At 43.1% G+C, this 62,591-nt stretch overlaps 1 protein-coding gene across 1 annotated transcript; it reads right to left on the bottom strand.

The window, feature by feature from the left end:
* Nucleotides 1-18,017: 18,017 nt before the first annotated feature.
* SKOR2 (SKI family transcriptional corepressor 2) lies at nucleotides 18,018-52,230 on the bottom strand. Its single transcript, XM_054031237.1, has 8 exons — nucleotides 50,137-52,230; nucleotides 49,199-49,262; nucleotides 48,812-48,883; nucleotides 35,504-35,569; nucleotides 35,011-35,109; nucleotides 29,128-29,195; nucleotides 22,113-22,178; nucleotides 18,018-18,735 (listed from the first exon to the last, which is right to left on the bottom strand). The coding sequence occupies exons 1-7, from the start codon at nucleotides 52,228-52,230 to the stop codon at nucleotides 22,116-22,118; spliced, it is 2,526 nt and encodes an 841-aa protein (XP_053887212.1). The 3' UTR covers nucleotides 18,018-18,735; nucleotides 22,113-22,115.
* Nucleotides 52,231-62,591: the final 10,361 nt, after the last annotated feature.

Below are 62,591 nucleotides of genomic sequence, written 5' to 3'. Positions count from 1 at the left end.
TTGCATGCCAGACGAGAGTGGACCAAGCCAGGAGGAGGAAATCTTAGACAAGGATGTGGAGGGGGAGGGGGACCCAGAGGCAGAGGATGACTTGGAGGTCAGAGATGCATGAAGCCAGGAACTTTTCTCTATCCCAGAGGAGACTAGCCAGTCACTGGGGTCAGAGCTTGGCAAAGTGCAAACAGGAGAGGAGGCCCCTGGTAAGTGGCTTTGATTTTGGGAATCACTGAAGCGAGTTGTTGGGGGCAGAGGGGTTGTAGAAAGCAGGCTTGTGTCTGTATGATGCACGTACCCCACATGCCTAGTCTCAGTGGCGAAACAGGGTTTTGATTGACTCCCTCACTTCACAGGAATCTGCCTCAGAGACCTCCAGGAAACTCTCCTGGGTAACTTTCCCATGCCACTCTGCTGTCACTGTGGGGGGACCATTGTTGCACACAGGCGAGCCGCATAAGGGCCAGGGTGGAAGCTGCAGTCTTGGAGAAGACCCTCCCTTGATTCCCTGCTCACCCTCAGCAGCGAGATACCTTCCATAATGAACACAGCCTGTGGAAAATGTGGGGACAGGAATGATTAAGGCCCCCCCTACCGTGCTGGCTTTCCCCAAGAGCCATGTGTCCAGTGTACAGTACAGTCCTGGAACACTGATTTCCCCAGCCCCTGCGGTTACTCACCATTTTGGGGGTCTTGTGGCTCACGTGTGCTTACCTGGGGTGAGTCAGTTAGTGACAGGTATGTGAATAGTGGCTGTTTTAAATCACTGAATCAGTGGTCTGTGTGTTGCAAACAATATTGCTTCTGTAAAATGTTGCATTTTGGCTTCACAGAGATGACCTTGGGAGCCCAGCCTCCCTCTTTGTTATCGTCGTCTGAACAGTTGTGCAGAATTAGAAAAGCGGCCGCGAAGAACTAAAGAGGACCTTCTGTGTGATGTCATGATGCCCTCCGCGGCCGAAAAATAGGAACTGAAGGAGTGGCGGTACAGGGAGAAGAGGTACTGAAAGGAGAACGCGGCGTGCCAGAATGAAGCCACGCAGCAGCTCTTAAACATTATGGAGCGCCAAGCGGACACACTGCAGGTGCTACTAATACTGCAAACCAAGCATCTCCGCACCCGCCTGCCCCTGTAGCTGCTGTCACAAAACTCTTTCCCATGTGCCCTCCAGACGCTGCCAACACACTCTTATCATAGAATCATAGAATCATAGAATATCAGGGTTGGAAGGGACCTCATGAGGTCATCTAATCCAACCCCCTGCTCAAAGCAGGACCAATTCCCAACTAAATCATTCCAGCCAGGGCTTTGTCAAGCCGGGCCTTAAAAATTTCTAAGGATGGAGATTCCACCACCTCCCTAGGTAACCCATTCCAGTGCTTCACCACCCTCCTAGTGAAATAGCGTTTCCTAATATCCAACCTAGACCTCCCTCACTGCAACTTGAGACCATTGCTCCTTGTTCTGTCATCTGCCACCACTGAGAACAGCCGAGCTCCATCAACTCTATCAACCTCCTGGCTCCAGTCTGTACTTGCTACATTCTACTTCTCCCCCATCACAGTCCAGCCCTGTGGACTCCCAGTACCATTGAGTTTATGTTTATGAATGTGGCTTTCCTCATCCAAAAGTTCTGCAGCCACTGCTTGTCATCCCAGACGTGCATGTCAATGTGATCCCACCGCTCAGTTTCCTGAGCCCAAAAGTGGCGTTCCACTGTGGTCAGCAACTCCGTGAATGCCACAAGCAGTCTTGTGTCGTAGCTACTATGCGAAGTGAGATCAATATTGAACTCCTCTTGCTTTTGTAATTTTAGGAATAACTCCACTGCCACTCGTGACATGTTAGTGGGAGCGAGCAACATATTGGTCAACAGTGCGGGATCCATTCCTGCAGACCGAAGAAGCAGAGCAGAGCGCACAGTACATAAACCATTGAAAGATGGCGCCAAATGCAGATGGAAGCATAGGGATTGCTGGGTTGTGAATAAATGCATCACGGGGCATTGGGACAGGACGCAGGATGCCCTGCGATCCCCTCTGCCTTCCCACAACTCTCAGCGGCAGAAGAGGAAGAGATATGCTGTGGGATAGCTGCCCAGAGTGCACCGCTCTGAATACCGATGCAAGTGCCTCAAGTGTGAATATGCTATTGCGTGGGCAGCTGACAGTGTGAACACACAACAGTGGTTTCCTTTCAGCGTTCTCTGAGCGATGCTGTAAGTGCTGACGCTGTAACTCTGCCAGTGGAGACATACCCTCTGACAGAACTGCATATTCAGTTGGAATATGCGGTTCTGTCAAAATCGAAATGCTTTGGGAAATCAAGTCAGTTTTGCAGGGATTTCAATTTGAAAAGAAAAAAAGAAAAAATCCCGACAGTGTCAAAAAGCCATGTTCTAACATTTTTTGGAACAAAACAGGCAGATTTTTTGGTTTTGAAGTGACTTTTCATTTAGATTTTTTAAAACTTTTGTATTATACTTAAATATAAGCATACACTTAAGTGCTTTGCTGAACAGGGATGAACTGCTGAATTGGGGCCATAATATTGCTTAAATCCAGGAGACAGCTTTCATTACACAGTTAAGTCAACGACACTTAAGCACATGCTTAAATTTAAGCACACGTTTAAGTACTCTTCCTGAATTAGGCTCTAAATGTTTTGATGAATTGGGGCCCATAACCCAGGCTGGGGATTTTAGAGGAATAGTGACTGACCAAAATTCATTTTTTAGGTAATACTTCCTCAGTGAAGCTCAGCAGGAAAATGCCACTTAATTATCCTATAACTGCAATTAGTTACCATGCTGTTTATGCCGTGTAATCATAGAATCATAGACTTTAAGGTCAGAAGGGACCATTATGATCATCTAGTCTGACCTCCTGCAAAACGCAGCTACAGAATCTCACCCACCCACTCCAGTATCAAACCCGTGTCTGAGCCAGTGCTTTTTCATTCAATTAACACATCTGAACAGTTCAAAAGTGGCATACTATCAGACATTAGTTAAAAATTAATTATTGCTAATGACAGTTTTCCTTTGAGATCTTAAATCTTCAATACATTTGGCACCCATACTACCATATAATTTGAGGACATTATAAAAATGGATGCATACAAATACACTGAGTATATGGGTGAACTAGAAAGACTTAAGCGAGAGAGAGAGCTCTTTTTTCACTTACTAACAATACTCTTTACTTCTAGAGCATATTCCATCTGAATCTCAAAACACTTTAGGAATATTAATGAGTTTTACACCCGGGTATGGCATAGAAGTTGTCATAACTATAAAGGGAAGGGTAACAGCTCTCCTGTGTACAGTACTATAAAATCCCTCCTGGCCAGAGACTCCAAAATCCTTTTACCTGTAAAGGGTTAAGAAGCTCAGGTAACCTGGCTGGCATCTGACCTAAAGGACCAATAAGGGGACAAGATACTTTCAAATCTTGGGGGGGGGGGGGGAAGGCTTTTGTTTGTGTTCTTTGTTTGTGAGTGTGTTCGCTCTCGGGACTGAGAGGGACCAGACATCAATCCAGGTTCTCCACATCTTTCTAAACAAGTCTCTCCTATTTCAAACTTGTAAGTAAATAGCCAGGCAAGGCGTCTTAGTTTTCCTTTGTTTTCTCAACTTGTAAATGTACCTTTTACTAGAGTGTTTATCTTTGTTTGCTGTACTTTGAACCTAAGACTAGAGGGGAGTCCTCTGAGCTCTTTAAGTTTGATTACCCTGTAAGGTTAATTTCCATACTGATTTTACAGAGATGATTTTTACCTTTTTCTTTAATTAAAAGCCTTCTTTTTAAGAACCTGATTGATTTTTCCTTGTTTTAAGATCCAAGGGGTTTGGATCTTGATTCACCAGGAGTTGGTGGGAGGAAGGAGGGGAGTGGTTAATTTTTCCTTGTTTTAAGATCCAAGGGGTTTGGATCTTGATTCACCAGGAGTTGGTGGGAGGAAGGAGGGGGGATGGTTAATTTCTCCTTGTTTTAGATCCAAGGGGGTTGGATCTGTATTCACCAGGGAATTGGTGAAGGTTTTTCAAGGCTTCCCAGGGAGGGAATCCATTGAAAATGGTGGCAGCGGAACCAGAGATAAGCTGGTAGTTAAGCTTAGAAGTTTTCATGCAGGCCCCTACATTTGTACCCTAAAGTTCAAAGTGGGGATACAGCCTTGACAGAAGTATTACCACAGATGGAAAAACCAAGTCGTAAAGCTGCTAAGTCATTTTCCTGAGGCCACACAGCAACTCTGGGACAGAACCCTGGGTCCCAGTCCTGTGGTTAAATACAGAACAATACTCCCTCTGGCTTCTAAGTCGGAGGAAGCATTTAAAGATGCCAGGCAGGGCAGCACTAGGGGGGGCCTGTGGGGCTACAGATACTCCAAAAATTGTCTTAGTCCCTCCATAGCCACCCCGTAGCAGCTGCAGCTTTCCGGCGGCCCAGCTCTGAAGGCAGAGTGGAGAGAGCAGCAGCTGCTGGCTGTGCACCCAGCTCTGGAGGCAGCCCCACTGCCAGCAGCAGTGCAGGAGTAAGCCCAGGCAGGGGCCAGGGGGCCTGAGAGCAGCCCCTGACCCGTGTCCTCACCCACTGGGGTGCGCCACACAGGGAAGGTGGAGGGTCTGGGGCTCCCCACCGTGGCCCAGACTGACCCGCTCCTGTCCGGGATCCTGCACCCTGCCCCTGCAGTCATTGCTTCCTGAGGGTTCTGCTGGCCCTGGAGCTGGTCCACCCATCTGGGCAGCTCTTACCAGCTGTGAACAGTTGAAGGGTGGCAGGGAGCTGAGAAGCAGCTGCAGCCCTAGGGCCCCGGGCATCAGCAGGAGGAGGAGACAGGGGAGCGCCATGGCTACCTCCCGCACTGCATCAGCTCCGGCTTCTGACCTACAACCTGGCCAGAGGGTTGCGTCTCAGAGGAGGGGAGAGGAGGAGGTGGGGCTGGCACTTACCGGAGGAGAAGCAGGGGGTGGGGCCACAGAAAGGGAACGGGGCCTCATGGCGAGGTGGGGCACAGCCCCCCAAATTTTCTGTCTAGCCCATGTCAGCACCCCACACCAGGAACAGACTAGCACTGCCCTGAAACATGCTATGAAGTCTGGTAGATTGAACAAAGAGGTGAAACAAGGAGGATCCAAAAATAATGACCCAGTGAATATTTTGTTGTCACTCTTAGTGCAAATTTGTATTATGAGAAATGAATACATTTGGGCACAAATTTCAAATGTACCTAAGCGAGTTAGGCACCTAAGCTCCAGTTTCAAATATGATGAGCCTATATCCAATTTTCAGAAGTGACTAAGAGCCAGTTTTCTAACGGTATTTAGGTGCCTAAAGATGCAGGTAGGTGCCTAGTGAGATTTTCAAAAGCGCCTTAGCAGAATAGGTACCTAATTCCTATAGACCTGCATAGGTGATTTTAAAAATCCCAATAGGTGCCTATCTGCATCTTTGGGCACCTGAATACCATTGGAAATCTGTCTCTAAGTCACTTTTGAAAATTGGACATAGGCTCCTAAATCACTCAGGCACATTTGAAAATTTTACTTATTGTCTTAGAAACAAATGTTCAGGTCTGGGAAAGGTACTGGGAGTGAAGATGGGAAGAAGAGCTGTGTTGCTTGAAAGCTTGTCTCTCTCACCAACAGAAGTTGGTCCAATAAAAGATATTACCTCACCCACCTTCTCTTGCTGAATGGAAACATTTTGTGATTTTATTTATGGGTCCAAACTCAATGAGAGGCTCTCCACTGCCTTCAGTGGGCTTTGAATCAGGCCCTGTGTGAAAGATATTTTATCTCCTTTCCACTCAACCTACACAAAAAAGGAGCCCAGTCTTATCAGATGTTTAACAACTCCTGCAAGGTGCTGAGTGTCTGCAGCTCCTGTCAACACTTCCCGTGAAAATACTCATGTGTGCATTTGGAAACATGGTTTCGTCTACAAATATCCTTGTGAACAAAAATTCAATCGTATGAACATTTGGAGGAAATGAGATAAAAAATGGCTCTCGAATTCCATTGAAGTGAATTCATGGTTTTAATTCATTCAAAACAGTGTTTGCAATTTTGTTTTTGCGGTATCTGCCCAGCCCTAAATTAAGATTTCATTGCGAAGTTTGAAATTAAAAACAAAACAGAATTTGGAGCAATAGTGAGGAGGGCGATGCTTTCCCCTGGATAGCACAGGGGATTTGTGTTGGTTACAGCCATCAGTGCAAATCCCTAGTGCGGGGTAGGCAACCCTATGGGATGTGTGCCGAAGGCGGCACGCGAGCTGATTTTCAGTGGCACTCACACTGCCCAGGTCCTGGCCACCAGTCCGGGGGGCTCTACATTTTAATTTAATTTTAAATGAAGCTTCTTAAACATTTTAAAAACCTTATTTACTTTACATACAACAATAGTTTAGTTATATATTATAGACTTCTAGAAAGAGACCTTCTAAAAATGTTAAAATGTATTATTGTCACGCGAAACCTTAAATTAGAGTGAATAAATGAAGACTCGGCACACCACTTCTGAAAGGTTGCTGACCCCTGCCCTAGTGTATCCAAGCAAAAGTCAACGTAAGACTTGATTTGCATCAGTGCAGCTTACCTAGTGTAGACAGGGCCTAGTAAACCATTTTACACGTGTCTTAAGAGGTTAAAATTGAGACATTGTGTGGGCTAGAGGTTTGTGCTGAGGGCAAGGAGCCTAGTTTCCATAGTCTAATCCTGGCTATGCTAAGAATTTACTCTGTGGTCTTGGCTTAAGTCACTAAACTCTTCACTCCTCTGTAGACTTATTTACCTATCTCATGTGGCTGTGGTAAGATTCATTACTGTTTAGAGATGAAAAACACAGGGTGCAGTAAGTGCTAAGTATAATATTATTATTGAAACCTTTCCTTACCCTTAGACTAGGAGTGTTGGAACAGAACACTCTCATAATGTATCACTGGACAAACCAAACAATCAACCAACATTATAGGAAAATACATTTGATGGCATAAATAAAGCAAAACTACATGGATGAACACAGTAAACTAAAAGTTACAGAAGATTATAGTAATATAGTGGTATTAAGTCAAGGAGTAGCTCCAGCTGTTTATCTTAGAGCTTGAGTCTACTTTGGAAAGCAATGCTGTTATAACAGGGTTCTCAGACGTATTTGAGATGAGGGGAAGGGATAGCTCAGTGGTTTGAGCATTGGTGTGCAAAACCCCAAGTTGTGAGCTCAATCCTTGAGGGGGCCACTTAGGGATCTGGGGCAAAAATCAGTATTTGGTCCTGCTAGTGAAGGCAGGGGGCTGGACTTGATTCAAGGTCCCTTCCAGTTCTGGAGATAGAATATCTCCATTAATTTTATCAAGTCTCACTCATTGGGTGTGAGAGTCACTCATTAGCATGCTATCTCACGCTCACACACCTTCCAAAGCTTAGCTCACTCATTTTGAGTAAATATATAAAGATTTAAAATATTTTTACCTCAGGCACTGAAAGAGACAGCAAACAGTATTTGTAGGTTTGGTCACTGAACAGGTTGTATAGAAAATGGAAGGTCTTTTGTGCAGCCAGAGCATTCTATACCACTGTAGCCAAGTCTGCATGTGAGAAGCTACCTTTGAATGATGAAATGTTAAAGAGGGCAGGATTTGTGATCTTTGATATTAGGGAAAACTGCACTTTTGAACAGATTGAGTACTTTGTTGGCAGATACCAGCTCATGTTCAATCTCTCTCTCCACCTGAAATAGAGAATCTGCAAGAGGAGTTGTTGATTACCAGTTGATGCAGAAATCAGCTATCCCTTAGTCAGGGCCGGCTCCAGGGTTTTGGCCGCCCCAAGCAGCCAAAAAAAAAAAAAAAAAAAAGCCGCGATCACGATCGCGATCTGCGGCGGCAATTCAGCGGGAGGTCCTTTGCTCCCAGCGGGAGTGAGGGACCGTGCGCCGAATTGCCGCCGAATACCTGGACGTGCCGCCCCTCTCTGGAGCGGCCGCCCCAAGAACCTGCTTGCCAGCACTACTGAGGCAGCACTACAAACAGACACAGATAAAACTACTGTGCAATACAGGATGGACACTGTGTGGGCATCTCTTAGCAAGCAGTAAGCCCAGGCAGGGGGCCGGGGGCCTGAGAGCAAAAGCCCTAGTGGTCTTCTCAAAGTTCCCATTACTGTCCAGGGTTGTCAGGCTTGTCTTAGTTTTACGCCACTCACAGGCAAGAGAAGAGAGAGTTTCAGTCTTGTTCGAAAGAATAAGACACCATTCAGACAAACCTTGGACCAGACAGGACACTGTCCTCTGTTATCCAAGTGAAGCTGGCAAATCCTGAGCCATGTTTCAAGTATGAGGCACCAAAAGAAGTTATAAAAACAGCAAAGGGCGCCACTTGGCAGTATAACAAAGCACATGAATAAAATGTGGAAACAAACTAGATATTAAAAGAAATGTGGAATCTGAATCCTTTATATATGGTTTGTTAGCTTCAAATTAGTTAAATTCAATTTAGTATTTTTATTTATTTTTACCTTCATTTAATATATTGTTTGATTGTGTTTTATTTTATTTAATTTTGATTAATTTATTTTGCACATATTTTTTTTAAATCTGACTATTTTAGTTTGCGGTAAATGTAACATGAACAAAATATACAAACCAAATACTATTTGTACTGTAAAATGTTTTTCAAAGGGATGATCACTATGACAAGGTGATATGCAAAATAAACCTAGTGTTGAAATGATAAAACAGTTTTCTTTTTTGTTAGGTTTATATAAAAACAAGAAAAATATTGAAAAATAAATTGTTCTGTCCACTGACTGTGTGCCTAAACCAGAGGTTATTAACTCTGGTCCTCAGGGATATCCAACCATCCAGGTTTTTGTTCCAATCAGCGAATAATTGTTTTTATTAAAACCTACTGGTTTGAATTGCCTATAGAATTCTCACGTGCCCTAGACTTTAGTATGAATTAGGACATATAAGTGTTTTATATGCAATATTAAGCAGGGTCATTTTAAAACAAACTATTAAGTGCTGGTTGGATTAAAAACCTGGACTATTAGAGGTCACCAAGGACCAAAGATAAGAGTCCTTGTCTTAATCAATGACCTACCATGGCATCTGGAAAGTCTCACTCTTTGGCCTTGAACCTCACTCTGTGGGGCTGTAAATCTCACTCTTAAGGACAGCCAGCCCTTGGCATCTCTGGGCTCTAAGAATCAGGTGAAATTGGGTTGGAAGTGTGGGAATTGTCACCTTCCGGGTTTTAGTTAATTCTCTGCATTGCTCCTGGTATGGAGTAGCTACACACCGCTCCCTACTCAATGCAGCTTGCAGAGTTACAATACAGGAAACAGGTTTGTTGTCTTGGAAGTTGCAATTGTAACACAGCCATAATTTTGCTACAACTGGCTTTAAAGTGTTACAGAAAGTATGTGGAACAAGAAGAATGAAGTTTAGGATAATCTGAGGTAAAGCCCTTCATGAAAGACAAGGTAAAAGACACAAGAATGGTAACTGAGTTAATCAATGGTAAATGTAAAATTGCAGAGACTAATTGTACTAATTTAGTAAAATGGAGGTAATGCAATCTCAACAGCAGCTCCCACTCTTCTCTGGGCTTTCCCAGCATCTTGCTATCCAGACTCCTAGGACACCTGCTCTTATTTTGAATTGAGAAATTGACGATCATGAGGAAACTGGAAAATTGGAAAGACCCAGCAGTAATTTCTTGAAAAGTGATAAGCTCCAGTGGATTTTGATCACTGACTTGTACAAAAATCCCAGCAGCCTTTTAACTTCCTGCCTGTGAAGAAAGGACCATTAATTGGGTCATATCCTTACCCAGTCCTTGTTCATGCAAAACTCCCACAGACGTCTTATAAATCCTTTGCTGATTGAACCCTGTTAGTACTGAGATAAGATAATGCGCTTTTTATAATGAAAGTATTATTCACAGCTGCATGTGAGCAGGTACATAGTTACTTCGAAAGTGTCTGTGCATGACTCACTGGATTCCACATAAGCATTTCTGAACAAGGACAACAAAACTTGAATGAAAAGCTTTAGCAATCAAAGAACTGTAAGATACCTTGTCAAAATGCACCCAACATCCTCTGGTTTAGGACATTCCAATTGTCATGCTTTCACATACATACAAAGAGCAAAACATGTATTTTTCAGTCCAGCTGATTTATTTCAGATGAAGGAAAGCCAGAAGCAAGCGAAAACAAATATAGTTTCCGTGAGAGAAAGAACATGCACAGTGACTCACTCTGCAATAATCTGCACCTGTAAACCCCCTTTTCCAGATCATTTACAAACATGTTGAACAGCACAGGTCCCCCATACAGATCCTTGAGGGACCCTGCTATTTACTTTACTACTGTGAAAACTGGCCATTTATTCCTATCCTTTGTTTCCTATCTTTTAACCAATTACTGATCCATGAGAGGATTTTCCCTCTTATCCCATGACAGCTTACTTTGCTTACGAGCCTTTGGTGAGGGACCTTGTCAAAGGCTTTCAGAAAGTCCAAGTATACTATATCAACTGGCCCACCCTTGACCACATGTTTGTTGACTCCCTCAGAGAATTCTAATGGATTGATGGGGCATGATTTCCCCTTACAAAAGCCATGTTGACTCTTCCTCTACATATTGTGTTCATCTTTGTGTCTGATCATTCTGTTCTTCACTATCATTTCAACCAGTTTGCCTGATACTGAGGTTACGTTACTGGCCTGTATTTTCCAGGGCTGCCTCTGGAGATATTTAAAAAAAAAACAGCCTTACATTAGCTATCCTCCAGTCAGAGAGTAATTTAAGTGATAGGTTACATACCACAGTTAGTAGTTCTGCAATATCATATCTGAGTTTCTTCAGAGCTCTTTACTGAATACCATTTGGTTCTGGGGACTTATTACTGTTTAATGTACCAATTTGTTCCAAAACCACCTCCACTGACACCTCAAGCTTGGACAGTTCCTCAGATTTGTCACCTAAAAAGAGTAGCTCAGGTTTGGGAATCTCCCTCAGACTCTCTTCAGTGAAGACCGATGCAAAGAATTCATTTAGCTTCTCCACAACGACCTTGTCTTCCTTTAGTGCACCCCTTAATTGTCTAGTGGCCCCACTGATTGTTTGGCAGGCTTCCTGCTTCTGATGTACTAAAAAACATTTGCAATTAGTTTTTGTCTTTTGTTAGTTACTCTTCATATTCTTTTTTGGCCTGCCTAATTATACTTTTACACTTGACTTGCCAGAGCGTATGCTCCTTTCTATTTATACACCCAAAGATGGCGTTAGCCCTTTTAGCCACAACATTGCACTGAAAGCTCATGTTCAACTGATTATCTACTAGGACTCCTGTCACAGTTTATAGAGTAACTGCACTTGTATTCCTCCTCCATGGTCCCTCAAGAGCACCCAGTTAATGTTTTAGGCTCCCAGCCATCACCTCTCTTGGGTAGAGACCCACGTCTCCCTTCCTTCTGATCCGGGGTGTTACTTCTGTACAACTCCTTGCCTTACACTGTGATATCCCTGGCAATCCAGACTACCTAAAGAGCAACACCTGTGCTTTGCTTTCCGTCCAAGTTACAAGTCACCATGCAGCTCTGTCTAATAGAGTACATTTATTCTTAGGGCAAAAGCATTATAGAGAAAACATATAAAAACAATAACTGGTCCTATACACTTACTAATAAACATACCAGAAATTGCCCATCAGTCTTATGGGGCCTAGTAGGCTAAAGTCATTCCAACCCTTCAACTGGACTGGAGCTTCCCCTTGGACAGAATGGCCTGTCCATTTACTCACTCAGAATGAAGGCCCAGAGAGTCTATTTACCCTCCCAAATTCTTTATGTCTTGGTCTCTGAAAAACCCAGCTTGAACTGGTACATGCAAACACTCCAGGGGGTGGTGCTTCTCTGCAGTTGTTTACAATCCCAGGGGTAATCACCACCTACTGTTTTTAGTTTCTGTAGGAGCTGTGGTAACCCTCCCCCATAGAACAGAACACAATCATACATAAACCATTTATAAATGTAATACAATGGTCTCCAAATACACTGCATGGGCTTGCAACATCTGTTACAACCCCCAAGTCCTTTTCAAAGCCACTGCCTCCCAGGTTAAAGTCCCCCATCCTGGGAGCATGGCATACATTTTTTGCTTCTAGTTGTAGAACTTTGCATTAGCTATATTAAAACGCATATTGTTTGCTATCAATGACCTGCCATCTTCATTGTTTATCACTCCCACAATCTTTGTGTCATCTGCAAACTTTATCAGTGATGGTTTTATGTTTTCTTCCAAGTCATTGATAAAATTGTTATATTGTATATGGCCAAGAATTGATGCTGGTGGGACCCCACTAGAAACACACCTGCTGTATGATGGTTCCTTGTTTACAAATACATTTTGAGTGAAACCGTTAAACTAGTTTTTTAACCAATGTAACGTTTCATGTTAATTTTGTATTGTTCTAGTCTCTTAGTCAAAATGTCATGCATTATCAAGTCAATATCTATACTATTACCTTTCTCAACCAAACTTCTTGTCTCCTCAAAGAAAGATATCAAGTTAGTTTGGCAAACTGTAGTTTCCATAAACTCACGTTGATTGGCATATTACCCTCCTTTAATTGTTTATTAATTGAGTCCTGTATCATCCATTCCATTATTTTGCCCTAATCTATATCAAGTGAACAGGCCTATAATTACCTGGGTTGTCCTGTTTACTCTTTTTAAATAGTAGCATGACATTGGTTTCCTTCCATTCCTCTGAAATTTCATGAGTGTTCCAAGACATTTAAAATCAACATTAACAGCTAGAAAGTGCCTCTTAATTACTGTTGCAATTGAAAGTATTTCATCATCATATGATATGACTACATCATCTGGCTTTTTCCCAAATACAGAACAGAAATATTTATTCAACACATTTGCTGTTTCTGCATTATTATTGATCATTTTACCATTTCCATCTAGTAATGGACCAATACCATTGTTAGGATTCCTTTTGTTCCTAATATACTTAAAAAACTCCTTCTTGGGCAACAGAATCAAGGACAATAAGTGTTTCCTTGTGCCCTTTTGCTTCCTTTATCAATTTTCTACAATTCCTCACTTCTGATTTATATTCATTAGTATCAACTTTCCCCTTCTTCCACTTATTATATGTGGGGTTATTTTAGTTTTAGAGCAGCTTTCACTTTCCCTCTTTCACCAGTGCAGCCTTCTTTCTTGATTGTGAGTCTGTGGTGTTCTAGGCCTCTAGTAAAATATTACCAAACAATTCCCAATAATCATTCAGATTTTTCTGTTTAAATTCTTTCTCCCAACTGATTTGGTTCAGAATTGTTTTCAGTTTTCTGAAATTGGGCCTTTTAAAAGCACCAAGTATCTATACTACTGATTTGGACTTCATTCTGTCTGCACGTAACAAATGTAATCCAGTCATGATCACATGTACTTATGCAACCACCAGTTTTTAGTTCTGTGATCAATTCCTCTTTATCTGGCAAGATGCAGTCTAATACAGAGTTCCCCAATGATAGATGCAACAGTTTTTGACTTAGGAAATTGTCATCTATAATTTTTAGACATTCGGAGGCTATTTTAATATGGCAGCATAAGACCTCCAGCATATGTCACTCAGACTGATGTCCCCCATAATAAGGCAGCATTGTTTCCCCTACACATTACAGATAGGTGCTTAAGGAGCTGTTCATCCTGGTAATCCTGATTTGGTGTTCTGTAGCAGACATCTTGTGTTTTATCTTTTAGAACATTCATCCATAACCATTCAGGATCATTTGCCACCAAGTTGTCAGTGACTTGGAAACAAGTAATGGCATCTTTGACATAGATTGCTACTCCCCTCCTCTTTTGCCCACTCGATCCTTCCTAAGTAGGTTATAACCATTTATTTAACATTTCAATCTTGCAAATAATCCCACCAGAGTTCAGTAATACCAACTAGATCAAATTTACGCTCATAAATGAGCAATTCAAATTCTTCTCACTTGTTACTCAGGCTCTTACCATGGGTTTATAGGCAATTAAAGAATTTCTTCTATTCGTCTAACTAGATAACTTCAGGGGGTCCCAGTGGTATCTCTGTGATGCTGGTAAACCAGGTGCTAGCTCTTGACAAGTCTGTAGGAGTCAGTTTAGCAAGGACAAATTAATAGCTAGAAACCAGACCAGCTCACCTTTATGTTAATATTGTTCAAGAGAGGTGTTAGACTTGTAAGGATATGTTTAGTGTTTTGACTTTATAAAATGCTTGTAAGTTGCTTCATGCATTAATCTTACTTGTAATGCCTGTATTCCGTGCTACAAGATAAAATATGTTTGTTTTATAATCGTAAAAAAGCCTGTTCTGAACTTGTGAACTCAGACGAGGAGAGTGACCCCCCCCCACCCAATCCAGGAGGACTATCAAAATTAAGTGAGCCATTGTAAGACAAAAACTTTGTTGATTGCCCCATCCACCCATGGAGAAGTATGAGCAGAAAGCCTTGTCTCCTCAGTTTGAATGCTGGAAGAAGGAAATGAAGATAGTTACCATGAAAGTTTTTCATCTCTTTGCTGTTTGGATTCTTCCAAGGGCTGGAGCAAGAAACGGAGATCCCCAGGGTCACCCTGGCTTAGCTCTGAAAAGACATTCAGTGCTGACTGATTGCTACAATCCTGTCACCTTTTGGAACTATAGACTGAACTAATTTGTGAATATATGTTGCCTGCTTTCATCTCTAAATAACTCTCTCATTTCTTCTTTCTAGTTAATAAATCCTTAATTAGTTTACTATAGGATTGGCTACCAGCATTGTCTTTGGTGTGAGATCTAAGGCACAAATTGATCTGGGGTAAGTGATTGGTCTCTTGGGACTGGAAGCAACCTGAATATTTTGTAATTTTTGGCATAAGTGACCATTTATCATTAAATCTATTTTGTCTGGGTCGCAAGATAGACTGGAATGCCCAAAGGGATGGTCTGTAACTCCATGTTAGGACCATTACAGAGATTCAGGAGTTCACATTTGTTTCTGGATTGGTGAAATCTAATTATAGAACATACCACCAGCTTGGGGTGTCTGCCCTGCTTTTGATACTCTGTCCTGAGGTTGGCACGCAAAGTCATGAACCACTCCAGACACTGTGGTAGTCTGCTGCTTGGGTTTACCTTGAGCGGGTCCTGCAGGAGGGTGCTCCCTGCACCCCAAGCCCTCTGGACCTTTTCATAGGGCCTGTGAGCCCCCCTGGCCACCCCACCCACACACTCCGAGCCGGCTGCATGACCTGAAGCCGGTTCACTTTCGAACTGTGCCAAGGGCACATCTGTACACATTCGTGCTCTGTGGCGACGAAAAAGGAAGGAGACAAAGCGCCAGGTCGTGGTAGCCGAAAAAAACCTCCCAGGGACTTTCCGCTGGGGTTTATTTTCATTTTCTTACTTCCATGTTTACAACACTTATGAGTGGTTGAATTTTTGCGCATAGGAGGGGCATACAGTGCACACCAACATGGTCTTACAAACCCATATCCTGTGCACGTGAAAGCGAGCAGCGAGGGTGATGATCAGGTCAGCCAATAAGTTTCCCAATCACAGGCGCTGGGGTGTAGGCCGCTCCGGCCTCGTAGTCACGGGCGCAGTGTGCCGCACCCGTGAGCTGGCGATTCGGGAGCTGTGCGTCCCATCAGTGCTCCATACTCTCCATTTCCTCACGCTCGTGTCCCGCCCCGATGCTAAGTGGCGGGACCTATTGCCACCTATTGAGGGTGAGAAACCCCAGTGGGCCAGCCTATATTCCACCTTGGTTCCACAGCCCACCGGGGATATTGGTTGGTGGCTCCTTCACAGAGCTGTGAGCACAGGCATGTACTTGATGCGGTTCACCCCCGTCCCTGACGCCTGCCCCTTTTGTGGCATGAGAGAGACCCTGGCGCACGTCTACCTAGAGTGCGCCAGGTTGCAGTCCCTTTTCCAGCTCCTCCTTGACCTACTCCTGCGTTTTTGGCAGCACTTCTCCCCTCACCTCCTTATATACACACACCCTATCTGTGGCGCCATAAAGTCACAGGACCTCCTCGTCAATCTCCTCCTAGCGACGGCCAAAGTGGCCATCTATAATGTCAGGGAGAGGATGTTGGCTGAGGGGGTTCTCTGTGACTGTGGGGCCTATTTCCGATCCTCCCTCTGTTCACGCATCCAGGCAGAGTTCCTCTGGGTGGCATCCGCTGGCTCCCTTGACACTTTCGAAGAGCAGTGGGCCCTGTCTGGGGCTATCTGCTCGGTGTCCCCTTCAGGCTCCCTTTGTTTTGACCCTTCACACCTGCCCTTGTTATATTTTCTGTTGTCCCCTGTAATCATTTGAGTTCCTGGGCTCAATGGATCCTCCCCACAGGCTGAGGGAGGGTCCTTTAGCCGTGGGCGGGCTTGCGCCAGCCCACCTTCCCAGAACCCAATAGGACCCTGTCACAATGACTATGAAGAATCCTAAAGCCACAACACATGGCCTGTAACTAGAATAACAGTGCCAAGGTATTACATCAAAATCTTCGATCAAGTCTATCCAGACCCCTTTAGCTGGTGCCATGCCACCCTAAGTAGTCAATTCCAGTAGAGTATGATTCTTGGCAAGTAGCAAATCAAAGAAATATGATTTTAATGTCTAAAATGATCAGGAGTTGGACTCAGGAAAAAGTATTCCCTCATCTGCAACTGGCCAGGTGTTTTATAAAAGTTTTTTGCATTCCTTTGAAGAATCTGTTGGTCTGTTGTGGTATGGCAAATCTTATAGGCTTGTTTTAGATAGTATTGCCAGTAATAAGACGTGTTCTACTTCAGATTGAAGATGTCATTTAGTTTCATTTATACCACGATTCTCACTCAACCAGGCATGCCCAGATTCTATGATCCAGCAAAGAGGATGCACAGAACCTAACTAATTTGCATGCCATTGGCAAGTCCGTTTTTGACGTACAGTGCATTTGGAGTAAACAGGAGCAGCTTGCAAAGCAGAGGGCATACCTGTTTTCTTGGATTACAGGATAAATGCTTTTTCTTTTACAAAGAAGAATACAACTTTAGTATCTGCTTGTTGGGAGTCAATAGGAGCTGTGAGCACCCAGCAGCTCTGAAAATTAACTCCCCATTTAGAAACTGCAAGGGTTCCTCTTCTAACTGGATAAGTTTCACTATTGATATAATGATGCTCATCCAACTCTAAAACAAGGGTGGTCAAAAGCACAACCTGAAGGTTAAAGGGAGTTCTACTACATAACGAATGGATACCTTCAATTTTATTAGAAGAGAGACATCCTGCAGAAACTACAGGTCCCAGCATGCAATGGGACCTGCAGCCTTTGCAGTTTGCACCTCCATTGGAGTGCCTTCTTTCCACTACATTTAATACCACTTTGGTCTGGCCCTGAACTTCTTTACAACTTACCAACACAGCTTCGGTTGGGTGAGGCCTGGACCAAAGGTAAAACTCACAATGGTGCTGAGGGAGCATATGAGGTCCTTCACACCCCGGAACCTCTACAACCTCATGTGGTGTCTAGGACCTAAAATGGGTCACCTGAAGGGGGGTGAATTTTACTCAACGTTAAAGAAATCATATTGCATATAATTCAGAAACACGTTAGCAGACTATGGGTGTGATTTCAAAAGCCCTCAGAACTGGCCTAAATCTACTCCAGTGATGTCAATGGTAAAACTCCCGTTGATTCTAATGGGAGCAGAGGTCAGCTAAAACTGCAGAGCACATTTAAAAAGCCTACATCTCCAGTAACTTCATTCATCCGCTGCCAAACTTTACTTTCTAATAACCATTTAAATGGATTTCCACTTTAAGAGTAAATGCATTTAAATGATTGCAAGCTAAAATATTTCCTTGAAGAAAAGTCCCCATGTACAGAATTCCTGTTCATTCATTAGCAAATCAATGTACCATGAAACGACAGGGAAGCACAACTATTATGTCAGTTTTCTTTTTTTTATTATAGACTTTTTATCCACATGAATGATAAAGAAACTACAACAGAGTTAAATACCTTTTTTTCGATAAGTGATTATATTCTTAATTACACTCAATATTAAATTGTAAAATATTTCCAGAAGAGTACAATCTTAATTCATACAGCAGGCAAAGTACCGGAGGAGGAGGAGGAGTGGGGGCCGGGAGGAAGGGGACGTTAGAATTTTCAGTCTGCTTTTCAAAAGCACTGTGTATGGCTAATGCTTTTCCTTCCATTCAGTCAAAGGTGATTCTGGCCCATCTGATAAGACACACATTTCTTTCCATAAAACAATCACTATTCAACAGCAAAAGATGAACTTGCAGATGCTTCCAGTGTTTGTAGCATTGAAAGGTTTAGCGGTTCCTTTCGCAGCTTCTCCCCATGTGCTTCAAAAGCATTTTCTCAGACTCTGTCAAGTTCAATTGTCCTTCTAAAAACACAGAGACTTAAACTTTGGTACCACCAAAAGATCCAGGACAGGCATTTTTTGATTTTTTGTTTTGTTTTTACTAATAAATGGCTGCTACATTCTATTTTACATGGTTGTCCATGATGCTTTGAGGTCACTTGTCCTTGGGCTCACAGGAACCTGAATTTTTTGTTTGCATTTTAAATTCCCAAGCCCTTCCATTTCTCAGTCTTTATGCAAATCAGATTTCTGAGTGGTGGGTTGTATCTTACAAGATAACAGCTGCGGAGGATCCCGTGCATCTGTTATTAAAAGAGAGAGAGAGCGTGAACATGAGGGTTTATCAGTGGTAGCACTTTTTGTATTTCTTTACTCAATTTTACAAAATGGATGTCTCCCTTTTATTTCCTAACAGTAAATTCAAATGGAACAGGTAAAAGAGTACTTCTTCATCAAGGGTGCCACCTAGCGGTTAAAAGAGGGGAATGGAGTCAGGACTTCTATTCTTGGCTCCCTACGTGACCTTGGGCAAACCACTGCCTTTCTTGTGCCTCAATTAATGCCATCCATTAACGGGGATAGAAATAACAAGTTACCCACCTCACTGGCATTTTGGTGAGAATTAGCTAGTTAATGTTTGTAAAGCACTTTGAGAGCCTCTCATTCAAGGTGAAATGCAAAGAGTTAACAAAGCTCGGTCAATACACCACAAGACAGAGTGCAAACATTATCCCACTTCAGGGCCGCTGAAGGAAGCGGCAGCGCCAAGCACCCAAAGGTTTGCTGAGAGGCACAGAGCATCTTCTAAAAACCATGATATGGTTTATCGGAAGGAGGCTGTACATTGTTATAAGAAGCTTCTTCCCCTGGACGTTCACAATACACCTGCTGGCAATGGAAGGAGAGACGATACGTCAAGGGCGACTCTCATCAGACACATCAGGCATTAATTGAATAGCCTGTGGTTGCTCAGCAATGCAAAGTTTCTTTACCTCCCTCGGTGTATTTTGTGTGTGCACATTTCCTCTTGAGGCAACTCCTTTTGGCTTGGCCCATTGAGAATCAGAAATTACTTCTAACAATATGGCTGTGATTCTCCGCTTGGCTGATTTAGCTTAGCATTTAAGTAACCACTAATCTTTCAAAAGCACTAGGGTCTACTTAGAGAAATCCCTGTTGTCTGCAGGGATGTCACTGAAAACAAAAACAGCATGAGAAAGGCATCAATCCTTCGCTCTTTCTGCTCATAAAAGTGAGGCATTGCTAGTTGTGATGCCACTGTCATCTCACTGGTGCCAACAGCTTCTGCGCGGTGCATAACTGGGTGTGAAAACCTGACCTCTAGCACAAGAGCATTAGAGAGCTAATGCCATGCTCAGACAAACTGTTTTCTTTTAGATCAACACTTTATTGAATTACTCCAGTGGAGGTCCCTCTCTCCCTTAGGGATTTTTTTCTTTTAGTATTAATTTTATTAATATGTTTTAATTGTATTTTAAATTGGTATTTAATACAGCATCTATTGGAAGGCAGTCAGATAGTATGGTAATGAGAGTGGTAGAAGAACCTATACAGAGTAGACTAGAATGATCTGAATGTCATGTTGACCTGTGTAACTAACTATGCGATTGTTTGGGGGCAGGGAGCGTTAGTTATCAGTCTAGCTACTCTCTGTTTATGTCTAAGTTTTTTATTTTTAAATTAGTTTTTTCCCCCGACAAAACGCAGGCAAGCTTTAATAATCTATGTTATCAAAACCTTGTTCAAATGCCCCAGACTTTCTCCATAATTCCTTCCCATTGAGGATTACCGTGATCGCTGTGTGTAAATAGAAGCTCTCTCTTTTCTAATCTCCCTATTCCTTTAGAGGGATTTATTCAGCGATGCCACAATACAGAGTTTGTGACATGACAACTCACCACCAAGTCCATATGCTTTGTCTCTCTCCCCCTCCCAGCCTTCTTTGCTTTGCCAGACAAACAACAGAAACAAAAATGCCAGAGGCTTCTACCACCTGGTAATGGAACCTCCAAAGCTCCCTCATCCTCCCAGGACTTTGGGAATGTTATTCTTCCTGCAGTGCCTTTGGCCCATGTCTGCAAAGGGACTTAGGTGCCTAGAAAAATCACTGGAATCCCCAAAGCCTGAGTTAGGTGCCCAAGTTCCTTATACAACGCAGGGGAAGAGAGAGGTCCAAAGAATTGGATTCTCAAAAGTCAGCATGCGAGGTGGGGTGCTGCCTCAGCTAGCCAATGGGAACTGCTGGTGAGAGGGATGTGTCCTAAGCCCCACCCCTCTCATGGAGCCTGGTGCCTAAGTCCGGGCTGCAAGGAGGCACCTCTCTTTGCTTGCCATCCACAGCCGGGAACGCCTCTTCTGCAGTCAGGTGACTCTGGCACCTAGGCCTTTTCCCACCAAATGGCGTGGGGGGAGGAGGAGGAGGCCTCCCATCCCATTCCATAACCATTAGCCCAGTGGCTAGTATATTCACCTGGGGGGGGGGGGGAGAGGGAGGGCTGACTCGATTCTCCCATCTGCCTGAGGAGGACAAGGAATGTGACCAGTGGTTTCTCCCCTCCCAGTGGGCTACAGAGTGATTCTCATTCTGTCTGTGGCCCAATTAATATTTAACTATCTAATTTAAAGTACAGCTTCTACAAGAGAGACTGAGGGAGACCCACACCAGACTGTCCTAGAGTCCAATGGTTATGGCATTCACCTGAGAGTTGAGAGGTGGGAAACTCCTGGCCAAATCCTGTCTCCTCAGCAGCCAGATGCGGGAATTGACCCAGGATCTCCCACATCCTGGGTGAGTACTGGACTAGAGGTTCTAATGGAGCCCCCATGAATTGTGTGTAGAATTAGAGATGCTCACAGCACACCTACCAGCTCAGGCCCTGCAGGTGAGATGGAGCAACACCTGTCTTCCCCTGGCTTGAGAACCACATCGGGGCTAAGGCATGAGATAGATGCCTCAGAGCTGGCCTGAAGCAGCAGTGTGCATGCCTAAAGGCAGAACCTTCGGCACCTAGAGGACCTTTTACAGCAAAAATGTAGGAACTGAGCGAGTTTTAGGCACCCACAGGGTTAGATGGTAGCTGAGTGGGGCTTTGGGGATCGCAGCAGTGCCTAAATCTGGACTTTAGGCACCGAAGTCCCTTTGAGGATCTGGTCCTTTGAGTCCAAATCCCTCTCTACTCTGCCTATAGAATGTACCAGACTGCCAATTAGAGACAGCACTGAAGAACCCAGCAATGGCTTTGGAAAATCATAAACTTGGTCAACATTGCCATCAACATCAGGAGGAAATGATGGAATTAAATGATCAGGTGCAAGACATCACTGAAAATATGAATTATTAAAAAAACCCTAAGTTTGGGAAGTCTTTAAAGATCGTGTGCACCCTAGCATTATATCCATTTCCTTCTCTTTCCTGGTATTTGTAGCATGCTGTCCCTGGGAAAACCCAAATCCTGGACACGTACCACATGCATGATGGGTGAACCCCTCCATAGATACCATCAGGCCAGAGTACTGACTAAGCCAAAATAAAGCTTTCAGGCTAGTACTGGTAGCATCGCTTCTGCCTCACACAATGAATCTCTTAATACTTGCAATGGCAGTAATTAGAAATATGAAGAGTTAGTTGCCAAAATACATTCCCTTTTAACAAGTTCACCTTTTAGCTTTTGCTGAGGTGTGTGCCGAGCTTTTCTTTCCTGATCAAGCTTGCTGCATAGGGAATCTGCAACGACACGGAGACAAAGCCATTGCGGTGAGCCAAGAATTGGATAATAAGGTGTCAAAGCCAGATCCTTCAATGCGATGGAATCCTTGGGAGTTCATTTATTTTGCCTCGCTGTAATATTTTAGGACAAGATGGTTTGAAATAAAGCAAGGAGATCTTTAAGCAGTTGGCACAAATGTGAAGCAGAGACAAAATAAAAACAACACACCAGGTCTTACAAACCAATGTAGTATACAAGTTCTGAGAGGGTTTAAAAAAAATAAATAAATAAAAAGTATAGCAGTAATCTAGAAAAATCAACCAACCAACCTATCAGCAAAAATCAGCTGCTGTGTAATAAAGTGGGCAGAAGTATTTACCTCTATACAATTAGAACAAACAAAAGTAAGGCTCTCATTCTCTACTCATTTATATCAGCATAGCCCGTTGGACTTTATACGTTTCTCCTTTATTTACACCACTAAGAGGCCCTACAGTGGAATCAGTAACTAATGAAAAATGGAAGGAGAACATAGAAAAAGAGATACATACATGAGAATATATCGCAGCTTGGAATGATTTATGCAGTAGGCTATAGAAATCAGCAAAACTCTGCCACACCCAACATTTCTTCATGTTTGGGAATCCAAACTACTAGAGATTTACCATTTTTTTGACACTGACTTAGATGTTCGGAAGTGCCTTCATCATGACTGCAAAATGTACTGTGTCGGGACACAAACAGGTAATTGCACATGCGTGACCTGCTTTTGCTTTCAGTTACACCAGTGTAAATCAGGAGAAACTTCAAATAAACCAGTGTAAGCGAGATAGATCAGTCAGGCCTAAAGCCTGAAGTTGCATGAGCAAAAAGGGCTGACTAACTGTGCAAATGTATGAAAGAGGTCAATGAGCCACTTTGCATATGCAACTGCATATTCGACACAAGAAGACAGGGATTTGCACTCATATATATACACATTTTGAAGGCTTAAGAAATTATTTTTGAAAATCAACCCCTCTCAGTTGTCCCACATTGTATTATTTTAACGCCCTGTTCTGGTTTTTATTACACTGAACCCCACAGCATCCAAGAGTATCTGTATTATGCTCAGGGTATCAGTGTACTTGTGTAAGTTACCATACCTCAGTGTTATCCATCATCAAATGTGCTTGATAACCATATATGGGTTTAAATGAGAGACCTGGTAATTCCCATGAAAAGACTAAATAAAAAAGAGCTTCTACAACTCAAGAGTTAACCCTGGAAACTCCAATGAAGGGAGGCCAGTCTGAGTGAAAGTGGCCTGGCACTACAAGAAGGTGCCCAAGAGCTACAACAATGAGATGTCAGAGAGATGCCTTCTTAGCTCTAGTCCCTCAAGAAGTATTCCCCTCCCACTCAGGTGCAAACAGCACGAGAGGGGAGTGCACATGGACAAAAGGGGAGAAAGAAAAACAGAAAGAGGTGGCCTAAAAAGTTCATGATTTTTAAAGCTCAGCTGTTTAAATGGCTAGTCCTGCCTCCCTTTCCCTTCAGAGCAGGAGAGGCCTGCTGCCAGGGCCTGGATCACAGTAGAGAGCTCTCCCTTGTGGAATCTGCTCCTTCCAATGACCCTGCACTATTTGAACCTAGTGATTTCCAGCATATAGTGTAAGGCTTCCCCTGTTTACACAGGCTGGTAAATTAGCAATCTTTCAGGACAGGGATTATATACATATATTTTACTGGGTTACTCATTTGGGTGACTCACAGTCAATGCTGTTAAACTGAATGCGAGACGCCCAAACACTAATACAATCAGTGTTTTACAAATAGTTTCACTGTGGTGTTCTCACTAGAAGGTGTAGAAATCTTGGCCACACACGCAATTGTCAGCAAACAACATCCACTTGGATGGCTGGCACGAATGCAGGAGATCTGCCAAGGTTTTATAGACCACACAAGTATAACAGGTTCATACTGTCACAAGTTAACTGTTCTTAAATAATTTCTCTGATATATTTGGCATGACGGGCTTTTTCTCCACATGTGTAGGTCTGTCCATTTTACCTTTAAAAATATGGAGCTGTAGGCCAGGAGGGAAATTCCCATTTAGTTCCAGAAGGAGTTCAGCTATAGGGCAGTACCAAATCTTCTTCTGCGTTCCTCTCTGGAAGATTCTATTTCAAGCCTCCACAGCTGCAGTGGAACTAGCAGAGTTTAATGCTCTTCTCTGACAACAGGGTCCCCCCTTTTTATGCTTTTGCAGTGGTGATCACGATAGAGATAACCAGAAGAGCAGGAATGAACCTCAAATAGACATGAAGATCCAGTGTGTTCCTTATATCCTACGTCACAAGAATGTGCGCTGGTATCAGCAACAGTAAAGGAGTTTCTGTGCACCATCCGCTGAAGGTGGCTCCATCATTGTGTGGTAATCCTACGTGAAATACACGTGGTTCACTGTACTGACTTGAAATCGTTACCTGTGCGGTTGAAAGTTGGAATCTCCATTTGTCCAGTGCCCTTGTTTTAACTCTGTATCAGAATAATCTGCTTAGTCAAACTGCTCCCGGTGGGTAGACACACAAAATTAGTCAGAATCTGGTTTAGTCAACACAACCAGCCTACCACAAAGACTATCCATAAAGGGAAAGAGACAGATGTGTAGTTTAACACACACATCAAAAGTTGCTTCTAAGAGCCAGACTTTCAAAACATAGCCTGTTTTTTCTCAACAGAAGGAGCGATCAGATTGGAACATTTCCCACTAGCTATAGTGCACATAGTGTTGTTGATCGACTCTTTTCTCGTCGACAGTTGCTATAGCTCACATTGGGGTCAAACTGCTGTAAAAAACCCCACACTGGGCCAAATTCTGCAGTTACCCCCACCAAAGTCAGTATCCTTTGCAGAGGGTGTAGCTGGGCGCTGAATTTGGCCCATGATTTTTCCAGAAATTAGTAATTTTGCTCCTGCCTGTCAGGAAGTCATAAAATAATCTTTACGAGTCCATAGTGGAAAAAACATTAAAATTAAATGTACTGATTGACCATTATTTTAATTGAAGTTTTTAATGGAGAACTTTAAAACTATGACAGGTTTCAGAGTAGCAGCCGTGTTAGTCTGTATCCGCAAAAAGAACAGGAGTACTTGTGGCACCTTAGAGACTAACAAATTTATTAGAGCATAAGCTTTCGTGGACGAAGTGGGCTGTAGTCCACGAAAGCTTATGCTCTAATAAATTTGTTAGTCTCTAAGGTGCCACAAGTACTCCTGTTTTTTAAAACTATGAAGTGTCCTGGCTGCCATAAAGTGCAGTAATCACATGGAAACAGCAGAGGGCACTTAAAGACTAAATATATGGCTTCAAGAGACCTGTCACTCCAGTTCATCTAATGTTGTTGGTTTAGCAATTTATTATCTATCAAGTGTTCTGCATTGCAATTTCACAATGTAATTCAAGAACAGTGACAAAAGAATGTGCATTCAATGTAAGTATTAGCTGCACATGAGGCACTAGCTTCAAATCCTGTTTCCACATTAACAATCAAGACACAATTGTCATTTACATTAGAAAGTCTTGGGAGTAATTGGCATCTGAAAATTAGATTCATCTCCTTGACAACAACTTTCCCAAAAATGATGCTTCAGGCTAAACTTTCTCATGCTTAGTCTCAGCCCAATGGTGATTTTTTTTTGTCCCCAAAATGCTGTTTTTGCACTTGAATAACTCAAATTCAACTTATTTTTAAAATTCTAAATGAACACTGGCTTAGTCAGCAATGATCAGACCTGAACAACTTTGGTTTAGAACAGTGGTTCTCAACTAGGGGTACATATACCCCTGGGGATGCAGAGGTCTTCCATGGGGTACATCAACTCATCTAAGTATTTGCCTATTTTTACAACAAGCTACAGAAAAAGCACTAGGAAAGTCAGTACAAACGAAAATTTTATAGAGACAATGACTTGTTCATACTGCTCTATATAATATACACTGAAATGTAAGTACAATATTTATATTGCAATTGATTTATAATTACATGGTAGAAATTAGAAAGCAAGCAACTTTTCAGTAATAGTGTGCTGAGACATTTTTGTATTTTTAGGTTTCATTTTTTAAGCAAGTCATTTTTAAGCAAGGTGAAACTGGGAGGGTACGCAAGATAAATCAGACTCCTTCCAGTAGTCTGGAAAGGTTGAGAGCCACTGGTTTAGAATGAGCAAAGTTAGAAGTGTCTGAAAATCATACAGTGCATGCACGGTATGAATTGCTTTTAATATCATGAGGTGAGGAGCTAAAGACATATCCATGCTCTCCGGAGTTCTGCCCATTGAAATAAACATGCACAGATAATATATTCACATTACATGACCCTATACACATGAGAACATTCATATAAAACTTGTTCAGTGTGTTTACGTGACTCTTACATTAAATAAATGCAGTTGGTCAAATTCTGCTGTGATTACACAGGGTAAATTTGGACTAACTCCTATGAAGTTAGTAAAAATACTCCAATTTCACTAAATATAAAATATAATCAGAATTTGGCCCGTGTGTTTATTTGAATAGGCAACAAATAGTTCTCCTCTATATTCTTCTTGTTTCAATATAAAAGGAAATTCAGTGCAGACAACTAAATTAATGCAATGCTATCACTGGATGCACAACAAAAAAAAATTAAGAAATTCAAATTATGATTCCCAAAGTACCCATAACGTACATATATTTTAAACCAAATTAATTTATTATGTAAATCCCCTGAAGTTAATGGAGTTATACCATGGATATATTTGGCCCATAAAGATTAAAACCATATATAACAATACAGAATACACTCATACGCAAATGGCTTACAGTTCCTGTAGGAAGCTTAACTTCAAATGTACTGACTGTGTGTTTAAATTCTCAATCAAAATATTAATGAAGATTTTTGCACTGAATTTAAAGAAATCATCAGCTATTTACTGCATTATTTTATGCTAATTCTTTAAATACAAAGGGTCATATTCTGGCCTTAATTGTACTGATGCAGCCTTGCTGAGATCAATGGGGCTGCACAGATGTGATCAGAAATTGGCCTAAAAAGTTGTTATTCTTCCCCCCATACTCTGACAAAATTAAACAATAATGGAACTTAGGCATTCCCAGTGAATGGAGAAGAGACCCCTAGTTTTTTGACACAGGACTTAAAAATACAGGTTAGAGCTTGTCACTGTAAATACATCTATGAAGTGCTATGTAGCCATTTATTAAACAACTACTAGTATATTTCTAGCAGGCATTGGGAAATGAAGATGGTATAAATTGCCATGATCACATTTCTATTCCTGATCACGAAAACAATAAAACACCAAGCCTTGTGATTTTTGCATTTGCTGTAAATTAAGGAAATTTTCCTAGTTGATTGGATGGAGAAGAAAATCTGGGAGAACTAGTTTAGGATATAACTTCAGAATTCTGATTCCCCAAAACCTATGAGCATTAGAGGTGCAACTATATGTTGTCGAGGCAAAGCTGTTGTGAACCCACCCACCTAAGTGGCTACTATACAGGGAGGCAAAATGCAGCTTTAAATTGTTATCTCGGTTTCTGATTTTACTAAAGAGATTTCAGAAAAAAAATGTGTTTGACCCACCACAAGGTTTGGAGGTTATGCTATTTAGCTGCATATCAATGACCATAGTAGTCTGCTGCAAGTGCAGACAAAACAAGAGGATTCCGGGGGATGGGAGGAGAGAGAGCTAGTGGGGCAGTCACCCCGCTCCGGCTCAGCAAGGGTTAAAAGCCAACCCTTGGAGAGGGCTGGGGCTGAGACACAAGGAAAAGGCAGAGAGGCAGCCAATCAGGGCCAGGCTGGACCCTATAAAAGGGCTGCAGGGCCAGAGGCAGTGAGTCTCTCTCTAGCTGTGGAGAGAGAAGGACCTGGCTGCCTGGGAACTCAGGGTACAGGGAATGGAGCAGGGCTGGGGAAAGACAAGAGGAGCTGGGGAGCTCCAGCCTGGCAAATCCCCAGGCTGTGGGCCATGCTAAAGGCCAAAGCAGGTATTGGGGTTGCAGATGTGCAGCCTGGGGTTAGGCAGAGGCAGCTGGTCTGACCCCCTTGCCAATGATGAGTGGCCTTTACAGACTGCAGTTTGCCCCAGTGAGAGGGGGCTAGATGATGACTGGCAGTAGCCAGTGAGGCAAGGCGGGGATAGAGGGGTGGGGGTTCCCCTGGGAGGGGAGACCCTGAGAGTGGGGGTACTGCTGGGGCAGAACTCCGAGGTAAAGGGGCATTGGGGTCTGGGAGGGACACAGGGCCTGAGGCAGGTGGGACACCGGCCAGCAGAGGGCGCTCCGGAACTGGAGTTGAGCTAATTCCCAAGATGACTAGCAGGAGCCCCTGCACTGGTGCCTCTTCGACACTGCTACAGGCCCCAATTCTGCAAACGCTTACACATTTGCTTAAATTTTACTCCCAAGAGTGGTCCCATTGAACTGAATGGAACTACTCAAGTCTTAAAGTGAAAAGCACTTGCCAGATTGGGACACTGATCTCCAGCTACTGCTACTAAATTATATACAGGTCTGACAAATGTTCCTGCCTGACTTCAATGGAAGTCTCGTGGCAAAGACCAGTCTCGTGGCAAAGACCAGTGTATTAGCTTACTGTTCATTAGACTGGTGTAGGGAAGTCCTCAGTTTCACTGAAGATGTACATCTCTCTGTTGAGTCAACCCATGGAAAGTAGTTCCTATTTAGCTGAACCTTGCAGACACACCTGCTGACTGTATCTCTAAGTAAATCTCCTGGTAATTAGACTTCAAGCCAACGGAGAGAACTGCACACTCAAGCCTGACTATGTAGAAGTTAATATGGGCTCAGTAATAGTACACTTGTATTGCTTAAACAAAATTTGAGGAATATATTTATCAATGTAAATAAGAGAGTACAGGGATAGTTCCTAACATTTTCTGTAGAGAAGGACAACTTACAATTTGTAACTGCTGCACCATTTCCTCTCTGTAGGCCAGCTCCCGTTTCATCTGATCTTGAAAATTATCTGTGTGGGTTGGGGGGAAAAAAAAAAAAAAAAGAGTGGAGGTGCATGAATTAAAACCATCAACGTGTACCACAGAATTTGTAGAAATAAAGTCAAATCACCACTGAAGAATTTGTTAAACGCGGCACAGTCGTTTGTCCAAAAATTATCTGCCTCCAGTGATGGGCAATCTTGTCAGAAGGTTCCTATCTGGGATAGAACAAGGGGGTGACTCCAGAAATGTTCTAGAGGATCAAGTTTAGTTGTTTCATCAAAGACTTAAGTGCTCAGTGTGGCGATTTAGTGTGCGGCAGAATCTATGGCGCATTAGCCTGCTGTAGCACACTCTGACTTACTAAGACCACTACAGAACATTTAGTGCATGGCAGCTGGGTCCACTTAGTGTATGGCAGGTGTGACAGACCCAGACCAGTGGGGTACAGGAGTCTGGTAGGGGGCAAATATACTGGTCACTGGATGAGTCGTTTTCTGTTCCCTGAGTGACCAGAGAAGGGGCTGCACTAGAGTAATCAGGAACCTGCTAGAACCAGTTAAGGCAGGCAGGCTAATTAGGACACCTGGAGCCAATTAAGAAGAAGCTGCTAGAATCAATTAAGGCAGGCTAATCAGGGCACCTGGGTTTTAAAAGGAGCTCACTTCAGTTTGTGGTGTGAGTGTGAGGAGCTGGGAGCAAGAGGCGCAAGGAGCTGAGAGTGAGAGGGTGTGCTGCTGGAGGACTGAGGAGCACAAGTGTTATCAGACACCAGGAGGAAGGTCCTGTGGTGAGACTAAGGAAGGTGTTTGGAGGAGGCCATGGGGAAGTAGCCCAGGCAGTTGTAGCTGTCATGCAGCTGTTACAGGAGGCACTATAGACTAGGGTTACCATATTTAAAAAATAAAAAAAGAGGACACTCCACAGGGCCCTGGCCCCGCCCCTTTCCCACCCCCAGCCCCGCCCCAACTCCACCCCTTCCCCAAAGTCCCTGCCCTAACTCCCCCTCCTCCCTCCCAGCCACGCGAAAAGGGCTGCCCAAGAGCTACTGGCTTCACGGTTTGCCGGACAGCCCCCAGACCCTGCGCCCCTGGCCAGTGCTTCCCCAGCACAGCTGGAGCCCGGGAAGGGAAGCGCCCAGCCGGGGCGCAGGGTCTGGAGGCTGCCCGGCAAATTATGAAGCCGGTAGCGCTCGGATTTCGGGGAGCCCCCATGCCTCCAGACCCTGCGCCCCCGGCCGGGCACTTCCCCTCCCGGGCTCCAGCTGCTGTGCTCCTCCCCTGCCTCTTCGGCTCTGTTTAAGAGCCAAGCTGCCCAAGCCAGCGCTACCGGCTTCGGGCAGCCCCCTTGCCTCCGGATCCCAGCCACTGGCCGGGCACTTTCCCTCCTGGGCTCCAGCTGCGCTGGGGAAGCGCTGGCCAGGGGTGCAGGGTCTGGGGACTGCCCGGCAAACCGTGAAGTCCGGAGGCAAGGGGGCTGCCAGAAGCCGGTAGTGCTCACGCCGCTCAGGCAGCTCGGCTCTTAAACAGAGCCAAAGAGTCAGGGGAGGAGCAGAGCTGCCGCGGGAGGGGAAGTGCCCGGCCGGTATTTTCCCGGACATGTTTGGCTTTTTGGCAATTCCCCCCGGACGGAGGTTTGATTACCAAAAAGCCGGACATGTCCGGGAAAAACCGGACGTATGGTAACCCTACTATAGACAGCTGCAGTCCACAGGGCCCTGGCCTGGAACCCAGAGTAGAGGGTGGGCCTGGGTTCCCCCCAAACCTCCCAATTGACCTGGACTGTGGGTTCTTCCAGAGGGGAAGGTCTCTGGGCTGTTCCCAACCCACATGGTAAATCTCTGAGGCAAGAAAATCCGCCAATAAGCTCAGGACCCACCAAGATAGAGGAGGAACTTTGTCACACAGGTTAGCGCTGTAGATTCATGCCCCAGGTTGTCATGCTCTAAATCACTGTATAGATAAGCCTTGAATCTTTATAAAGCAGGGCTGGAGACTGAAAGCCCAAGCAGAAGACTCAGGAAACACAAGGAACTCTCTAAAATACAGTAACTGGAAGGGAGAGATCTTTGAGGAGACAGAACATGTCAGACAGCTGGGTTACAGTGCAAGCTGGCTTTCCTCTATTTGATTCTAAGACAGAAACCAAAGGCTGTTGTTTTTTCTTGATAACCATTTCACACTACAGGTCTTGGAGGAAAAGCTCACTAGGATAAAAGATTTTTTTTTTTTTGTTGGACTACGTGTCCCACTAATTTATAAGGGCGGAAAATGAGATTCTAGCTTGGACAAATACAATCTAAAATAAACATCTTTACGAGAAGGGAAATACTTAGAAAGCAACAACATTGAAGGTGACCTGGGGCTGACACTGGACAACTGGATAGGAACTTTCTATACAGTGTGGTGAAAAACCAAACCAAACCAAACCTAATGCCATTTTAAGCTAGGAAGCAGAGGCATTGCCCTGGGGAATTTCGGTATAGCCCCACGTTATGGATACAAAAGCTCACTGGGGAAATGGATTTATAGTGGCAATGATAACATTCCACAATACCGAGGGGAACAGAGATGAATATTTAAAGAGGACCTGGTGGCACTGCTCTGGATGGCAGTGCCAATACTATTAATTCATATGGTGCCCACAATTTGCTCAGTGCTGTACAGACATGCAAGCCGTGGGCCCCACCCTGACGGGTTTACAATCAGTTGGTTTGCCAGGCTATTATAGTGCTGTCTTCCAAGTACATGTGTTGGCTCACTGCCCTATGGCAGAGATGAATGCTTCCTTTTTTTTTTTTTTTAAATGACATTTGATTGTGAAGGTGCCGAACTGTTAGACTTGCAAACCAAAGGCCTCTTATCCATCGACGAGGTATAGAAGAGGCAACAGCAGCTTCAGCACTGCGAGGGGAGGTGCAAGATTCCCCAGAATTGCCCCCCCTCCCAGTATGCCTTCATCCCAGCCAGCTCTAGGGATGGGAGAGTAGGTTCACCTCCATAGCCCATTCAATCCTTTGTCTGACTTGCTCAAGATCACCCAGTGAGAGGATTGGTTCCCAGCTCTGTGCTCTTTCTTCAAACTCTGCTGCCCCCGAGGCATCAGGCTCTCAGAAAGAAGAGGTCCGTTTTCCTTCTTGTGCTCATTTTCTGTACTTTTAATTCCTTGCCATTTTCAATTCAACTGCCTTTTAATAAGACCATCTGCAATCTACCATGAGATGTATCTATCTGGTCCTTTTGTGATGGCCCCAGCACAAGCTGTCAATAGGGAGCAAACCTGGGACCTACAGAACCAAACCCCCCAAAATTCTAGCACTTGAGCTTAAAAAGCAGCTCCTTTTTCAGGTGTTGAACAACCTGTCAAGAGGGACGCAGTTAGCTAGGATGTTACACATGTTTTCTTTAGAAAGGCCTGTTCCCCCATTTTATTATAGATGTTGGGGAGAGGGGGTTGTTTGTTTGGTAAATCTAAATCTGTAAACGGGTTTTACAGTCACTTGCATCTAGTGTTTATAGCACAAGTACTTGTTTTCTATTTTAAACTAGAGTAAAATTGACCACTGCTTTGTGGTGTATTGAAACCACCTATTTTTCATGCTGGTGTGCACGGATGCCACTTCCTTGGTCAGCAGTACGCATTATTTTCTTTCATATGAATTGTATTTCATGTGGTTTAATTGCAGGGTTTATTTACATGGCAATGATGGAGTATTAATTTTACTGCAGAACAAAAGGATAAATGGGAGACCTGAATGGCATGATTCCAAGATGCCATTTTTACAATCCCATGAATGTAAATGCTTTCAAGTACATAAATTGAAGTACGCCTCTACCCAGATATAACGCGACCCGATATAACACGAATTCGGATATAATGCGGTAAAGCAGTGCTCCGGGAGGGGTGGGGCTGCGCACTCTGGTGGATCAAAGCAAGTTCGATATAACGCGGTTTCACCTATAACGCGGTAAGATTTTTTGGCTCCCGAGGACAGCGTTATATTGGGGTAGAGGTGTACATGAATTACTTTAAAATCACCCAGCTCCCAGCCCAATGGCTGATTTTGTTCTACATATTGGGTCATCCTTATTTTATGGCATACATCACATAACTTCAGGATTTGCTTTGTATTAATTTATGAAGATGTACTAATCCTTTTGATATCCAGGCTAAAGATGGGAGACATTCAGAGAGACCTTCCTTGCATTTCTTAGCTTTTCTGTATTCTCCCTGATGTCATGCCTTGGGGGGAGAAGGAGGGGAGGAAGGGGGGTGTAAAATTCTACTCTATCTACTTAAAGGTGGGGAAAATACTTTTTGTACTCCCCTTTTCCTTCTCTGTGATGTAAAGGCCTGTTCTTCTGTTTGTTTTTTAAACCTTGGGAATATCTGGCATATCGAGTCTTGTCTTCATTGATTTTGTGGAAGGACTATTTGCAGGACCAAAGAACTGGAATGGTTTGCAGCTGAAGAAATGGCATTGTTTAGAGCTTTTTGCCCAAGTAATCATCAGTGCCTTCAGTCAGATAAGTGATAACAAAAAACAAGCATCTGACTAAAATCCCTTCCCCTCCCAGCTGATTAAGTTTCAGCTTCTCGGCTTTTGTGATGTCCTACTCTCAATAATTCTCTGTCAGTCCACAGAACCCTGCAGCAAAAGTGGCATAGACAAGACCTGATATTAAAGTTAAAAGCAAACAGACTTTAAAAGCAAAAATGCAACCAAACTTTCAGGCCTTCTTTAGACATCCGGAAGAAGCAGAAAAGGTCACCGATGGTTTAGTTTTTTCCCTTTTGGGACACCTTTAACGCTGAGCCTCACTCCTTCACTCTTCAGTGGAGCAAATGGCAGCAGAGGATTTGGTGCTTGAACAGCTGCATGACAGTGACATCTCCTTATGCACAGTGGGCTGCACGTGAGAAGAGCTGAACTGCAGTACTGAGTGCTGTGCTGTGTGGCATGACAAGAAGCAGAGCTGCAGAGGCACCTTGGCTTGCCCAGCGCTATAGAATCATACAAATCAGAAACCGAAAAGGCCTATTATGTCGTCTAATCTGACCCTGGCCAGTGCCGGATTTTCCCTTGCAGCTTATTTTCCACTCCTTCAATCAGTCTATTTTGAAAAACCTCAAGCAACTGGTCTTTCACTATAGGGGAGACAATTCCATATTGGTTTTATGACGTTCCTCGTAATCCTTTGTTCGTATGGCATAGTCCATCACCTCTTAATGGCCCAGATCCTCAACAATGGCCAAAGAACACGCAACCCACTTCAGGATGGAAAACGCAGAAGTGGCCTTTGCCTGCCTCAAATTTAGGCTGGGCCAGTCCCCCTCCATCACTTAGAAAAGCCTGAAGGCCACTGGCTACCAAGGCCTCATGGGGTTGATGCAACAGATGGGCATTACAGGGTATAGTGAAGCCCCAACCGTTCCCTTTTGGCCAGCTGCAGGGACAACAGATATGGCATAGGCCCTAATGCTGTAGGTTCCCCCTCCAATGGAGTGCCTCTACTTATGCTGGCTTTATGGTCAGAATACAATAGTGGGGCAGGTCTTGGTGGACCCCTCATGTTTTGAACAGGGAGAGGAAAGTTACCAAAGCCAGTGTGACAAAATTCTTGTTTATACTTATCCAAAAATATACATCTCACTTTAAGTTTATGCCTGAAGGGCCTGACCTACTGCCATTGAAATCTATGGTAGAATTCCCATTGACTTCAGTGGGGCCAGCTCAGGCATCTAGTGACAAACACACCTATGAACATCACTCCTATACTTTTATAAATTGATAATAAATAACGATGACATTCTACAAACAGTGAAAACAGAAATATGTCTTACTGAATACTGGGAAAGAAGCGTTTCCTTTCAACACTTGGAATTCCTGTTCTAATCTCCTCCGTAAATCTATTTGTTCAAACAAAACCTTCTGAAGTTCTTCTAACAAAGAGAAAAGAAGAGCTGTTTTACTAATTTGTATAAATAACTCTTGAGCAAACTGCTATGTGTGGCAATTCATTATTATAAGAAAATATCTTAGTAGTTTAAAAAAAACATTGTATAGATCTAGGATAGATTTTGTGCAGAAATCCATGAATATAAATCAATGTAATATATTATTTTAAAGTATTGTATTACAGTGTCATGTATTGATTGATATGTATGCATTAATCTCAATTATATCCACCCAAAGGTCCATATATTATTCATATGCTACTTGTCAAGCTTAAAATATGGTGCTGAACAAAAATACTTCCCTCTTATCCTTATATTCTATTAAAACCAAGAACATTTTAAGAATATCAAAGCTGGGGGGGAGGAAGGGGGTGGTTACCTTTCCCCATGTTTTCTACATCCTTCTTCAGTGAATGAGGTGAATTGGTTTCTTGTGTGTGTTCACCTTAAGAAAGAAAGAAAAAAAGTTATTGATTTGTATACGTTGCTTCTTATCGGATATCGTTCTTACATCCTCTTTGAAAGTCTGGACAGAAGGTTTCAGCATTCAGAGCTCACTCCTGCAGTCTAGGACAAACCATCATTGATATCAAAGGGAGTTCTGCCTTTGCAAAGACAGCAGAATCGGGCCCTTATCATAATCACCAGACTTCTGATGTCATATCTTCTATGATCTTAAGTGTTATCATAGATGTCCAAGGCTTCAGAAATGCTGTGTACAAAATTTCATTGCTTAGAAGTACTTTTTATAAACAGAATTTATCACCATGCTGTTTAGCGTACACTAGCTCCTAATTTCAGATGGTAACTACTTGGCATACGTGCTCCTCGGAGGTCAAAGCAGGTGCATAGGTGAGCTAAGTGAGTGCGGGGATAGCATTCCTTCCCCAACTCAGTGGCAGGGTGGGGTTCAGATGGATGTGCAGACCATGCTGCTGCTAAGGTTTAAGGACAGGAAATGTGATAAATGGAGGGGGGAATAGTTATTGATTTACATCAATAAGAGAGAAAGCAATGTCCAAATCTTGCTGTCCTTCCTCCAAGACATATCAAAGTCCCAAACCGTCCTCTCTCCCCCGATAGCTACAGAAATTACATCCATTCCTTGACTACGTCACCTCCCTCTTCTCTGGCCTCCCTGCTATCCACATCACCCATCTCCTACTCATCCAAGATGTGGTTACGAACATTAATTTCTTCCCCAGATATGCCCACGTCAACCCGCTCCCCAACTATGCATGGCTCAACTGGCTCCCCGTTCTCTACATCAAATTGAAACTTCTTGTCCTCACTGTCAAGGCCCTGCATAATTCTGTCTCACCCTACATCTTGAATCTGGTTTCTTAGTGCGTCACCTCTGCACTGTCATAGATACCAACCTCAATGCCTCTCTCATTCACTTCTCCCGTAAACATCACCCTACCTTCTTCCACCCCACTCCCTATGCACAGAACGCCCAAGCTACCGCTTGCTCTTCAATCACATCCCTCCTGAAGACTGACTGAATCTATGATGCCCACAAAAAAAGTGACCCAATAGAGGGGCAGGACATTATTTGGATTTATTTTGCCCATCACAAAGGTGTGTCCATCGGCAGAACCCTTTCCTGCTCCTACTGGCTAGAAACAGGCCAATTCTATGGACGAAACTCCCTTGGAAGCAGCCTTTTTGATTACATGAGGACTCTGATATTAGGCCCTAATTTATAGCATGGACTTGATAAATCTGAGCAGACATGATACATTTGAAGCATACTGGATAATTGGCCTTTGTTAATAAACTTGTATAAATAGGAATCCCTTTCTTTTGTTTAATAAAAAGATTTTGTTTTTAAAAGAGATTAATCTGGGAGTCAGTATTTAGAATGCTTTAATGTAATAAATACTTTAAAATGAATATGGGAATTCAACAGATTGAATACTCTTTCTGGAATTAACTGGCAGAGTATTAAATTAGCACAAGATTTGAGGTTTGTGCGGGGCGGGAGGGGGGGCATGCATTCCCACTGGCAATGCTAATTACTGGGTTTTAGATTATATGCTCTTCAGAAGAGGGACTGTGTCCTCTTTTGTGTTTCAAAGGGGCCTAGTACATTCTGGGGGTCAGCACAATCTAAATTACACAGAACAGTCTCATCTGTTTAGGAAACATTTCTATTTTCATCACTGTCATTGTCTTAGGAGCATGTTTTCCAGTCCCTTTTGTAGTATTGGTATTTAGCTCTTTGCAAGCACTGGGCAGGCCAGATTCTGCAAAACTGCAGTGTGAAAAACTTGCTTTGACTTTAATGACAGTTCCAAGAGCAGAGGGCTTGAAGGACTGTAGACATGGGAGTTAGACAGCTAGGCACTTCCGAAAATCCCACTAGGCGCCTATCTACATTTTCAGGTGCCTAAATACCTTTACAAATCTGGACCGTAGGAACCTAACTGAAAGTCAATGTGATTTAGGCACCTAAGTGTCCAAAATGCATTTGAAAAAGGAACTTAGGTGCTTTTTAAAATTTTACCCCATGGCTTTCTTGGCTACCTTAAATATATCATACACTTCAGTGCAGGGACGGCATCTCTAGCAGCTCTGTAGGGTGAGAGATTCATGATGCTAAATAAATATTAAGTAACAGGGAAAGCAGAATAACTTTCATTTATGAAGAGAGAAAAATCAGTCGTACGGATTCGGTGAAACAAGTCTCGCACAGCTTGTGTTAGAGGATATAGTAGAGAAGATGTTCCCAAGCTTTGTTTTTTTGGTTGTGCTCCACCTTCTCCATGGGAGTCACATAACAGGCCCACCCCCAGCCCAAGTTCCACTCATCCGGCTCATGCCTTTGGCGGCATCAGGACCCAGCTGGCTCCATCCCTGGAGGAGCTCCTGGAAGCAGAGCAGATCAGGGCTCCTCACCCTCCCTTCCCCCGCCCCAGAGCCTCTCACTCCAGGAGGCTCCAGATGGTTTAAAATACATAGGGTGTGGCCAGCCAGGCCAGGCCAAAGCAGAAGCAGGGACAGTGCAGAGAGTCCCCAGCGGGCAGGATGGGGAGAGCAATAGGCTGGTACAGAAGTGCACTCCCCCTGATGGCTGGGGCTTCCCTGCGCGATCTCCCCAATGCCGCCCTGCCCATCTGGACAGCATCAGCCCTGCACCTCACCTCGCTCCCCCTGATAGCCTCATTGCAACTAGCCACCTAGCGGGACATGCCCCATGGCTTGAAAACCAATGCGCTAGAGGACTCAGGTAATTTCTGACTCTAATTTCTATTATTCTCCATGAATTTAAATCTGTTAGATACACTGTTTTAGGTTTGTACATAATGGCCAACATTTTCTTAAGAAGAGCGGGATCTTTTAAAAGCACCTAAGTCACCTAGGAGAAAGTCCCACTGAGTTGAAGTTGACATCAATGAACAGGTGACCTAGGAGTAAATGTCCCATTAAAGTCAACTTCAGCTCCATGGGACTTTTGCTCTAGGTCATTTAGATGCTTTTGAAAATCTCACTCATTTGAGTATGGATTTAAGAGCCTAACTTTAGGCTTCTATTTTTGAAAATTCGGACCTGGGCTTATTATTGTAGCATCTAAGGCCCCAGTCCTGCAGTGAGTCAGCCCTAAGGAATCCAATTTCAAGACAGGGTTCTAAGTAAATAAAACATGCTGTATTTACTATACGGAGTAGGACTCCTGATGTCTACCTGCTTGAAATCTGTGAAAAAGCCAGATAGTTAAAATAATTTCCGGGAACCGAGACTTTGTTAAATACACAAAGGTCTTAAATTTTAAGCAGAAAGCTAGTTACACAACTAGACAGGAGGCTAGATGATATAGAGACATTAATGTCTGCCTTCTTCAGTCCCCCGGAGTGAAATCTGGTTTACATCATACTGTAAATGAAATCATTTTGATGTTCCACACTTAGAACCTAATGGATATTTGCCCACATTGTAAAAGATGTGGTATAATTGGCAATCTCTGCTTAACAGAGATCTAGAACTGAATGGGCTATTGCAGAGCAGGTAATTGGCAGAACTTCAGGGGGATGTTTGCAAAGCACCTTACCACATTTGGCGGATTCTAGGTAATACATTCAGATTTAGCAGAACTGCATTTCAACAAATTGAAAAATAGGGATAAAGACTGGCTCAAATTCTGGCTCACTGTGCAGTTATGCACACCAGAAACACAGCACACAAGCCAATGCAGAGGGGGATGCCCCAATTCTGTCTCTCTCAAAACACACAGAGAGCCTGATTTGGAGAGCCTATACTACAGAAGACATGAAGAAGCACAGTCAATGGTGACAACTGCAACATACTGGGAGGAACCTCCCCTCCAGATTCCTGCCCAGGACATTGGAACAACCAAAAGAGAATGACCCCAGAGATTCCATCTCACATTATTTAAAAAAATAAATAAAACACTGAGCCCCATGCATGGTGGGATAGGAATTTGGGAGTTTAGCCTGGCCTGTATAGTTGCAGTAGAGATCTGATTAATATAGTTTATAACAGTGATTCTCAAACTTTTGTACTGGTGACCCCTTTCAAATAGCAAGCCTCTCAGTGTGACCCCCCTTATAAATTAAAAACACTTTTTAATATATTTAACAATGTTATAAATGCTGGAGGCAAAGCGGGGTTTGGGGGGAGGCTAACAGCTCGCGACCCCCCATGTAATAACCTCACGACCCCCTGAGGGGTCCCGACCCCCAGTTTGAGAATCCCTGGTTTATATACTGGTTGCCATTAAAATGTCAGCACATTTTCCCCAGATCTAGACTAGCAGATAACTGCGATATCGCAGATACTACTATGTGGTAATCATTTGAAATGATGACTTTTAAATAAATACTCCTGTTCTTTATTGTTTGTACAGGTGCTACTCTCATGCAACTGAGACTGGAGTCCCATTGTGCTAGGAACAATGACAGTCGCTGCCTTGAAGGACTTGAAATCTAAACAGACAAAGGGTGGGAGAAAAGACATATTAGCCTCATTATACAGATGGGGAACTGAGTCAAAGAGAACAGGAGTACTTGTGGCACCTTAGAGACTAACAAATTTATTAGAGCATAAGCCTTATGCTCTAATAAATTTGTTAGTCTCTAAGGTGCCACAAGTACTCCTGTTCTTTTTGCGGATACAGACTAACACGGCTGCTACTCTGAGTCAAAGAGAGTTTAACTGACTTGCCCAAGAACACACAGCAAGCGTATGGCAGAGCCAGGCATTTCCAAGTCCAGTCCCTTGACCACATGTCCATCATTCTTTTGTTTTGCACTTTGCAAGTAGACTTGGTGCTTTGATGTGCTCCCAGCACTAAAGGTCTCAATGCAGCAAAACTCTTCAAGGCGGAGATGGGAAGGTTATGCCAGTTTCAAGGGGCCTGACCCACATAATATAAACACAGGTATTATTCCTATATTCTTGCTCGTTTTCCCAAAGTCTGTTTTCCCTCCTTTCTATCAAATTTAATCAGTTTCTCCTTTTTTGTATGTATGTTAAAATTTGCTTCATTTTATTTGGTTATTTCAATTCAAGGTAAAACCTTTAAAACCCTTTCTAGAAATGAAAAAATAATGCAAATCTCACATATTGAACTAGATTCGGATCTCAGGTACACCTATAAAAATAAGTAACTTCACTGAAATCAGTGGAGTTTCACTAGATTTACTTGGCTATAACTGAGATCAGTATTGATGAACAAAACTGCCATTGGAAAAATAGTTTATATGGAACTACTGGATTGACTACATTTATAGGGAATTTACAGGCCAAATTCTGCTCTCGGTTATGCAATTCTGGAGAAACTCCATGGAAGTCAAAGTCATTTTGATGTAACTTTTGGTAATAGAGAAGGTGTAAACTTTCTGGATTACATACTTTGAGTGTATTTCTAGGTGTATATACCTTGCTTGTTGTAGTTTTCTCTTGAATTTTTTATAATTTTTTTTTAAATGTGGTTACTTCATATAGAGAGTTATCAAACTAAAATGTAAACATTTTGGCATAAGGTACTATTTAATTATCTTCTGGAAAGACAACTTTTTCCCCTCTTGAATTTTCATTAACTCTGAGAGATTTGAGACAGAAAATGTGGAAAATAAATTATTTTAAAAATATAAGAAGAACCAAACCATGCTCCCATTGAAATTAGTGGCAGATCTGCTATTGTTTATGACTGAAGCAGAATGGGACCCCAACATTTTGGAAGATATTAATTTGTTGCCTAATTCTTCAAAATGTACTGTTTTAGCCAACAGACCAATTCAGCAGACACCTATGCACATAAGTAGTCCCACTGAATTTAGGTGAAGAAAGTTATTCCTGTGCTTAAGTGTTTGCCAAAAAGAATCTTCAAAAAGGGTTATTCTTAAAAATATGAGCAGTACAGCACTAAATAAATCACTACACAACATGCAAGTTGCCAACTATTTAGAAAAATCCTGAATGTTGTTGTGTAATTGGGAATGTGTTTTCATTATGAGCTAGTTTTAAAGTAAAACTGGAAGGTCCCCTCTTACATGTATTCTGAAGATTTACTGTGAAACATTTACTGTTTACTTCCGGAAATCAATGCACACTTACAACCAGTATGTGTGAAAATCATGGTATATGAAATATATTCAACATGTACCTTTTTAACATCTGTTCTATCTTCTACATTTATTATAAAAGCTCATTTATGCCTATATATTTATATAGATATAGTTACTTTGGGGCTAGCATTTTCATTATAAGCTGAGTTTATATAATAGGATTGTAAAAATTCATTCTGGGGTGATGTGAAATATACAGGATCTCTCTGTCCAGAAAAAGTGTTTAACCAAAATAAATAAATAAAAATAAAAAACATTAGGCTTTTAAAAAACACATTAAAATAAGAGAAAATACAAATTGGATGATCAGTTTATACTTCTTTTGGGAAAAAGTCTGGGTGCTTGTATAACTCAGAATAACTTTTTTTAGTTACTAACATTTTGTTAAAAGAGAACAGAATTGTTGACAGTAGCACTTATTTTGTTACAGAAGTATTAAATGAGCGGGTGAAAGAGAAGTTAAAAAATTAAGGACTATAGCAGAATTGAGACAGGGTAGGATACAAATTATATTAAGCATGTATATTGTTGTTATACAAGTTACAGCCATGATTTCTTTTCTTAATCAGTCTATCTCATTGGGTCTGTCTTTCCTCAAAGAGTTCAGGTAATCTTTTTTAAACTGTTATTCTGAGGAAAACATTACCATAGTATGATGTCTGCACCACAGCTACAACAGGTAAACACAGTCCTTCAAGCTTTTCGTTGTCTACAACCAGAGAAGCTGCGCCCTTAAGTATCCTGCAATTCCCCCATTTCAAAGGAAGTCACAGATGGCTGTCAGATTCTTGGGAGAGTTCAATCCTCTGACATCCTAACACAGAAATGGAATAATGCTAGGGAAAGTTCTTCCCCACTTGCTTGGTTAAACTTTAAAAGGATAGTCTAAGGTCCTTGGCTCTCTGACTGAAAGCTGCATATCAGAATGGAGGAAAGGGCACATAGCATGATGGGTATCTCCTTCAGCCTCAACAAACAGAGATCTTGGGAGTAGAGAAGCTTCCTATCAGGCAGAGAAAGGCATTTTTGTAACTCCCCAACCCTTACCCTTGTGGGAGGCTGAGATGGGAGAAGCAAGAGATTTAGAGGTGACCTGAAAAGGAGTTTTCTTTAATAAGAGAGCATATGGTGTGTGTGTGTGTGTGTGTGTGTGTGTGTGTGTTATACAAAGAGGGCCCGAACCTTCTTAAAAAGGTTCCCCCCCCCCCTGTTTTTTAATCTAAAAAAAAAAAAAATCTAGGAATGTTAAGTCTGGTCTCCCCTGTTTTTCCTGAGGTACTTCCCTAGGGGGCTCAGCATCCATTGTGTACTCTCACTCCTTAATTGAAAGGGAGGAGGTGTTGAATATTTAACAGGATTCCTTTCTCTTAAATATTAATTAAAAGCTAAATAGATGTCTAAAAAACAATCTAACAACAACAAAAAAACCCAACAATTTTAATCAGTATAAGGAAAAATCCCTTCCCCTCTTTATAGCACAGCTATCACCCTGCAGGGCCTTTCCTACACACAAGCATATGCCTGTCAAACTAAAGGTGTGTTTTAAAACCAAAGTAGTTAAACTGGTGCAAACCCTTGGGTAGACACTTATTTTAGATTTAAAAGTGGCCAGTTTTGGTTTCGCTTAATCCTGTAAGAAAGCAGAGTAAGGCCACGTCTACACTATTGGAAATATAGCAGTATAGCTACAGCACTGTAGTTTTGCTGGTATAACCCTGTAGTGTAGATGCAGACTACAGCGATGGATGGGGTTTTGCCATCACTGTAGGAACTCCACCTCTCTGAGCAATGGGAACATTCTTCCATGGACCTAGCTGTATCTACACAGGGGGCTTGGTCAGCATAGCTAAGTTGCTCAGGAGAGTGCATTTTTCAGACCCCTGAACCCCAAGGCTATAAGTTTTAAGTGTAGACCAGGCCTAAGCTAAACTGAAATAGGCCACTGTTAATTGGAAATAAGAGTGTCTATAGAGGGTGTAGCGGGGCAGGCTCTGCTTCTGCCTCTTTGCACAAGAGAAACTGGCTCAGACTCTACTGGTAGTGTATCCACCGTGTATCCACCGTGCTCCACCAACACCATTACAGGCCCATGCAACAGGGCTATTTACAATATCCTCTGTACTTTAGACCCTCTCCTCAGGACCTGAGAGGGGTAGAGATCTCCCTTCCTTCAGGCCTGTGTGGGACTGGGCTCAGCTAGCCCCGTTCCTTCCTTCCTGTGTCCCTTTTTGGGGGGGGGGCTGGTGGGCCCTTTATCTCAGCCAGCCTGATCATCTAATTACCTCAGCCAGCTATCTCCAGGGAGCTAATTGGTGTCCAAATGATCAGCGTGCAGGCTCACCTGTTCACTCCCTGCACTCTGTCACAGAGGGGTTAGCGCGAATTTAACTACATCAGTTTATAAACACAGGGGTAAACAGGTGCAAGTTGGTGTGCAGACAAAGTCTTGGCTCTTGTGATGTCAACATTTCACTAGCACTCCAGTCGCCAGAGTAGCAAAGGCCTGAATTTCTAATTTAAAGAAACCATTAAAAAATTAAAAGAAAAATAAAAAGCTCACATTTCAGAGCATCTTCCCACCCAATAAAGAAAGAAAAGGGACACAAACCCATGATTTTCTCCCCCTTTGTGTGTCACCTTAAATGCTTTTCACTTCTATACAGCAATCCATCAGAGGCTGTTCAAATGCTGTGTAAAAAATGACTAAATAAGTTTCACACTGCCCCTGCTATACTGATGGGGAAAGTTAGTACAGAAAGACTAAGGGCTAGTCTACACTGAAAAGTTACATTGGCATAGCTAAGTCTCTCAGGGGGTGTGAAAAATCCATCCCCCAGAGCGATGTAGTTAAGCCGACCTAAGTCCCCACGTAGACAGTGCTGGATCGAGGGAAGAATTCTTCCATCAACCTAGCTACCTCTCGGGGATCGTGGATTACCTATGCGGACACAAACCCTGTGCCACTGTAGTGTTTCAAGTGTAGACAAGCCTGCAGGTAAGCCGACCTAACCCCTGGTGTAATCCGCCTCTCAGGGAAGTGGATTACCTACAGCAAAGGGAGAGCCTCTCCCATCACAGTAGTGAAGTTTTAAATGTAGATATGGCCTAATTGATTTGGACACAGTCACACAGCAAGCCTGGGTCAGGCGCAGGAATATAGCCCATAGTTTCTGACTCAGTCCTACGCTTTCCCCCCAAAACCAGTCTTCCTTTTCTCACCAAATTCCCCCACCTCAGCACGTCCATGCCATTTATTTGTAAGCCTGGTCAGCTGGAGTCATGCTCCCCTATCCATAGCTGCCTTCGGGCTGTAGTAACTACTGCAGGCTAGTCCCTGCCTCTGCATCTCACCCCTGTCTGGAGCTGTCTATTGTCTTGTTTTAAAGACTTCAACAGCAGGCTGACTCTCCCCCTTGGATAGTTCAGCCTGCCATGAAGTCAGCATCCATAGCCTGCCTGGATATATATCACTAAGAGGCCATTGATATTTTATGCTGAATAGAGCCCTATGTACATAAACAACCAGCTGCAGTGGTAGAGCCACAAGCGTCTACTAGATAAATAAATATGCATTTAAAAATATAGATAGATTTTTAACTGGAAGACTAGGAGACCTCCAAAAGGAACCATTCTGTGTAACAAGTAAATAACGGTGGCTTTAACATATATACAATTCTTGAAGAAATAGTACCTAAGCATGCATTTACTTCAAACACTCAAACACCTTCTAAAGGAGCCACGTCACCTTTTGGGATTAATAAGTACGTAAATCAGGATTCAGGAAAACACATAAGCACATGCTTAAGTGCCTTCCGGGATCAGGATGTATATAAATACATCTCTAAAAAGCTTGACGTTTAAAGGTTAATTTGCCTTAAAAAAAAAGAATATCCTTAAAAAGGAATCAGTTGTACTTCTGTGTAGACAAAGTCTATTTTATAGACTACAGTCTATTTCGTTTAATGTTTAAAAACAAAGAAATTGATTATTTTTTTTAATCTATATGACTAGAGAGTGCATGAAGAATGGGCTCCAGTATTACCAAACCCAAAACATACAAAAACCATGATCAGGTCCTCAAAAATCATGAGATTAAAAAAAAAAATCTTCCAATTTGAAAGAAATAATAAATCTGGGATTTTTTTTTATTTGCCTTTTGATTTTTGAGCCCTTCGGATACATATTCAAGCTTTCCTCTGCAAGCACAAGGGCTAGAAATTTACTTTTTTAATGGAAGCTAAGATTCTTCATGCAACCACAGGATTCCAGGAGTTGGGTTTACAAAACACCAAATATTGATAAAATCAAGAGACTTGGCAATACTGCTGAGGGTTCTTTGGGAAAAACCTGAAGAGACAGAAGCCAGTTATTTCAAACTGAAGGCCCCAATCTGTTCTGTGAGTGCAGATCCATTTACTTATGTAGAGCCCCACTGAACAATTTGCAGGATCAAGGCCTAAATTTACAATTTTGCCCTTTTCTCTTCCCATACTGGAGTTTTGGCTTCTCTGGTTTTTGCCACCAGCTTGTGTGAAAATGTTAACATCATTTAAATTTGGGGCCCAGTTCTGAAGCCACTGGGGCCTACTTATGCAAGTAAAGGCTGCAGGATTGGGCCTGTAATTTGCTGTGCTGAACAAACATTGGGTCGCTTTGTACTCTCCATTACTCTAGTGCAAATCTACAGTAATTTCATTTACTTCAATTGAGTTAGTCTGGATTTACATTAGTGAAAAGGAAAGCAGATTTTGGCCCACTGATTATAATTTAGATTTTTCTGAAATCACTGCCATGTCATTCTTACAATTAAAAAAGATTTGAGAATCAGAAATGGTCTTTATAATTTTGAGCATCCACTTCATGACTCCCAAAATTTCTTACTGAGCCAAAATTTGAGGCAGTTTGAGTACACTCCTTGTAGAACTGATCTTTTCTGTAAACAATATGTAGTATTTGTAGTGCACCACAAATTGTGGCCTAGGAATTTCAGCCTTTCTATTCTTCAGCTCCATATGCTAAAGGAAGGTCAGAGTGGTAAATGATCACAGCTTTCCCAAAGAACTGGACCAGTTATGTAAGTCAGTCACAGGTAGCTCTTCAAATAGCCATGGGAATTTGAATAATTTAGAACTCTTTCCTGAACACTTCTTGATTGAAAAGAAAAAAGAATTTTCACTGACTGTTTGTTGGCTGTACAGTTCAGGCTGTTTCAGTCCCAATCCGCTTCAGCCTTGGAAATAGCCCTGGTTAATTTGCATGCTAGATTGGGTGTGTGGGCGCACTATACCAACTGTGTTTCTCCAACATAGAAGATATTGAGCTACTTCTAAAGCTATTTTTATTCTGATGAACCGCTGAACATAATTTGAACATGTGCCAAAATATTTCTAAACTATTTCTTCCATATTTTGAAATGTGCCGTTTTAATTTATAATGTCATTTGAATACTTAGAAATTTCTGGGAAGCCGTTTGATAACACTGAGTCCAAGAGAATGACACTGTAAATATATTATGAATACTTTGACTTTGTGCAGGACCATTTGGGTCCAATCCTGCAAACACTTCCTATCATACCTAGTCCCATTGAGGATAATGGGACGGCTTATGGTAAGAGAGCAAAACACCTAATAGTAAGCATTTTCATAAATAGGCCTTTAGATATTTTTCAGTTCTCTAGCAGCAATTTGTTCTACCTCCGGTCCCAACACTTTTAACCATCAAAGTGTTGCCGATCATTCCTTAGTATCTTCAGGACTCTTAACAAATTCCAAATATGCAATGTTTTATACATCTTTGAGAACTAAAATGTACATTTTGTAACTGAAATATATGGCTATCACTGTTTAGCAATATCAGTGAATGCAAAGCATTCAGATTTGTGCATAAGGCTGCAATATAAATAGCTAAATAAAAACAATCACATCACTATAATTTGTCTAAAAAATTAGCATAGATGGAATCACTTAAAAAAAGCAAAAAATTTACTTTCAAAAAATTGGCCACAATGAGGAATACAGACAATGTGTCCTGTATTCTTACTAAATCACTCAGGATTACTTGCTACTATCATGGAAGTTTAATCAATAGCAAGTATTTTAAGGTACCCAAAATAATCAAGTGATATCTACTGACCCACAATAACATATCAATCTCTTCATCATATATTCACATGATTTAAAATGCTATTGCTTTCTTTTTCCCCCCTCCACATAACAATAATAAAAGCACCACAGATGCATTAAGTATTTTTAAGAAATAATTTTTCAAATGCAATAAATTTACCAATGCAATAAATTTAGAAATGTTTGTGATCTTTTTCAATTGTTCTCTGCTATAAGATTTCTTTAAGATCCTGTTTTCTTCATTTCCACTCCTTGTACAACTCTCTCTCCCCCCTCTCCCCGCTTGCTCTCTCTGTCTCATTTGACAGGCAAATTTGCAGACATTGCCTGAGGATAACAACCTCGTTTGACAGTCAATTAACCGTGAATAGTCAAAGCCAAGGCAGTTTGCATTACATAAATGGAAAATTAGATTCTTTTTTTCCCAAGAAACAAAACCCTCTCCTTAAGACACTGCAATAGACAACTTAGTATCAAAACTTCTAATCACGTCTTTCCCAAACCCCTTGGAGACATTTAGCAATCAGTAAAAGGTGGTTTCATTTAATTTGTATAATGTAATTTTTGTAAATGTATTATACATTTTGTGTAGAGATCATTATCATGGAGATAATATAAATGTTGGCATAGATGTCATAAAACACCTTTAATGTCTTTCTGACAGATATTAAAAGCAATAAGCTGTGATCCTTTTTAATGGAAGGTTTCAAAGAGAACATTTCAATTATTGTCATTTTATGCTTTTCCAGCCTGTTTCATTGTGTAACCGGATATATTTCTGAAATTTCTGCTGAAATATGCCCAGCAATTAATAATCTTATTGCTATTAATGTCACTGTTTCCCCCCTATTTGCATTTTTCTTAGTTATATCTACTTGGAATTGTTTTTATCTTTACCCTTGCACTAAATATTCAGACATTTGATTATGAATTTAAGTCTCTGTCTGCTTATCCCTACACTTTCCTGAGCATACCTGCTATATCTCGCCAGAAGTCTCCTCCTGAAGGCTCTTCTGTGATGAAAAAATTATGCTCTTTGTTCTTATCTAAAATAAAAAACAAATGCAACACTTAAAATGCTTTCAGTAGCAGGAAATAGCATACCCACGACAACAGTAGACTCCAACAAAAATAGATATCTAATATTCAAACACACGCTCAGATGTGTTTTGGATGTGAATGAATATAATGTTAAATTGCCATCAAAGAGACTATTAGAATTTTTTTTTCTTAATTGAAATCATGGAAGTGATTTATTTTTGTTTAAGTCATGTTATAGAGAACAAATTGATACAACCCACAGAGCTGTGGTTTTGGTGATTGGATCGATTTTAGAAAAAAGAAAATATATTTGTCTTTACCTGAAAAGTTGCTGTCCTCTTTTGTAGCCAAAATGACTTGGTTACCTTCCTTGCTTTTCTGATTCTACAGGAATAAAAATAATTAAAGACACAAAATCAATATCTAGAGACAATCATATGCAGATATACAATCCCAGGCAAATACAAAGTCAGCAGAAAAAGGGCATCAATAGAAGTGACTATTGTGGAATCCCCCATGACATTATCTTTGATGATTGCCTTTTTGGAAACCTTATAAACCTTGTACAGGTCCAATATGTTACTAGCTCCTATACACAACTTCTACTTTGTGTGTTTGTGGGGTGGTGAAGGGGTAATGGAGATTGAAGGTGTGCAGGTTGGCCTGGATTATTTTCTTCCTTGAGCTAATTTGCCATTGGTAGATTTAACTGAACAGGAGCTATCAGAAAGGACCTATCATCCACTGAAAACAACTTACTGTAAGGAACCATTCTGTACTGGCAGGGCGTAAGACAAGATGACCTAATAAATCTTCTACACCTCTTGACTTCTAGTACTAACATTTAAATACAGAATGAAGCCCTCAAACCCTCCTATGGACGGTCTGAATTACGTCTAAATTGCTCTATGTTTTTAAAAACACCGTTAAGGCCTTCAAGTGGCCCATTTGTAGGAAACAAAAATATTCTTTGGGGAGGATGTAACCTTTGGAGCAGATCGCTCTTCCCTACTTCTGTTTTAGGGGGGCGATTTCTCCACTTTACAAACCGAAATCTACTGTAAGGAAGAGAAATAACCCTCTACATTTAGTCTGAATTCAAGAACAATTGGGCCGATTTGTATGAACCACCCTGCATATTTTATTTCTGTGGGGAACGCGAGCGATCCATCTTCCTTACGCATATGGAACCGATTCAGCCTAAAGGTGCATTTCAATAATAATAATTAGCTTGAAGGAGCCTAAAGGGGATATTTACATCTTTGTAGGAGGGCTGCTCCTCCAGTGATGGATGGTGCACTGGGCTGCTGCTGCTGCTGTTCCCCCCTTTCGGGGGGCCAGGGGGAGGAGGATGCAGCTCTGCATTGGTGTCCCCTAGTTTCTCCTCTTGCTGCTGCCTGGAGGAGTTGATGGGGAAGAGGCCAGTAGCAGCAGCCCGGTCCCTGCTGCCTCCTCCTTTCTCCGTCAGCCCCCGGCTCTGGAGGTACCGGCTGCTCCCCCCTAGGGCGTCCACCCCTGGGTCCCCCTCCTGCTCCTCCTCCTCCGGCTGCTTGTGCCCCTCCACATCCACCTCCTGCTCTTCCTCCTCGTCCTCCTCCTCCTCTTCCTCGCTGCTCTCCTCGCTGGGGTAACTGCAGCTGGTGCCGCCGGGGGAGAGAAGGCGGTGCGGGGGCTGGGGCGGCGGCGGGTGGCGCTCGCAGCCCGGCTCCTCCTGCAGCAGCAGCAGCGGGGAGGCCGGGTGGTGGGGCCCGCTGCTGGCCCCGTGCAGCTTGGCCAGGCTCTCCGAGTCCTCCTTGCCCCCCACGGGCCGGAAGGCGCTGGAGTGGTGGTAGCCGCTGCCCGCCTTGCGGCCGGCCTGCCCCTCCAGCAGGTGGGGGTGGCGAGCCGGCACCCTGCCCCCGCCGCCCGCCTCCGCCGCGGGGGACGCGGCGTCCCCGCCGCCAGGGGGCGCCTCGAAGAGCGGGTCCCTGCCGCTGCCGGCGCCGCTGGCCGGGGGAGCGGCCGCGGCCGGGGGGGTGCCCAGCCCGGCGGCCGCCGCCTCGCCGCTGGGCTCGGCCAGGTCCAGGAAGGCCTGGCGCAGCAGGCTGGGGCTGTCGCCCAGGGAGCAGCTGAGGGCGCTGGGCGGCTGCGGCGGCGGCTGCAGGTAGGTGGGCACCGGCAGGCCGCCGGGGGCGCGGGGCGGCCAGAACATGCAGAAGGGCGGGTAGAAGGCGGCTTCCTTGCGGCCGGGCCAGAAGAGGCCCGAGAGGCCGCCGGCCGCCTTATGCGCCTCGCCCGCCGCGCCCTCCTCCTTCTTGTGGCAGAGGCTGAAGGCGGCGGCGGGGAAGCCGTAGGGGTGCGGGAAGAGGCCGCCGCAGCCGGGCAGCTTGTGCAGCACGCCGCCGAAGGAGCCCTTGCTGGGCACCGGGATGACCGGGTAGCTCCGCTGGCTCTTGCCGCCGCCCTCCAGCTCCTCGTCCTCCTCGAAGCGCGCCCGCTTCTGCTGCAGCTCCGGCGGCGGCGCCCCCAGCAGGTGCGGGCTCAGCAGCCCGCCGCCCACCACCGCGGCCGCCGCCTTGACCGAGCCCAGCGGGTGGCACTGGGCGGCCGCCGCCGCGCCGGGCTGGGACGGGGCGGACGGCAGGGCCCGCTTGCGGCTCCCGCCGTTGAACATGGCCTTGACGTCCTCCCAGGCGAAGACCAGCTCGTCCTGGGGGGTCTTGTCCGTCAGCTTGAGGTGGCGGCGCCAGGAGTTGAAGTTGGCGGCGTCGGGCTGCGTGTACTTGGCCTCCGGCGTGCGGTGGGAGTGGAAGATGAACTTGTTGGGCGAGAAGTACATGCTGCAGTAGCTACACTTGATGCACTTGGCCCGGGAGCTGTTGTAGCGGGCCGGGATGAAGCTGCCCCGGCAGCCCCAGGCGCACTCGTGAGACACGTCGAAGGCGAAGTTGTCCGGCAGCTTAGGGGGCCGGTTCTCCCCCAGGAAGGACTTGCAGAGCCGCTCCGCCTCCCGCTTGGTGATCATGCCGCAGCGGCGGGAAGAGATGGGCATGGCCCCGGCCCGCCGCAGGATCTCCAGCTGCACCGGGGTGCACTGCACGCAGGTGATGCCCAGCGCCACCCTCCTGTTGTGGATCTCGTTGTAGCTGAAGTTCTTCAGCAGGGTGTTGGAGATCTGCGCCAGGCACAGCCGCTCCTGGCCGTCGATCACCAAAGAGACGATGGGGATCCCGTACAAAATCACCTGGCCCACTTGGTTAGGCTTCATGCTGGCGTGGCTGGCTCTCTGCTGGCTCATGGAGTCCGGCTGGTAGGCGTTGGAGGGGGAGGAGAGCAGGATGTCCGTAGGTCCTGGCCGGGGGCTTGTCGCCATCTCTTCAGCGCTCAGCCTCGGGAGTCTTCTGTGGCCCACTGGAAGAGAAAAGAACATGGGTCTGCTGGGGATGGGACAATGGAGCGAGAGAAGGCAAAAATCACTCCTTTCAGAGGCAGTCCCCAGAACATTTGTCCTACTGCATTATATACCCGCCATCGCGGGCCAACCCGCAACCCAACCGAAGTCCCACACTCGAGTTTCTTCTGCCAGGGTCTGGGACAGACTTTGGTCTATTTACAAGTGAATCGGACTGAGGCAAGTTAAACCTTTTGTTAAAAAACGTGGACGCGGAAAGGTTATCAGACCTGACAAGAGCTTATACACTTATTCCAGTCTAACAAGCGCTGTAAAAGTATAAACATGACATCTAAAAATGGGAGAGACAAGGTAGGAAATATCTTTTATTAGACCAACTTTTGGGAAAGATATTACCTCACCTTGTCTCATGTCCTGGGACCAACAGGGCTAAAACACCACATCTAAAAAAGTCATTTCACATGCTAGGATTGTTTTCTGCATTCCTACCATACCTAGCACATCTATTGACTTCAGTGGGAGTTCTGAATGGCAAAGAATCTTAAAATGTATTTATTCCAAAACGTATTTAATATGACTCGATTGTCCTTAGTACCAGGTTTAATTCACAATTTTGAATCGAAAGTTTAAATAATTTTCTAACATGAAACGAAATCCACATCACCAACGTATTCCAGTGAGTGGTGGTATTTTTGCAGTGTAAAATCTTCAGTCGCTAAAAAGAAAAAATTGGAAAGCTTCTAAAACAAAACGGAAATATTGTAGTTAATTTTGGCGCATCACATGTTAAAACTATATTATCTACTGTTCGATCAACGGGATAAATCTGGATCGTCATTCCTGAGACCCAAATACTCCTAAATAGAAGAAGGTGTTTATGATTTGAAACCATTTTCAAATGTTTACCTATTACTGTGTTGACATTAGAAAAGCAATGGGTGTGTAAAGAACGTTACTGAGAAGTGGTTTAAAAATTCGACAAGGTTTCAAGGAAGCTACCCAATTACCACCCACCATCAGCACAAAATATTGAATTGATTGCTTCCGCTTTCTCTGGATGCTATCGGGACGTTTCCCCTGTCTTCAAAAGGTTGATAATGCCATCTTTTCAAAGGCATATATTCCAATATCATCACAGGTTAGGAAAATAGTCAATTCTTTAATTGCACCAGTTAAAAATATTTTAAAGCAAATAATAGTTAAAATAAGGATTTAGAATGAATTATACAAAACCAAACAACAGAAACGCCTATGGGCAAAACAACTGGTTTTTTTTAAACCTCTTTTTAAAAAAAAAAAAAAAAAAAAAAACACACCATCCTCTCTCCCAAGAAAAAACTGAGTAATAACTGAGATAATCAAAGGCTACATCAGTTGCTTAAAATTGTCCTTCTCCGACCATCTCAACCTTATCGTTTATATTTAATAAGTTGCAGGTCATATTAATCTCTGACTTGAAAGATCATAATACAATTCTAATTCTGTCTTTGTTTCATATGACATTACTATTTCACAATATTGCTTTCTCTGATTCTCAGCTTTCATTAGACGGGTGGCCTTCAGGACTGCTGAACAAACCTAGACACGTTCAAACAAGACAGGAACCGAGTTTGTCACCTGGGATGGATCACATACAATATCTCCGGCGGAGAGAGAGTTATTTAATAGGCAATAGCAGCAAAGATTCCTGTGGCACCTTATAGAGACTAACAGAGGTATTGGAGCATGAGCTTTCGAGGGTGAATACCCACTTCTTCGGATGCACCCACGAAAGCTCATGCTCCAATACTCTGTTAGTCTATAAGGTGCCACAGGACTCTTGGCTCCTTTTACAGATCCAGACCAACACAGGTACGCCTCTGATACTTAATAGGCAACGTGAGACAATAGTTATACCTCGTTCCCCTACACAAACTCCTCAAATAGCTCCCTCATTGACCAGCTAAGATTCTTATCCTCTCAGCTACTATGCTGACTTTTACACAGCCATAGACACGGACCTGAATGAGATTAAGTCCAGCTAGACTTTCCTGGTATGATTTTTCAAGGGTTTTGTGGACCAGACGTTGTTTAAACCAGTGGAAATGATTTAGAAATCATTTCCCCAATCTTCCCCCTTCTCTCCTCCCCTGCCACAGAGGGAGTGGGGGGAAGCCATATATCAATACTGGTGAAAGATGTCAATAAGATTAAAAAAGGCAATTGGAAGAAAGTAAAAGTTTTGCTCAAGCAAACATCCTATAAAAGGTCCCTAGCACCCTCCCTTTCCCCAATTAATTTAATGTATAACCGGCCTGTCCCTCCCCCCTATACCCATACACACACCCTGAACTTCATGCAGAAAATCTGACCAGAGCTAACATTGACCCGAAGAGGCAGCGAGGATGAAATATTTACCTCCTCAAGCACGGTGTTCTTTACATATGTGTCCTCCTGACCGGCTTCCAGGGGGGGACTCAAAAAGGAGGAAGGGGGGGGAGAAGAGGGAAGAGACATCAAAGCATGTCCTCAAATCAAGCAGGCAAGGAGTCTCGCAAGGTTTCCTCCGCTCAGAGGCAGGGCTGTCCTCTGCGTTGATGATAGCGGAGAATGACGGTTGCAGATGGCGAGCCGGATCAGTCCCGCTCAGCCCCTGCTCTCCGCGTGCGAACGGGTCGGCGCCCAGCCCCAGGTGGAGCGCTCGCTGGAGCGCCTTCCCCTCTGTCTCCGAACTCCAGGCGGACCGAAAGGACGACACCCAGTGGGCACGGTGACGTCACCGGCTCCCAGGCACTCCGCATCCAGGGGCTGGCAGGCTGCACCGGCAGGCGGAGAACGGCCGGCAGCGCCCTGACCTCGCCGGCGCCTTTAATGGGGGTTTAAAGTGGGGGCTCAGAGGCGCCCCGGTGCAGCCACGCGTGGCGACCTGCCAGGGCCCCAACCCTGGCAGAACGAGGCATGTCTTCTCCCAGGATTCATGGCAAAAGAGGGTCTGTTGTCACCCGATAATGCAATAGCCTCACCGTGCAATCCATTCTGATTAGACACCGCAGCAGCTCTTCCAGCCCACCTCCTGCTGCTTCCCCAACAGGTGGAGACGGTGCGGGGAGACGCCTCCCCCCACCCACACAGAGTATGGAGACGTTTTTAAAATTACAGCAGAGGACCGATCCCGAGCCCCTTACTCCCTTTTTACCTGAATTGCAGCATCGAGCCCTGTGGATAATTCCCCTCTAACCCCCTTCTCAAACGTACTTTGAAGAAAACCTGCAAAAAGCCTACGCCCTCCAGACTACTCCCTCCTAATGTTGGTGGAGTATAAAATAAGTCTGTGGATTGCCTTGTGTTTAAAACAGTTGCATTGTCCAAATGGGTAGCGAGGTGACCTGTCTGAGCTGGAGATGTCGCGGGGTGTCTTGAAAAGGGAATTTCGATGGGAAAGAATCCACCGTAACAAGACTAAATAATCCCTTTTGCGCGATTCTTTAAGTAGCAAATCGACGGCTCTGTATATCGTGGCAACACATTTGAACGTAATTTTGTGTATGTACGGTTCCCAGGGCCCAGCGCCTCGGGCCCCCAACAAGCGATTAGGGCCCAGTGGTACTTGGCAGCGTACATACAAGCTCAATGGCAGATTTGCCTAAAGAGAGATTTGAATAAAGAGCGCAGGATATTCATCTGTTGTCAATATATTTGCCCCTTAACTGGCCAGAAGTTAGGGGGAAGTATTACACACGTTTTACCAGAGAGGGAAGAGCGTTGAAAGTTTAAATGACATTTAACTTGTAACTACAACTGTTTAAATGTTTTTGAGTGTTTTAAGCCTTAGCCCTGCCAAGAAATGGGGGGCGGAGGGGAGTCAATTGGAGGATAAAAGCTACCGTTTTGGAAACATTTTGGTTCGAAGAATGAGGATTGCATGACATAGGTGCAATGTAACTTTTCTAACAGCCGACTCCGATAGGCTCAGGCGCAAGAACTAAAGAACAAATGCCCCAAGCAAACTAAAACAACAAAGAGTCTGGTGGCACCTTAAAGACTAACAGATTTATTTAGTCTTTAAATGCCCCAAGCAAACTAAACAATCTAATGCAAACAGCACAGACGTATTGAAACCCAGCTTTACCAAGGCTTGTCGTGAAAATGTCCAAAGGAGACGTATTTTTTTTTGCACAAAATTGGCAAAAGAAATGAAGAAACGAATATGAAGTAGGTCTTAAACAAGATAGTAAAGTTTGCACTTGTTTTTGTCAAGCAGATAATCAACGCTTTGAACTTCCTGACAAAAATAAAGACGCTGGCATATTTTTCGGCATATCGCAGGGAAAATATTCGATCTAACTACCCACGATTTATTCCTCCTCATCCAATTATAAGTAATTTCCACGCCTAATCTTGACACACCCACACACCCGCTCCCTTTCTTTTGACTTTAAGGAACTTCTCAAGATTTCGAAATATTTCTCCCCCTTTCCTTCCTGTAGCTTTCCAAGAATGCCTGGCTATAGTTTAGCTAATGTTTTGATCTCCTTGATAAATGCAGATGTGAGCATGAAAAGCTGGATGCTATGAAAGATCAGCAGAGGTATCCTTGCGTTGTATGAACAATCGTTCATATGTACGGGTCTTCAACACTTCTTCAAAGAGGAAACAGAGCAAACACCTGATCCCCCCCCCCCCCACACACACACCTTAGATTTGACAAGATCTGTGTTTGGACTGACCAGGTTTCAACTTTGTATTGATAATAGCAACCGGAGAGAAGGGGCTTTCCCATTCTAAAGTTTGTCAGGTCCTTGCTAGTAGTGAAAACCTGCAGACTTCAAGGCAAAAATCGAATAGCATCTGGCAAACAGATCCAGCTCAGATCCGTTTAAACAGCAGGATGGATCTAGGGCCAAGGGATTGGGTATTTGTAAATATTCCTTAGATTTTTATAAAGATATTTTATAAACGTTTTATAAAGGAGTGCATGCTAAAGCGAGCTGCAGTTTTCCTTTTCGACTCTTAGCATCATTTACCAACAGATATTCCAGAAATATTGAAAACTCTTTTTAATCTTTACCTAGACAGCTAACTTGCAGAGCCCTTACAACGCCTGATCCTCGCTAAAACTTTGAAATGCAAAAGCCTGTCTTTATTACTACTTCTGTCACCTTTTATTAAATCCCGCTAGCCCGTACACAGCAATTGTCACACAGGGACCTCCCCGCCCCCCCCCCTTTTCTGATTCTCTTCCATATCGGAGCCTGCTACTTTCATGTGAGCAATCGCTGTGAGCCTCAGATTGGTGACATTTTAATCAATGCTTCCTAGCCAGACTGACATGAATTTTACACTTCAAAACTCTCCTCCGCGAGCTAATTGATTCAAATTGTTTTATTGGTTAAACCAGTGTCACACATTGTATGATCTATTACCACGCCACGGAGAAATTTCCTCTCCTGTCTTCACTAAATTGGTATTTGATTCGTATATGGTACAGATAGGAAAGGAGCGTTATATATAACTACAGGTATGTATGTGTCTGTGTTACATATTTGTTCGCTCGCTCTGTGTGTGTGTGTATAAGTGTTTATTACATAGATGATATATCTAAAATGCACATATCAGGTAAAATATTTAAGAACAACGCCTCTTTGAACAAAAGTAAGAAGAATCACAAAAATAGGAGATCCAGTTTAAGGCCTTTCAGCCTCAGGAGAGCCAAATCATTGTGGATTTTAGTATTATTTTTGGTGATTTCTTAGACTGGCTTGTCTATATCAGAAAATTGAGTTATTTAGATTGATATTCTAACAGTACATTCATAGTCAAACCTGGATAGATTTCCTCAAGTGTGTCGGAGCCTGTTTGTGAACAGGATTTGACAGCAAATTAAAATAGTTTACCTAAAATAACTTCCGAAGAAACCTCTGTCTTTCAGATACTCGAAGGAGATCTAATTGTAAGGAAATGCAGAGATGGAGATAAACTTGTGCTCATCCTATCTCGTGCCTAGGTTTTGCAGCACATACTGAATACACACACATTCATTTCAATGCCTGGGGATACAAAGCCCCAATTCCCATTAAGGCTAATGGGTGTTAGGCCTGTAAATCCCAACAATCAAGAGGAAAATCTCGTACATAATTGGTCAGATCGGCCACAGTTTAGACTCCCGATTGCTAGAGTCTCTGCTTCAACTTTGTGTGTTCCTTTGGTCTTGTTGGTTCCAAGTTAGATCATTACTTAAAGATATTTCACTTCATTTTGTGCCTGGATGCTAGTCTGTAGCAGCACAGAAAGGAGGAAAATACTCCTATAGAAATGCATGTAAATTCACATGTTATCAGGATGCCACCAGCGCATGTGTATAAACACATTTGGACAGCTTTTCAGATTGGCAATACCTTCAACCAACAAAGCTCCCCCATGAGCTAAATAATACAACAGGAAATACGTATTGAAAAGAGTCTAATTCCGAAAGAGCCTTAGCCAGCCTTTTAGATTTAGCGTCTTAAAGAAGATTTTTAAACGTGTTTTTGTTTTGCTCGGTAGATTGTAATAGCTTCTCTGGAGCCCTTGGGTAACACTTTAGGGCTCCATCGGGTAATGCTAATGCAGGAGCAACTGGTTCTGAAATCCATTGACGTTGTGCCTATTTAAGCATGGAGCTGCGGATTCACTTCGTAATTTACACCAGTGTACAAATTAGAAGTAACTGCTCTGAAATCAGCGGAGTGACGCCAGGGTAAAACTGGCATACGTGAGAGGAGAATTGCCCAATAATGCCGATTTAAGAAGCATGGCGAGGCGTCCTATTAACCGCTCGGAGCCTTTTAGCCACAATCCAGATTTGTTGGTGGAAAACCTTGTGAAAAGAACCGATGGTGATTCGTGCAGTACGCAACGCAACGCGGCTGTTGTGGATTTGCACTGAAAACAACTATTCACGATCCAGACAGGCCTCGCTCAGACGTGGCCTGCTAACGGGCTGGAAGAGCTACAGTGGGGGCTTTGCACTGGCTAACAGATTCGCTTTCTATGGGGAGCGTCTCTATCATTTAATTATGCAGCCAAGCAGACTGTAGGTAAAGAGATCCGCTCTCTGACCAAGGAGCTCTACCTTCTGGTCTCGCTTATACCGGTGCAAATCCGGAGTAACCTCGTCTGGATTTACACCGGTGTAACAGAGCAAATCTGGAGTCATTCACCGTCAATTGCCACCTTAAATGGCTTATTTTATAACGAAGGACCAGGGGTCACCTCTGAAGAAGGACTTGAAAGGAAACGTGGGCAAACTTCTTCTATCAGCTGTGGACAGAGAAAGTCACTCTCTCGCTTGGTCTGCGCCTCCCCCGCCCCTTCCCCTTTTCTGCGTAATAATCTGTATATAGCGATCGCTCCTGATTCAAATAGAAGTGATTCCTGTTCCTTGAGGAATGGCTGATTTGAAAGCAACTGTAGAGAAAGGGGAAAGTACCATTGATCCAGCGCAACCCTTCATATTTACTCCACATCAACCCCCCCCCCCCTTACAGCTTTTATTTACTCCAGCAGCGTTAATTCTACCAGACATGGCACGAGGAACAAGGTTACCTTGCTGCATTTAAAAGCCACAAAGAAAACCAACCCTTGTGCACATTCATTATGCGCGCCCCACCCCCATCCCAATGAAACTTGCAGCTATAAGTAATAGGCACACAAGGTGTAATTTCAATTTGAAATAGATTCATGTACTGAAGCATGATTTTTTAAATGACTGATCATGATGTTATGTTGGGACTTTTTGTTTACACGGAAGCCCGCTTTAATAGTTGAATTAAAAAAAACATATTGTTGTTATTTCAATCGGAAAGCAAAGGGGGCATTTGGAATTGAGATGGTCCCATCTGGAAAACCCCGGAGCTCATTTAGATCACATCACTTCAGGCTTTTGTCTCTGCTCCTGAATAACCTCCTAGCTAGACACAACAAAAGGACAGAGATCTAGGTGGAGTTTTCACTGGCAAAAGACGCGTCTAAAAGATGCTGCTAAAATCAGAATCACGGGGAAAGAGGCACAACACGGTCTCTTTCTACTGACACTTTAAAAGCAGTGGGAGAGTTTAGGGAACTGATATTTCTGTGGATGTTGATAGGTCTTCAGGAGGAGGAAGACCCCAGCAACTGCTGACTGCACGTATGGGAGAGGGAATTAATTTAAACGGTATCTTTTGTTTGAGGCAGCTCTTTTAACTTCACAGTTAAATATGATTCAAGTCATCGAAGGCAGAGATTGTCATTATTCAAGATATTTGCAAACCTTTGTAAGCATATCCGAATAGTTCCACTGTAGACATATTAAAGTGGTATCATAGCAATCAACATTAAACCTGCTGTGTTGGAATTGTATTAAAGGTGCAATCTGTTATCTTAATGCTTAGTAACAGAAATTACACCCTAGGAATAGATTCTTTCTAGGTATCTCTTCTTACGCTTTTTGGGACCATTATACCTTAAAAACTCAACGGTCCTTATTTCTATAGCTTTGTCCTGCCTATAGAAGTTAATATAGTGGGGGAGGGGGAAGCAACTGCAGATTTAGACGTTGGTGAATTGACCTCCAGAAAACAAACCTCGGCTATTGATTTTTAAAAATGTATAAATTAAACCATTCTTTGAAAATCTGAAACCAGAAACACGTTTGTTTCAAGTTATTTAAAAGAGAAACAAACTGTGACAATTGAAAATGAGGCCTTAACCAACTGGGGTTGGAGGAAAAACAAGACCAAACTTTTGAAGAAAACATGGTGTGATCATCTGAAAACTCAATGCTGGTAAATAATTAAATTTTGCATCTTTTAGAACCAAGTAACCTTGGGTGTCTTAGAAGCAAATTGTACAAACAGGCAATTAAGAAGAGCACTGAGAGTTTCAGAGGAGATATAATGAACCAACTTTAATTACTATTTTGAAATTAAAAATGTAATATACAGATTTAAATTTATTTTCACCTAAATTGTGTATAAAATTATATGGCTTTTTTTCCAGGCTAAGAAACGAATTGCCACCAAGCCTGCTACTAAAAAGTCTGAAGTACTTTCCAAACCCAGTTCCCAGACACACAGTAATAATGATACATTTATCATTACTGATGACCACCCACTGGTTTATTATTGCTTTGTTACAACTATTACAATCAAGAGATTTCTTTATTTACTGTTAACATTCACTTAAAGCTGAATGTTAATGACTCTTCTGAATTCACCAAAGAGAGTTTTCTGTTATATTTCAGGAGTACTTACGTTTTCTGTTTCAGAAATGGAAAATCATAGCATAATAGAAGGCGGAGCGCTGGGCGAATGTGTTGCTCTTGTTTTGGTATTTAAAGGGATATTTTAAAGGATTTGTCAGCTCAGATTTTCCACAGAGTTGCAAAGGGGTTAGCATAATGCACATACTTGGCTGTAGCTAATTATGTAAGTATTTTATTACAGGAGATTCATTCATTATTGATAAATGTTTGCAGTAACTTCCTGCTTTGTAGAGTTGTATTTTACGAGGAATAAACAACCTACGGGTACCATGTTTGTTTAGCTTTTACACTCCTCCATAATTTGATAGTTCATGTTACCCACTTATGGGTCTGTTAAGTCACAATTTGACTCTCATCCACCAAATGTAAGTTCTTTACTGTTCCATTACCCATGGAATATCCATTACCATATTTTCCCCTCACTGTCATGATTATGTTAAAAGTTAATTTGTCAGGGACCCTATTATACTATAGGGACATTTTCCCCACAGATTTTGTAATATAATGGATTATAGATCACAACTGGACTGCCCATGTTTTGGAAGGAGTTGATTAGAAGCCACAATGATATCTGTGCAACAAGCATGCAGCTCGCTTAATGAAGATATTATGCTATACTAGTATAGAGATGTCATTCCTAAAGGCAATGCTACAACCATATTATGAGGGTTTGTGGCAACATGAGTGTTTTTTATTCTTTGTTTTTATATCAACGGGTTATTTCTTAGACCTCAAAGTCGTTTTAAAAACACAAGGTAAAATCTGCTCCGTGCAACATGCTTCACTTCTGTTTCCAAGTGTAGATTCACACGTCAGAAAACATTGCTCCCTTATAAACTCTCACACATACACAGGCTTTTGACTGGCTGACTTCTGCCTCTTCTTCTCCACACACACTGATTTTTTTCAGGCCTTTGTCCATTTAAATACAGATTCAAATTGCCTATCAAAGAGGAAGGTTGCTTTTTATTTTAAAGAAAACGGCCCAAGGTCTGCAAGTCAGCCGTTCGAGTGAGAGAGTCTGGAAATGAATTTACAGGCGCCATGTACTGGGATGAAA

This window comes from Malaclemys terrapin, chromosome 6 (genome assembly GCF_027887155.1).
Source record: "Malaclemys terrapin pileata isolate rMalTer1 chromosome 6, rMalTer1.hap1, whole genome shotgun sequence".
NCBI classification, from domain to species: Eukaryota; Metazoa; Chordata; order Testudines; family Emydidae; genus Malaclemys; species Malaclemys terrapin.
This window is presented reverse-complemented; position numbering and strand designations above follow the sequence as displayed.

Excerpts from the sequence above, each read along its gene's own strand:
- SKOR2 (XM_054031237.1), bottom strand. The coding sequence starts at position 52,230 with ATGGCGACAAGCCCCCGGCCAGGACCTACGGACATCCTGCTCTCCTCC. Across the intron at positions 35,110-35,503 it reads TGTAGAAAACATGGGGAAAG|AAGAACTTCAGAAGGTTTTG; the intron begins GTAACCACCCCC and ends TCTCTTTGTTAG. Across the intron at positions 22,179-29,127 it reads TGGTGCAGCAGTTACAAATT|ATTCCCTATGCAGCAAGCTT; the intron begins GTAAGTTGTCCT and ends GTGTCGTTGCAG.